This window comes from Haemaphysalis longicornis, unplaced genomic scaffold (assembly GCF_048455015.1).
Source record: "Haemaphysalis longicornis isolate Haplotype H1 unplaced genomic scaffold, Haemaphysalis longicornis Haplotype H1 scaffold_31, whole genome shotgun sequence".
Classification (NCBI taxonomy): Eukaryota; Metazoa; Arthropoda; class Arachnida; order Ixodida; family Ixodidae; genus Haemaphysalis; species Haemaphysalis longicornis.
In genome coordinates, this window is record NW_027526340.1 from 2,900,864 (window position 1) to 2,972,952 (window position 72,089).

At 46.2% G+C, this 72,089-nt stretch overlaps 2 protein-coding genes across 3 annotated transcripts in view; both read left to right on the plus strand.

Annotated features, from left to right (window-relative positions):
* Positions 1-7,041: 7,041 nt before the first annotated feature.
* Positions 7,042-40,536, plus strand: LOC144177788 (acid phosphatase type 7-like). The gene is made up of 12 exons (XM_077705357.1): positions 7,042-7,351; positions 18,471-18,665; positions 20,768-20,947; positions 21,448-21,473; positions 24,299-24,396; positions 25,097-25,168; positions 29,969-30,083; positions 32,486-32,599; positions 33,692-33,820; positions 35,407-35,478; positions 40,159-40,296; positions 40,385-40,536. Exons 1-12 carry the CDS (start codon positions 7,228-7,230, stop codon positions 40,439-40,441), a joined length of 1,320 nt encoding a protein of 439 aa, XP_077561483.1. The 5' UTR covers positions 7,042-7,227; the 3' UTR covers positions 40,442-40,536.
* A 25,712-nt stretch (positions 40,537-66,248) lies between these two features.
* Positions 66,249-72,089, plus strand: part of LOC144177811 (pancreatic triacylglycerol lipase-like) — a 13,930-nt gene continuing 8,089 nt past the window's right edge. Inside the window, exons 1-2 of one of the 2 annotated variants that reach the window (XM_077705394.1) lie at positions 66,255-66,383; positions 71,836-71,888. In XM_077705394.1, coding sequence (XP_077561520.1) covers positions 71,855-71,888 — 34 coding nt within the window. In that variant the 5' untranslated portion in view covers positions 66,255-66,383; positions 71,836-71,854. Of the gene's footprint in view, positions 66,384-71,835; positions 71,889-72,089 lie in introns of both variants that reach the window. The other variant, XM_077705395.1, reaches the window with a different exon arrangement.

A 72,089-nucleotide genomic window follows, 5' to 3' on the forward strand; every position in this document is an offset into this window, starting at 1 on the left:
TGTTTGATCTCAAAATAAAATAGGAAAAATTGCGGTGCAGGTGGGAATCGAGCCCACGGTCTCCCTAATGCGAGCCCAGCACAGATACCCAACGCGACCATCGCTCTGTTGCTACAGCTAATTAATGGAGAACCGTCAGCTGAAATGTGCATTAGAGGCGGGTACTAATGGCGATATTCCGTCCCTGTGTGGCTAAAAGCCCGCAATATCCTTTACGCACCCAACGCCATTTACTAGTTCACTCGGTACCCTCCTCCTGTTCTTTTTAGCAACTGCTAAAACAACTCCGCTGTTCGGCCTCAGTAGCTTAAGGTTAGAATCACAAGATTTGGAAAGAATAACCTGGGTTCGAACCCCAGTCGTGCTTAGCTCTTTCGCAAGACGAGTAATTTTTTACAGCAAAATAAATTAAGTAACTTCCACCGCATGTTTCCTAATTAAGGGTGGTTTGCTGTTTTTAGATCGAAGAAGGGGCGGTGCGTGGCATGTCAGCACGTTTAACTAGCGCTATCTGTCTCGCCGGAAGCGCCGGGCTTGTGCCGCTCTGGGAACCGAACATCGCTTACTGAGGCCTACCTGACTCCTTTCATAATGACAGTTACACAACTAGCACTTAGGCGAGGAGCTAAGCACAATCCCGTTAAATTTCCTCTCTTCTTGGGGATGTAAACGCGGGTATGCGCCGGCCTGACTTTACTAGCGCCATCATGCGGCATCAGCTGATACCTGCGAGAATACGGCTGCCGCTACGGATGGCGCTCGGGCAGTGAAAACGGGGGTATGTGCCTGCCTGACGTTAAGCGTAACGTTACTCTATGGGCTCTAACGTAGTCATGCCTTGAGCTCGCGTTCCTTGGCCGGTTGGAACTCTCAACGTTAAGAATTCCTAGCATTACACCTTGGTACAGTAGAAGACGGATCTATCACGGATACATGAATTATTGTCTATATCTAACAGTCCAAACATTCCCTTGGAAATCCCATGCAAAAGTATAGCGCGGTTGTACGCGTGTATCGAACTCCCGATCACGGGCACATTCGATATATCGAACGCTGCGCCACTAGTGCCCCTGCAAGTGCGCTTCTCCTGACAGTGTGAATGCTATGACGATGAAGAAAGCGCCCTCACGTCGATTTGATGGCCTTCAACGCCTGCTGCTCGTGCGCTAGCATGGAAGGCAGCCGCAGGGCAACAAGAACGCGGGGAGCGATTGAGTCGGAAAGGCAATAAAGGAGGAGAAACGGACCAGAAGCACCAAAAGCGCTCGGTTTCTGGCGTCCTTTTCTGCGTTCTTGAGCGGTTATCCATGGTGGCTTGCGCAGGGCATCCGATTCGGCGGGTTGCGTGTTTATTTTGTCCATGGCACGCGTTTCGGAGCCATGGTCGCGGAAAACACCGCGGAATTTGTATTCAACGGAGAAAGCGGACATCGTTCGATGGGTACCGGACGGTGAAAAGATGTCGGTTGCGGAGGCATTCCAATTCTTCGCACCAGCCCGGCCACAGCCAGGGCGATCCGGAGCATGTCGTGTGCAAAGCGGGCTTTGTTGAGCAGCTCCAGACGGGAGGTGTTGGGATACCGAACACGACGGCGGGCGCTGAGTGCCTCCAGAGTGAAGTTTGAGAGCTCTGAGCGTTCCCGTGCCCCATTTTGAATGACACAACAGCACAGGAGCTTGTAAGTGCTGACGGCGATGTGCAGGCTGTGGCGGACATCACCGATGCCGAAGAAGTTAATAACGGTAGTACCCCATACAGTATAGTACACGTACAGTATAACTCCGCCTAAGCAACGGACCCGGATGTCAACAATCACACGCGTTCTGGAAGGAGATTGCTATGAAAGCGTCCTATTATCTGCCTTTTCTCACGTTGTTTGTTTGTCGTCGGTGTGGTATGTTATTAGCAGATTTGATGCAAAAAATCACGGAAACCGCTCGTGCCATGTTCAAAATATGGTATCCCAGAAACGCACTACCGGTGATGCGCGGAGTAACGCACAGCGGCAACTTCTTTTTTTTTTTGGCGATAGTATGCCCTTTGGCATAAAGTCTTAGAGGCAACTTCCGTTATCGTTCTTAACTTGTACCGGAGAATAGTGGCCCTTACGACGTTCCCAGCCGCCTATCGGCTGCCCAGCTGCGTCAGCCATCAAATTCGCCACTGTTGTGGCACAATGCCCAACTCCGAATTTTTTAATTTGCACAGCGTTCGTAGGTTTGAAGATAGTGCGGTTAATTTTATGACGCGGAAGAAGCAAGCGAACCTCACAGACTTTGTTAGTGTTAATTTAAATGCGGCGGTCATCGCGCTGTGGTTCGAACCGCTTCCCGCGACTTTGAAAAGGTCTCAGGGATGTGCACAGTTATAAGATATAACCTTCAGACACGCATATTCTATATCTGGAATTCTCGATATATTGAACTATTCTGCGGTTTCTTTGGAGTTCGATGTGTATACGTGTTCGACTGTATAAGCTATCAGCGGCGGTTAAGAAGAGAAGAAGAAGAAGAAGGAGAACAAGAAGAAGAACAAGAAGATGATCATGATGATGCTTGGTGCTTAATGGCGCAAGGCCAACAAGGGCAAAGAGCGCCAGAAAAAAGTTATTTAATGGTTGGTGAGACTGTAAATATTAAAACCTGCGAGTAGAAGTAAAAGTGACGCAAAACAAAAGACAATGAAGATGGCTGGTGTATAGGGCCAGGATGATTAAACGTGATATGACAAGAGCTGCAGAAACTTTACCTCAGCTAAAAACGTAAAAACACGTTGACTAAAAAAACATTGGTTCGTCGGCTAAAAAGTATGATGGGTGCAGTGGAATTTGTCGTCTGTATAATTCAGGGGAATGCTTGTGTCGTGTTGTGTCAAGTGTCTTGCATGTGATTAGTATGTGGACTACGGATAGGGCCTCTCCAAGACAAGAAAAAAAGACTCTAAGGGGCAATGGTGATGGCGACAATCAGTTTCTCAACAGCTAGACAACTGTTTTTGAAGGAGCCGATTGAGCGGTTGGGGTTGACTTTATCGATAACACTTATATTATCTATTGGCGCATCAAAGCTGGGGTTTGCAAGAAAGGATATATATAATTGCATTCAAAATTTTCTTTCTACCTCAGGTCGTTTGAATTGCTAAACGGTGCTGATTAATGGGTAATTCGGGTTTCATTCACAACTAAGTTTCATTTTACAGCCTCTTTCCGGAAATAAGTATTTTGAAGTACCCACGTTTTTAACCGGTTTAGCCCTGGCCAATCCCCCCTTGTGGGTACGTGTCAAAATATTTGAGGACATCATCATCATCATCATCATCACAATCAGAGTACGCGTTTGGTGATTGGGCACTAAAATTTTCACTTCACTATATCTTTGTATCACTACATCAAAATGAGTGCTTAGATGTTCTCAGAGTTTTTGTTTTATTCGTGGACAAATATTCTTGTTGCATGTTGTACGCAAATAGTGTTTTTACTCTGTAAGGCAATTTTTGAGCATTGTTCGGACGAAGGCTCTTAGCGTCACTGGCCGGTCATCCACCGAGGCCACAGCTCACGTTCCTGCCTGCTTTGGCTTTCGTGTTATGGAGTCTGCAGATTCGCAACTTCCCAAAATGACGGTCGTGCTTCCTGGTAAGTTGTCCATGAGAACGCCATTTGTATTAACGAAGCGAAACACTTCTATTTCCGGGATCGCGGACAAATCCCGCCAGAGGGCCGAAGAAGTGGGGAGCTCGGCTATCAAGTTGTTTTTGGCAGCAGCAGCTGTAAATAAATTATTATATGAGGTACTTCGGGTAGTTTAATGGCTTTCTTCACTGCCATAAATAGGATTGGATTGAATATACTTCATTTAAACCGGCAGAATGACGCTTTACACGCCGAGACGCAGGCTTCGGCGTTGTCCTGGTGGCTAGCTACTACTCAGCCGAGACGTGAGCTAGCCGTTGCCGACTCGCGAGTCTCATGCCTTTCGAGCGCCCGCTGGACCTGCTGGACGACCCAGTGTTGATGCTCTAGTTGTAGCTCATTGCGGCTTCTACAAGACGTCGCGGGATGTTTCTTGATGTCGCTTCTACAGAGTTCATCACACAGTCCCACAAATGTGCTTCTGGTCTGAAGTCTCCCTGCAGCAGAGCTGGCACTTGTCCCTCGGGTACGCCTCCGGATAGATTCGGTGCATCAGAGCAGGGGCAGGTAGGGACCCGGTCTGAAGCTGTCTTAGTAGCACTGCCTCTGCCCTGCTCAACCCCGGGTCCGGAGGTGGGAAGGTCCTACGAGCCAGGCAGTAGGCTTTGGTGGTTTCGCCATAATCCGTCATTCGGTCCTTAGCACCGAACCACGTTGATGGTTAGTTGCGAGGGCACGGTTGGTTACTGCTAGCGCATCCGCGTGTCCCGTCCCGTTGTGGTTTGCGTTCTTACTCGATGCGTCTTTGCCCGCATGCGCCGGGATCCACTTGACTCGAACAGTTCCTGGGACGTGCTGACACGTGCATTGCGTAGCACCTGCAAAGCTTCTTTGCAGACGCGTACCTTGGCGTAGTTCCGATCTGCGGTTCTTGGGTCGCTGATCACCGACTGGTAGCTTGCGTCCGTAATGGCCAGGGCGATGGCCACCTCCTCTGCGTGTTCTGCATCGGTGCACTCGACGCTTGCCGCCGTCACAGTGTCGCAGCTGGTCCCCTGAATGACAACGGCAGCGAAGGCCTCATGCTGATATTCCGCCGCAACTACATAGCGAGCGTACTTACCCGGGGCGTGTAAGACGTGAGCGCTTTGACCTTGCCGCCCTCCTACCCTTGTTGTAGTCGAGGTTCATATATTTTGGTAGATCTACCCTTATCCGGCGACGTATCTCGTCCGGGATGGTGAGTTTGTTCTCACCTCCACTGTGGTGTACGTATTCTAGGTCCTCTAGGATCTTTCTTCCAGTCTTCGTTGTAGATAGATGCCCGAGCTGGGGCGTACGTTGTGCTTCCGCTGTCTCCTCGAGAGCGGTGTGCTTGCAGATCCAAACAGGCATAGCGCGGACTTATAGGCCTTCTTAATGATGGCGGTGATCTTATTACGCTCGTGCTGTAACCAGTCGTGCTAGGCCACGACATACGTGATGAGGCTGATCACAAAGGAGTGGACTAGTCTGATCACACTGCCCTCCTTCATGCCAACTTTCCGTGATGTGACTCCTCGGATGATGGCATCACCGTATATTGGCACGGTAGCTTTCAAGAAGCACAGGTTTGAAAAATAAGACCCATTTACCAATTCGGAGGTTCGGTGGACCCTGCTCAGGTACCTCTGCTCCAAACGCTAGGCCACAAGTCCTGGCCAATAAAAAGTTGCAATGAAGGGTTTAGAATTCGAATTTTGTACCTTGTATTACGTGCTAGGCGACCGCAGCATAATTATCGAAGGCTTGTAGACTTAAGCGCAACTGTACATGGGAAATACAGACACATGTCATCGTTTCCACAGACCCATACTTACGCACACATAACTCATAGCACATTACCCCGTGGGAGGTTGACCAATAAGGATAAAGCCACTACTTCGCTTGTATATGCGAATGGCCCTTTGTTCAAGCCAGTACCCACACATGGACACAAGACACGTGTCCTAGCTTTCGCTATTTTCTCTTTTTAAAGGTATAACTATGGCACTTACTGCACAAAACATACCTTATTTATTGGCGTAATGATCGCCCTTTTTTTACAAAAAAATGATGCAAATTTAGGGGTGCGTTCATTACACGTGGTACCTTTTTCGCGAAAAACTTTTGAGCACAGAAAAGGCAAGCGAGCGGGTCAAAATTTTTACGAAAGGTCTCATGAACGTAATAAAAAATAAACAAAAACATTATAAAAACTCCGCACACCGCCGCCAGCCGCTTTGCAAAGTGACGCAAAACGCAATGTTTTAATGAATTCCGGAACGCGCCGGAACGAGTTAGATAACGACCAATAAGTGCTGCCGCTATCACATTACGGGACATCAAAACAGACATGGGGGCCGACGAAGCAAGCCGGGCACATTTTTTTTGTGTGTGTGTCTTGTGAGCACATTATGTGCATTTAGTGAGAGTTTCTTCCTTATCAACATTGAACGCATGCTTGCCGATATTGCTAGTATCGGCAAGTCTGCAGCAATAACGTAGCCATGTTCGCTTTGAAAGGGCAGGAAACAAAGGTAAGCACGATCATCATCAGCTAAACTTGGCACACATACGACATACTGCTGCGGCAAGTTAAGGGTGCGTTCGTTGCGCGAGTGCGATAATTATGCGAGTAAATACGGTAATACTTTAAGAATCGTTGCAACCACAAAGCTGTAGGCTCTATCATCTCAGCTTACAGTGACCATCCGCAAATTTTTTTAAATGCAGAGCATTTCAGTAACTCACTATGTCACCCACGTTGACGTCCGTAGTCGTAGTCCGCACCGTCGTTGTCCGCACCCCTCCCCCAACACTATATAAAAAAAATACTATCCGGCGCCTGGTTTCGATCCCTCGACCTGCGGGCGGAACGCAATGTACATGGTGCTCTACCCACTGCGCCACAAAGCCGACACAGAATGGGAGGCTCCGAACGCGCCTTTTATCTTTGACTCATTCAAACTACGTCAAGAAGCTGCTGATACAACGCATTCACTACCACCAACTCCCCAAACACTAAACGTTAACGCAATACACCCACCCCCAATGCGACGCATTTACTCGAGTACACCTCGCGGGGAGATGGGCCCAATTTTTAATGTAATTCCCACCATTCCTAAAGAAGCCTATTCTATTAAAACGCACCAAATTTTCCCCTTGGGCAGTAAGTTTAGTTGCTTTATCTAGTTCGCAAATCTTTATCTGCATTGACCAGGATAGCGCTCCTATACAAATATACGCCTTTGGCTGCAAGGCCAAGACTCAGCAAAAATTCCCCACTCCCTTCCGAGCGGGCCGTCTGGCTCATCGGAGAACTTTATCGGGTTCCGTGGACTTTTTTGTCCTACTGTATCAGCCCAACGAGAGATATGAAACAGTGGCCCGAAAGATATTCTCGCAGAAGTTGTTCCCATAGGGATACGGACCATCTGTCAGCAGCTAACGACAATTCGGTGAATCATATTCAGGCAGTGTGAGAACACGCCCCCCGTGTCCTTCAAGAAAGAGCCTATAAGAACCCGCGTTTGACACAGATACTAAGCGCCCCCTCCGGTGGTGTGCGACCAAAATGGAACGACTTCGGCGTCCGAGCATCATCGTTGGCCTTGTCGTCGTGCTTTGGTGCCTACGGAAGGCGTCATCAAGCTATGCGGCCTACACGCAACCTCAACAGGTTCATCTCTCCTATGGAGGTAAGAAAAAGAGAGTCGGACGAGTTCGCAGATAGAATAATACTTTATACTTCTCTCACTGTCGTAAGTGTGCTTTATTGAACAACTTCCAGCTCTGCTGGAATCGTATCAGCTCAAAAATATACTCAACATATCTACTGCAACTTTGCCTGCATAAACGAAAACGGGGCGGCTCTATACCACCAAGCAAGGTCCGCCCCCACAGGCGTTGTATTACATATCGCAACGCTTGGATATTTTTTCCGCCATACGTCACATCGTTAAAACTCGGGATCGGCTGTCAGATTAAAAAAGCACATCAGGCCTGCTCGCGTCGGGAGAACAACCACCAAAGTTTTTTTTTCTATTACCATAGGTGTCGCAAAGATTGGCGAATGGTAACATGATGCTTTTAGGTCCGTCTATTAGGATGGGCCATTGTGCTCATGCAGTCATGCAATTCGTGGCGCATACAACAGCTGAAGCAGTTGTAAAGAAGCACTCCGCCAGTGTGTCTCCGCGTGATATGCACTATTCTGAACACCAATTTTCTGCAACCATCTCCGCAGCCACCAACGCAACCGCCGCTCAAAAGTGATAGAAAAACAAAAAAAAATACCAAAAGCAGAAAGAACACTTCCGAGTAGCAAAGACCGAAGAAAGGGCACGTAAGAAAGGTCGGTTTATTCAAGTGAAGAGAGGCACCACGGCAATTAGTGAGGGTGGCGGCAAAGCAGTATTTTTCAAGTGGAAAGAGCAATGAATAAATGCGGATAGCCAAACCAACAAAAAAAAAACACGATATCCGCAGTGTTTGTTTCTATTTACAGCGTGGGACAAACTGAGGCGAAGCACAGCCAGTTAGAGAAATGAAGATAGAACCCTTAACTTTTAATTTTGCGGGCCATATCGCCCACTGCTCACCGTATCTTCAGATCGCTGGCTGTTGGTTTAATGGTGGAACTGCTACGTCGCGCAACTGCGCTGCACAGCACTAAAACTTGCCGGCACAATGTTCCCAGTGCAATGTTCACTACGCCTCATCGGACACGAGAAATGTGTTTGCCAGCTGTTGTTTTTTTTCTTGCTGAATCTCGGCGAAACGTGCGTGTGTGTGTTATGACACATACGATACTGTTAGAAATGATTGAATATTCAGATTACACGACTGAGGCTTTTTTGTAATGTTGCCACTGGTTTGGAACTAGGAATATTTACAACTTGCGGCAATTGCAATGGCGAAAACACTGCTTCAGACAACGATGAGTGCTCGCTGTATACGGAGGGGCAAAAACCCGTCGATTGATGAGTTTGTTTTCCGCGGTGGGTCAGTATAAGTACGCGGTGGGTCAGTATAAGATAAGAGAGCTATAATTTCGAGGAATTGTTCCCGTCACATTCATAATGGCAACGAAAAAAAAGGTTCATTTGGCACGAAGCAGACCGCTTGATAGCAAATAGAAAAGAAAGCTCTCGTGTTAGTTTCGTGAAACCGAATTCTACCGCCTGCATTTTGTGTCGGTAGAGTTGCGTGTGCCATCGATAATATTTTTGACAACAAGCTCAAGTCTCAAGGTTTCGCAGAACCCACCACAACAAATCGCTGAACTGCTAGTTGGTACAAAACCAAATATTTTAATAAAGCTATGTATGCGAGTCTCCCATTGTGCTTGCCGTTTCGATATCTCTTGTGGCATTCCCCCGCTTTGCGTATTGTCTTTTTGTTGCTTTTGCTGTCGTCTTCACGCACTTTTCTTTACTTTGGGCCGGCATGTGCACGTGTAATAGAATCACGTGTATCAGTGGTTAGATGCTTCGCCACAAAGTAAAAGTACGCCAATTCTTACTCCTCTTGATTTTTTATCCCACCGACACCAGAATACTTTATTACGTTGGTAACTAAAACATGAACACTCGTTGCGTTCTACTGTGCTTCCGCCAGAGTATAGCCTGTGTGCATTCGGCCCCGCGGCGAAACAATTGTACCAGCAAATGCATGTACTGCTGTCTGCTGTCGTTAAGGAATTCACAGCACTTTGAAAAGTTTTCCTTTCAAAATAAATTTCGGAATACTTCATTACGTAGGCTCTCGTGGGATCTATACCAAATGAAAAAACAATTGCGTTCTGCTTGGCTGAATTTTCAGGCTTTGTTGAAGGGTCCTCAAATTGCTGTATCTTTTTAATTTTGCTGCGAGCTAAAGGTGTCTGCCACAGCCAGCAGGGGGCGATTCATGTTCATTTAGGAACGGGAGTTCATGATGCCCGCCGTCGAGCATGAAAACGCAAGTCTGAAGTTCAGGCGTGTTAAACAAGACCTTGAGAAGTCTTTGTCGCTTGGGTGCGGCCTAAATCGATACGTTGCAGTAGCTGAAAGAGCACTAACCTGCAGATTCGCCAACTGACCGGCGCCACTCCACAACGTACAATTTCCTTGGCCGCACTGTTCTCTACATGCCTTGACTTCACAAAATTTTCGCTGATGGCGGAATGCATTTTTCTATCGGTAACGCGCGTGAGTCACCAGAAACTCCTTCCGTTATTCATCTTAAAATCACGCGTACGCTCACCTGTCCGATCTAATTTAACCCACAGAACTTCCTAGTGTTTCAGAGGAAAGTTAAATAGGATAAACGTAATGGTGAAGCCTTGCTAGAAAATGTTAATTGGAGTTTTCATTGATGAAGTTCGAGAGAAGCAGCCTAGGCCTCGCTTGGTGAACCTGTGCCGAATTGACCTGAAGTTAATGCGTGCGAAATGTTCTCAAGCGGTCAAAATTACTCGCTCTCCACTTCGGCACGCCTAATAGCCCATTTGGGTCTTCGGCACGTTTGAACGATCGATGCTAAAATGTGCTGTGTCGGCGAAGGGGTCGGGAGCTCAACTAAAGGAGCTGGGAGATCAAGTTGCCTCTGCAGTGTTGCAATATTTCGAGTAAAAGGCGATTACCTTTTGATGAACACCCCTTTTTTTAATACGAGCACAGGGAGTGGGCAAAGGATGTACTTCCTCACTACTCTAGTGTGTTTAAGATGTTACCATCTTGTATGGGACGTGGTAACTTAATATCAGCACCACCAATGGCCGCCAACTCCTCTCACTCCCCGTTAATGTTGTATCCTATCAAGAAGCTTGTCATGCGAAAGCCGATTGCTAGCCCATACCTTCCGTGCAGGCAGTGTGTGCTGCATATCGTGTCTTATTGTGTCAGTCCAAGGTCTCTGGATCATCACACTTGATAAACATTATGTACATATAAATGTGGCAGGCTTGGGAGTCTTTTCCCCCGGCGCTGTTGGGTCGGCTCACGGTATTTACTTCGGCAGGAGGAGGCGCACATCCCTTTACTGCGAACAGTCTGTGGTTGTTAGTTCATGGAACTAGGAACTACGCACCCAAATTGCAGTTCACAAGAAACTGGAGAACCATAGGCATCACCTGGCTTCTACTGCTTTGTTTCGCAGCGTTCACGTATTTCTCCCTGTGTACTGCTTGCATTATTACCGCTCTATAATCCTTCACTGCAGTAACGAGTTTGTACTCCTTCGTAATCCTGACGGTAAAAGTATGGATCAAATGCAAGAGAGCTATTAAAGAGACATCTACACTACTGCGCATGACTGATAACAACAACCAATGAACTTGGAGGACAAAATACAGCTTGCCTGCATAAGTCCGTAGTGGCGAGTCAGATTTTTCATTTTTAGGACGACATATATCATTAGCGTGTCTGACTTCGATGCTACCCCAAAGCAGGGCAACTATACACGGCGCAAAGGTTTAGTGAACGCTTGAAGACCTGTGCGTCTGCCTTATTATATGTCCTTTCGCCCTACTTTCCATTCGCCTGATCCCCGTTTCCGCATTTCAAGGGGACTGTAACAAAAACTGTAACAAAACCTGTCACGAAATGCAACGAAAGCCGTTAACTGTAGCTTACTCACCAGGCATGCGCGAGGGGCGAGCAGGTTGTGTGTGAGCGCACTCGTGAGTGAGCCTGGCGACTAATGGGGCAGCAGACGGGAATTCTTTAACGTTTACAGCTTCGCTGTGAAATATCTAATTATGACAAGTAAAATATCTTATGAGTTATGACAGAGTAATGTGAGCGGCCACTTTCAGTGCGTTTTTTAATTGCAATTTTCCAGTGTGAACACTTCCAATTTTTGTCGACCCGATAGAAGAGCACAATTTTGGTCAGAAACTAGCGCAAAACAGCTCTGCTGGAAAAAAGACAAAGTCGGAGAAAGGTGGACTTACCGCTGTCCTTCTGCACTTGGTTCGTATCACCAGCACGGGGTGTATAAGACAGCAGTGGTTACGTCGGCGACTACCAACCTCGTGCAATCAACCAAGCGCGGTGCGACCACTCAAGATTTGGATGGCTTCAAAGGAGCTGGCTACCTGAAGCCACAAAGTGGCCCTCCTTGAACACGTGGTGGAAAAACTGTTTTCGCGAGCCAGTCGTATGCGCAAATTTTCTTCTCTTCGAAATTGATAGGAGGAAGGGGGAGCCCTAAACGAGAGGACGAGGAGATGACAGCAGGAAAAAAAAAATAAAAAAGTGTGAAAGGACAAACAGGATACTATGATGCTAAATAACTCTTAGTTATTCCGTGGGCGTATTTTATGTGCCCTTGCGATTGATTTGCTCATTTTAGATTTGGTCCCGGCAATTGCGAAACGCTTGATCGTACCCGCCGCGGTAGCTCAGTAGCTAAGGCGTTGCGCTGCTGAGCACGAGGTCGCGGGTTTGATTCCCGGCCGCGGCGGTCGCTTTTCTGATGGAGGCGAAAAGCAAAAATGCCCGTGGCTACGAGATTTCGGCGCACGTTAAAGATCCCCAGGTGGTCAAAATTAATCCGGAGCCCTCCACTACGACGCGCCTCATCACCTGCGTTGCGTCGGCACGTTAAACCCTACAATCAATCAATCAATCAATCAATCAATCAATCAATCAATCAATCAATCAATCAATCAATCAATCAATCAATCAATCAATCAATCAATCGAAACGCTTCATCGTTCTGGTTAGAGCAGGCCTCCTCGAAGCCGCGTACCCGAGCTCGAAAATTTCGGCCGTACCGCGGCTTTTTTACACCCATGTCACGTGCATGGGCAAGTCCCACAACCGACTAATGCGTGAGTGCACAATACTGCGCTGTTCGCGTTGCTTTCGTGTAGAACTCAGAAAAAAAAAAGGATTATCACGCCTGTCTGGGGACCGCGGCGCAATGTATTGAGAAATCTGCATTATTTTAACTGGGGTCCTGTTTCACGAAGGAAAAACGAAAACATCCTTTGCGTTCAAAGCAAATTAACTCTAGCACCACATTACCCGTCTTTTGCCTGTCATCCTCGAAGTAGTGCAAAAACGTTTTGTTTGTGCTTGCGTTTTGGTTTTAGCTCCAATAATTGCAATATATCGAAAGTTCATTAAATTATTCGCAAAGAGGCCTGCACGCTCTTTAACAGAACTGAAAAAGCGCGTTTCTTCCCATGAAAAGCTTATTGCTCTGATCGCAGCTGATTCGAAAGCCGTGCCCTTCCTTGGAGCGAATTGGGAGACGAACGCAACACGTCGAGTCATTCTAAACGCACCTACGCCGCACAGACATGATTTACTGCCTTTACTGCTTCCGTTTCTCCTTCGCAATAATGGCGCTGTTTAAATTACGGGTGGATATTTAGATTCAATTTCTTTAAGCGCACTAGGCACACTCACACAGCCATGTCATCCGTAATTAAAGCCTCCAACTTGGTCCGACCAACTTCGCGGGAGAGCAGCGACCGCTGCCGGCACGGCCGACGAAGCGCCGACGAACTCCGCTTATAATAATCTCGCAGGAGTGGATTTGCCTCGACCGCATCTTTCATACGGGGGGAGCCAATCATACGGGTTGGCGGTCCCCTCCCCCGGAAGGGCCGCTTCAGACACGTGTCAACCCCGAGATTACTACCGCTAGACGCACGCAGCTTCCCGCGGAGTTTCATTCCCCGACCATTGGCGCAGTGGGATATAGCGGCGGCCGTAAATCCGGTGATAATTCCGCCCTATGACATAAGCGTCTGCGTAAGCCAACTCCCCTGGCCTGTTATTTGCTTACAACTGACACGCTGCGGCGCTTCCGTCGCGAAGGCACTTAAAAAGTGCCTTGGGCGTTCCTCAAAATTTGAATACTATCGCTTTTTTTAAGTGCAATGCACTTTATAAGCGACCCCAAACCATCCACCGCCGGCGTCGGCGGCGGCGTCGGCGTCCGCAGTGCTCCTCTATAAAGAAACAGCATCCGGCGCCAGGTTTCGATCCGCGGACTTTGCGGCCGCAGCGCGACGCTCTACCGACCAAGCCACGAACGCGACGCGATATCAGCGTTAGTGACGCGCCTTATATCTTTAACGCATTCAAACTACGTCGTCAGCGGCGTGCGTTGGCGACTCAGCGGCGTTATAGCGGCTTGATAACTGCGTGGTGTACACGTGATACTACAAACCCGATGGAAGAGATGGAAGAGAAGGCGGCGAGGCGGTGGGCTGCGGGGGCCGAGCGCAAGCGCCGCAAGCGGGCCGACAACCGTGCATTCGCACTTTCACATTCTCCCCCTCGAGGAAATGCGGGGGAATTTTTTTTTGCTACGCATCCACACAAGCCCCAATTTGACACTTGCCTTTTTGAAGGCAATGATTATCTCCAACCACCTTCATTGCCTTCCCTATGGGCGTTCTCTGTACCGAGCACGTGTATTTTTGCGAGGAGGCATTGGGTACTCCAGGGTAAAATCCTACGGGGTGTAGGAAAACGGCAAGGGCCGCCAATCACGCGAGACCGCATGGGAAATCAACCCCACCAGAAGTTTTCCGGCCCCCCGTGGAATTTTTTCCCAGGAGTGTTATTAAACAGCCACATTTTATGCTCAAGGGGAAAACGATTCGTGCTACTGAAGAGAACGCGTTCAGTTGCTTCGAATGTGAAAAAAAAAATCGTACGGCAAGGCACTGCCATCAAAATATCTCCCGAGCCCACGGGATGGTCGAAAACGCTGCGCCTCAGCCGTAAACGTTAATGGTGAAAGGTTAATGGCAATAACTTCTCGGCTACTCCGCCCGCGATCACACGGTGCCGGGGCCACGTGCGGTAAGTCTGTTCGCTCTGTTTGTTTTTGGTCGACATGAGATTCGCCAAGCGCAACACACACAATACAGGTGAGAGAAAGGTGCAAGGATTACATGAATCTCACCCAGGACGCCCAAGAGGCTAACGCCATTGCAAAAGCACAGCTGCGTACACAGTGAAAGCACAAGCATATATAGAACGCCATAGAAAACCTGCCTTTCTCTCATAAAAACGAAGCATTTTTAGGAGCACTAGCAGTTTCGAAACAGCTAGTGCTTCTACACTAGCACCACTTGTAAGTAAGTGCTCGTGTTAGTAGTAGCAGAGTCCTTCAATGCTTTTAAGGGACTCTGGTAGTAGCAATACTTGGTAGTGCTAACATGCATACTTCTGCACTACAGAGCATGCATACGGGAGGTGGTGTATGGTGGTGCATGGTGGTGTATGCATACGGCATACACCACCAGGCTCAAGTTGTTTGTAGATAATGTACCACCGTTGATACGGTTATGAAGTCCCCGTGAGGTCAAACTGCGCTTGACGCGCTGAGAATTAACTTCAAACGACGGAAATTAACACGAACAAAGTTTTAGAACGCGCGTCCTAAACGAAGTGTCACGCGCTACAAGCCAACTACGCTGCAAGATAGGAACGATGATCCTACAAGTGACGTCAAAACGATCGCAGAGCCAGAATCTCCAGTGGTGGGCCACGCGGCCAATAAGGCGCGTTCGTAGGCCTACTTGCGCTTGAAGTCGCAGTGCAGTGGGCAGAGCGCTGTGTACCTCCCGTTGCAGCGAGAGAGTTGGTGGCTCGTATCCTGGCGCAGCCCCGTTAATGGAACTTTTTCTGGCGACGTCATTTCAGTGGCGGATATGAGGCCGGCCATATCTTGGTGTACCCGGGCATAAAACACTTTTGTGTTAAAAGAGGACCGGTAATTATGCGCCCAGATAACGCCTTCAAACTTTACGGTCCTGGTTAATTATGTTTAACCATGCAAAAAACGGACGGAAGAAAAAAAATTTGCAGTGGCTTAGCTCGGCTATGCCAGGATATACGTAGCGTGGGCTAAGCTTCAGCTGGTTATTCTTAGCTTTCCTAGTTGTCTAGGATTAGCTTCATTATTATGGTTACTGCTGTTTCAATGACACACACATGGTATACGCATTACGTGACAGATATATATTTATCAAGCGGCTCTGGCGCAGCGTTACCAATCGCCCCAGAGCTAAGTGTTCCACAGGCGCACTCCGGTGTTGTTGCTGTGACGCACGAGCCATCGGTTCCACACCCGGCCACCCGTCGCATGATCATCAAGTGGACCGGGCCGCCACGTGCGGAACGGAGGTCGGCGAAGACGCTGGGCGCTTGGGGTGTGTGAGAGGGTGTAGCCCGAAAGAACCCATTCCCGTTTGACCCCTTCCCGTTTGAACCCATTCCCGAAACGCCCTTCCCGCTTGACCCGTCCCGTGTGCGCCCGTTCCCGAAACGACCTTCCCGCTTGGGCGCTTCCTGTTTCAGCCCGTTCCCAAAACGCCCTTCCCGTTACAACCCGCTTCCAAAGCGCCCTTCTCATTTGAACCCGCATCATTCCAACCCATTTGAATTTCTGAAAATATGCGTTACCGTCTTCGAAACTGTTCCCCAAAATGTGCTTACAAGCAACGGGTCATGCACTAAAAACTTGTATGTACCAAATTTTCCGGAATCGACCGATATTTCCGGCCGATAAAAGTTTCTGAATGCCTTAGGCCGATACTGCCCTTTTGACACAAAATTTGTAGCGGCGAAAGTGTACTAGAAAGATACCCAATATCTTGAGTAATTGCACGCATTGGATTTTTCTGTAGTTGGTGTTCGTACGTGCGGCAGAAATTTATTTATCATCCACTCGTATGCTCATTGTTTGGAGCATAGCTTTGTCTTCGGGTTCGAGAGATCTATAGATCCAATATGTCCGTAGGAGAAACATTAAAAAAGGCAAAAACATGTGCAGAAATCTGAGAATTGGCTACTAAGGCCTTTCCTACGTGAGTAATGGGCAGATTTTTATTTATTTACGGATACTTTACGGCCTGGTCGGGCTCATGCAGGAGTGAACATAAAAACACATCAGTATTGGTTGGCGTAGTTTAAAAACGCCCCACACAAATAAGTAAAAGGCATAAATATGTAATAGACGCAAAGGTCCGAACGCAAAGGGGTCCGAACAACGATATGCATTCGCAATGTATTCCAATTTTAAAACACGACGATTCAACCAGAAGACACATTTCCAATACGTGGGGAAAACTCTTCTAACGATACCGAGTTCACTGTTCGTTCAGTTAACTTATTCCAGTAAGAAATTGCACGAGGAAACAAAAAGAACTTTTGAATAGTAATTCAGCTGATTGGCTGCCTAACATTCTTACTATGATAACTTCTCGCTAAACGTCTGAAAGGCCCTTGGAGGTAGTATTCCCGCGACAATTTTCAGTTTCTGTAGTAAAAAATTTAGGCTAGAGACGACCCTGCGCTGCTAAAGTTTCTGAAGGTTTGCTCTATTATGCAATAGAATCAGAATCAATAAAACGCAAAGCTAAGTTTATAATTTTCGCCGCTTCTCATGACTGCGGTTTTTTATAGCCAGATGTGGCAAAGGTATCCAGATACACAGGGTTACTTTATTTTTATACATCTTTTTATCTTTTATAGTTTTCATCTGTTTCTTTTCGACATTGATGTACACTTGCGGTATTATAACGATTAAATGTGTTAGTCCGCCAAATACGATTTCTTTCAAAGTGAGGGTGTTTTTGCGATTGTTCATTTGTGCTTCCGCGGCACTTTTCTGGGCTTTTTGATTTCATCATTTTTGGTAACGGAGTATCAGATGGATTTGATTTATTTAGTCCACTTTTAACACTTGTCTTTTCCGGGGGGAGGGGGGATTTCAAATATTGGTTTTTATTAGTTATTTACTCGTCCTTTGAGAAATATCTTGAAGTTTGAGTTAAAGTTAGCTCTAGAGTGTGAATAAAATATATGTTTGTGTATAAACCTTTGGTTGATCGTGTGTGTTAGTAGTTCCTCCTCACACTCTTTCGGGACACGGCCATGCTGGCGCCAATTTAGTGTAATAAAACTTGAGTGCCTGGTGTTTTGGGGGTGGATCTAAAGAAGCTAGAGACGAGAGTCAGTCGACCGAACAAGTGCAAACGAGGGCAGACGCAGGGCGACCCTCGCGACCTAAACACATTTAGTTAAGTGAATTTAGGTATTTCGCTGTTTTCGTTTTCATAAGCGACGTGTTTGTTAATTTATTATATTTGCTGTTAATTTGTTAATTGGTTTGTTAATTTAAAAGATTTGTTTGCTAATTTGTTAATTGTTAATTTGTTAGGCTTCGTTAATTTAAAAGATTAAAAGATTTGTTAATTGGTATGACTTGAATTGTAACCAAATGTAAAACAATATGAAAATGTTTTTATAACGTTTCATAAACTGGGTGCGTTATTCCGGGAACGGACTGAATAGGAAAATACGAAACGGGAAGGTTCTTTCGCCCCGGGTTGAAATGGGAAGGAACAAACGGGAAGGTTGAAATGGGCATGGGTTCAAACGAGAACGGGCCAAGTGGGAAAGGGCGAAACGGGAAGGTCGTTTTGCGCCGGGTTGAAACGGGAGGGAACAAGCGGGAAGGGTGAAATGGGAATGGGTTCAAACGGGAACCTCCCGTGTGAGAGACGCCGGGCAGCAAGCAATGTTCTGTGCGCCGTGTGACGTCACTGCTCCTCGCGTATGCGCAGCACGGCTCTCCAAGAGCCACGCGAAACTGCTCAACCTCGGCCGGTGTAGCTGACGCTACAAAAGTGAACATTTTAAAAGAACTTCCAAGTCTATTCGAAAGGTTTTACACTGTGTATTATTTTGTAACAGAAATGTAAAGAAAAAGCTTTGAAACATGAATAAAAGTAACCATAATTGTTTTGTTTTGTTTTGGTACGGAAATTTAGTGTGTACCTCATTACCTCTTTTGCAGCTAATGAAAACCAGAGGGTGGTCACCTGGGTAACCTTTGACGCTTCGAGGACTCCGACCGTTGAGTACGGTGTCAACGGCTTCGAGCACGAAGCCGTAGGCTCAACCACCAAATTTCAGGATGGAGGCAAGAAGAAGAGGGTTCTGTACATCCACAGAGTGCTTCTGAAGAACCTTAAATGCGGCACCCAATACTGTGAGTTGTTTCTATTGTCTTGCTTCTAATGTCTCATGCACACGACAGGCTACCAATATTACAAGCCTTCCTGAGGCATCAGTGTTAGTCAATGAAGGTAAAGTAAGCATCGTCGTTTCCCTGATGTAAGTTTTAATATGGAATAACCTTAAAGGAGTACTGACACGAAATTTCTCGCTTTCAGTTTTTATGCTGTAAAGAATACTTATTGGCCCAGTAATTACGAAAATCGAACCGAAAGCCTTCAGCTGCCAACACAGAATTAATTATAGCACGTTTATTGCAACGAATTTCAAATTTGGTCACCGCGCGGGAAAATGGCCGTTCGAAGGCCAGCCTGCAAGCGGGCCAGCCTTACGTCACGGTCTCACCCGTGACGTCAGGGACGTTTTTCTTTCCTCCATGCGTTCGCCGCATCGTCTGCTACGATTGCACATGGTCCGCGACTCGCCCGCGCAGTCGACATGTCGTCTGAATCGTCAGACTCGGATGAGTCACTGCCACCCGACAGACAGAACAACTTTATTTGGCCAGGCGATTAGGCTGGCGATGTCTTCGCCGTCGTCCGTTTTTTAATATCACTGCGGCTCGAACCGGCGCAGACCGTGATAACAACAGCTTGTCGCCACTCTTCTAATCAATCTGATCACGAAAAAGAAGCTCCACATGCGAGAAAGTAGATGTTAGTGTGTTGAAAATTGTGCTAGGAGTTGTTATCCGCGCTGAATTTAAAAGTGGCGTTCACATATTTGCCGCGATGGTAAACCTACGCTGACCGGCAGCGGAGGTTCGGCGCTCCGACCCAGCACTGCCGGCACCATGGTGCGGCGAGCGGCCGAAAGATGGCGCCACCTGCGCGCTAGAATCAGAACAGGCCGCGGCAGATGTCTTCGTCACCGATCGCTGAAACGGAAATTATTGCCAAAATAAAGCTTCATATGCGAAAAAGGGAATGATAGTGTGGTGAAAAGTTGTGTAAGGGATGGTCATTCGCAGTTGTACAGATACCAGCGATCAAATAGTCGCCCCAACACCGAAGGTGACCCGTGCAACCCCGAGCCCGCTGGCTTGGGCGACAGTTCTTGCGGCCGCCGGCGCGCACGAACTCAGTCCACGTTTAGCGCTGCATGTCGTCGCGTGGAAAATAATGCATCTTGGCGTCGTCGTCGATTTGCTCGGACAGGCTTCCACGGGCAGTACTTCGCATACCGCGAGCTTGCCATAGCACAACTTGGGCGAGCTCGGCGACACGCACCGCCGCGTCACCGCGGTGCCCGTCGACATCGCAGTGTTCGGCACCAGTGCCGAACACCATGCGCCGGCAACGAACTGAAGAGCAAAGACGTCGAACACGCAACGTTTACAAGCATTGCTCACACAGCTACGCCCACGTCTCCTGCCCAAACGAATACCACCGACAACAGCAGCGCAGGATATCGTTTCCGGTTCTGAAAACGACTATGTGACGTCAGCCTGAACCGGCCAGACACGCAGGCCAATGTTTCGTCACGCCGAAAGCGATTGCGCTAGTGCTGCCGATTTGTGGAAGCTCGCGGCCTGGACAATCAAAATCGATTTTAGATGTGATTCCGGCCTCGGATCGCTGCAAAAATTTCTGTGAGGCATCTGTACAAACTACTGAAGTCAATTATATCATTTTTTAGGTATCAAAATTTGGTGTCAGTACTCCTTTAAGGACATCACCTACTTTTCTCGCCTCAGTCAACATCCAATTTCGTCGTAGACTGAGCTCTAAACCGAACCTGAATGATGTTGTTACGTTTGGGGCATCACGTGGGTCTCGCTGGTGACGTAGCTATATTACCTAGGGGACGGATCATCTGAATAATCCCTCGTCGATTGTCAAGGGGTTCTTCAGTATAAGCAATCTTTTTTTTTTTTTCGAAAGCACACTGCACAATGCCATCAATGACATTGCCTTTAGAGTAGCTGCAACCTAAAATTAGTGTAACTTTTGTATTACCAGTGTGATATACTTTTAACGTCGTAATGTTAATTGTTAAATACAGCTGGGACAATGCTACTGCGTTTTGTTAAAGTAGCGATTGCGGGAAATATTATGCTAATCTCCTTGATTCCAGTGTACCACTGTGGCAGCACTGACGGCTGGAGCGCAATCTACAAATTCAAGGTGGCTCCCCAAAACTCCACCAGTGCTACCCTTGCTGTTTACGGCGACCTTGGTAGCGCCAATGCTCGCTCTCTGTCCGCGCTGCAACGGGACGCTCAGATCGGCACCGTTGACGCCGTTCTACATGCTGGTAAGTGGCCGCAGGAAAGCGCACTTTGAGGGGAGGATATCTTGGCGAATCCTGACAAGTTTGTCGTGACGAATGTTTGGTGCGGCCCCTTTTCTTTGAAGCCGTCTTCAGGGTCATTGCAAAATGATTTCTGCTAAAACAAACACAATGCAAACTCGACGTACATATAAGCAAGATTTTTTAGTTATTTTACTATATAAACAAATGCGAAGAGAAGTTATAAATGAGCTGTCTCTAGTGCAAAGACCACAAGGAGTTCAAGATCACCTTTTCCAGTTGAACGGCCGTATTTTGTCAATAACAGTTAATATCTTTGCGCATACGGTGTTCAGGTTAATTGCTTTGTTTTTTACTCTTTCAAATGCCAATCTAGACATTTAGGTCACCAAGATGAACCTCGCGCAAACTGAATAAGTAGCGCACGCTTAAGCTATCTCGTAAGGGTCATTTGCCTGAAACACTTTTACAATGCTGTCACGCGATTCTTTTGTCTCTTTTAGGTGACTTTGCTTACGACATGCACTCGGTAAGTTACTCCTTTCAATGTAAGGTGCCTCTTTCATTCTGTTGCTCTGGTGAGAGAGTAAAGAGCAGCCCAGAAGCTGCACAGATTAGCCTAAAATATTGCCAACAAGCTAAGGAATAGAAACCGGCGCAGCAAGCCCAGCGTTTATCAAGTCCACTTGCACCAGTCACATCGGCAGTGTTGGTTCTTTTGGCTAGCACGGAATATCCCTCATCGCTCTCGGAAGATGCAGAAGCGGACGCGCCGCAGATAATGAGTTTTAGGGGATGGTCCTGAAATGTGAATGGAACCCCTTGGCATCATCTGTCTTCCGGAATACACGTCTCTTTGCATAGACAAATGGTTCTTGCTTGCTGGCAGCCACCCATGCAAATGAATGCGCAGTGTACTTATTAATTTCTTTCATCCACCGCATTCTTTATATCAATACTGAATTAAAATGTCTCACGCGCAGAGGATGAAGATCAAAGCGCAGGCGTGGGCTATACGCAGTGTCATTGCGGGATCAGCATCCATTAACAGGCACTTCAACCTCTCTTCGTAAAGAAACGATGGTATGTTGGCACGCCGAGCAAAAGGAACCCGCTTCGCCCGTATCGGCAAAATACTGTGGCATGCTCCGTTCTATAATTTTTGGTCGGGGAAGTTTTCCTTCGAATTCCTTGCAAGAAAAACGAAGCGAAGCCGGTGTTTGATGCCTCTTGAGAGCTCTCGAACTGACCAATATAAAAAGCACTGCCACTTTATTACAACATTTACATTTGCAGTATTGCAAGCAAACGGTGACGTTGCATGCAGTGTTTGTTCTTAAAATAAGGGCGGACTACGGCGTGTAGAACCGGCGCAGAAGCCTCGTCGTAACTTGCGCATGCACCACGGCAGCGCTTCTCCAATGCTGTGATTTTATGCATCGGAGGAAACCACGTTTCATTGTTTAGTTAGGGCTACCTCTTGTCTTTATCTTGAGAGCAACTTGCGTACCTAATTCGATAAACATACAAGTAAATATTTGTTGAGTTATGTGGAGCCTAACTAGCGTGAACAGCCTTCAAAAATTATCTTGGAAGATGCGAGTCACTACCAGGGAAGGTGAATTTGGTCCTTGTAGAAGGGCTCAGCCTTTGGTTCTACGCCGCAGACAATTTAAGGTACACTTCCCGCTCAGGCTGTTTTAGGGTTCTACGTAATACATAGTGATTAACATGGTAACATCATTAAGAAAAAACAGATTAACGACTTCATGGTGCGGCAGTCTTGTCCAGTTGAGAAGACTAACTTACAAAAGCTGTTCTCCGCAAGCTGGAGTTATACGTGATATTATGAGAATAAAAAAAAACAAATTATTGGACTAGCGAAGAAGTCAACAACTGAACAGATTTTTATACTCTTTCTTAATTTGTCTTGATAGCACTGTTGTATAAGCAGTCATCTGAGCGCCTTATTACGGGGTCAAGTGGCAAACAGGCCAGTTTGCACGATCGTGCGAAAAGCCCTCTCCGGTCCCCTGGTTGTCCTTAAAAGGCACATGCCCTGCGACAACATCCACGCGGGATGTTTACAACGCCAGAGCGACCACAGCCGCATCAGTATACCTGATCTTCAAATTTTGTTGCATATCGTTTGCACGCGCGCTGCTACGGAATGTACACGCTAATAGGGTAACTTATCATTGTAATCCATGCAGTGCAAATGAGGGCGTTGCTATTTCTCGCTACGCAGTAACAACATAAGTAATGATAGAACTATGAACCGCGAACGCAGGATGTGGGTCGCGCTAAAAACAACAGCATTAGTTGACGACTGTTGCGCAAGAGAATGCCTTTGAGCGTCCGTGCATTCTTGTTTACGTCGCCGCTTGACGCATTGTTAAGGGGCTGACAAGTCGATCGGTGATTACTCCCACGATTTTACCAGGCTTTAAAGAGAAGCTTTCTATGTGTCACTGGTGGCGTCCGGGCGAACCACAAAACGCACGGCAGCAAAGCCAACTTTTTTTGAAGATGACGATGATCGTGGGTGAAGACAAGAAAAAAAATGCTTTCAGTTATCAGAATCAAATATGGGTCCCTCGCGTTAAGAATCCGACGCCTATCCGATTCCGCCATTCTGACATGGTCGTAGCAGTTTGGATTTGGAGAGGGGTGCACGGACATACAAAATTAGCCAGAAATATTATGCACCCCTCAGTATAACGACGATGGTTGAATGCAAAGCCTTCTTCGTGCAAAATCCAATGGCGAAGGGCCAAAGTCAAAGCCGTGCGAAATCCTGTGGCGGAGGGTCTGAGTCAAAGCCGCTGCGAACAAAAGTCCGGACTTCGGGCGAGTCACAGTCAAAGCTCAACGAGTCAAAGTCCAAACTCAGACGACAACCACGAAATCTCTCACGGGGAAGCTTCGCGTTCAACCATCATCGCTGTTGGACGGAGAGGTGCAGGATTTTTTGGGGAGCTGTCTGGGTGCGCAGTCTCTACGTCGAATCTCAGAGTGTTTTTAAAGAGGCTGTACTCAACTCGTAATGATCGCGAAGCACGCTTCTTTATAAACCTGTGTTACAAGTGTACTCGCTCTCTAAATCTTCGCCCATCTTTCATTGTGAAATAGAAATGCATTTATTATTTATTTTTATAGCATTTACTTCCTTATATTTCATTGCTTAGTCATTTGGCAGTCCCATAATCTTTCAATTGCTCGGAACGTTTCTTTAGTTGTATATTGGAGAAAGTGGATTTCCTCAGCAACGAAAAATTGTGTTCGAAGATGCGTTACTGAGAAACCTAAGGTTAGTGGCGTACAGTTTGTGATGCGCGAATGTGTTTTTAACAGAAAGATGGGAAAGTAGGAGACATTTTCATGCGTCAGATTGAAACCATCGCTGCCTACGTTCCCTACATGACAGCTGTGGGAAATCACGAGGAAAAATAGTAAGTATACAAGAAGGTACAGTAAGGCTGTCCAAAGTTTTCGGGCTACATTAGCGCCACACAACAACCATGACGCTCACAAGAGCCGTTCATACTAAACAATGCCATCCCAACTACCTTTGTGTAGCGTAAATATCAGAACCAATTACTCGCTGGTACACCAGCGCTGTAACCCATAACCAATAATGAAGGAACTTTCCGGGTTCCCCTGACAAGAACAAAATGCAAGATATAAAGAAGTGAGACTCCGTTTTCAATAGTGAGCAGCCACAAACAGCACTAGCATCCCAATTTCCTAAACTTGACAGTGATGAGACACTTATTGAGGATTAAACCACGTTAATTTGACGTCATCATCTAACCTGAATAGTATAATGTTAGTTTTCTACATAGACAATTTAGCCTAGCGAATGCAGACCTCTAAATTATGTAATAGAGAGTATCTTTACCATACAATGCCAAGCAGCATCACTGAGAGGCTTTTTATACTTTTCCAAGACATAACTGCACAGAGATAGGACCTCAATTTATTAACAACTACCAACAACTTGGTAGTCACCAGACTAAACTAAAAACCTCATGACTAACGGCTAACCTAATGAAGTGGCTAATATAGATTTGATTGAAGCAAGCTGTTACATCTTATTTGGATGTGTGTGTGTTTCTTTTTTATAACCGAAATTCTCTGTTCGTACCGCAGCAACTTCTCAAACTACAACAGTCGTTTCACGATGATGGACAAATCTGGAAATGTGAACAACTTCTTTTACAGGTGAGAGTCCCTTCGCATATAAACGTTGATAAAGTGCTACTTAAAATGACATTTTATTATTCGAGAATACATAAAGGCAGAATACACAAATGCAAAGCCTTGTATCACTTTATCCTTGTGTAATTTGTGCAGTAAAAGTGTTGTAATAATCCTTCGCGGCATCGAGGGTACACCCAAAAAACTTGCGATGAACACCTGTTTTGTTTTTAATGATAAAAATTACCGACATTCAGAACCGGAGGAATTTGCCCTATATTGATACCATCATGCCACAATTCCATCTTCGGTCCATCTAGACATTCTGCGGCTCTCCGAGCTTTCACATCAACTTAGCGACTACAAAGCTGTCTGTGGTTTGCCAATTACAGGTTTATTATTCTGCTTAAATTCCTGCGTATTTTCAGTCGGCTGGGTTAGGTCTGAAGTTAAAGTTAAGGCTTAACAAAACTGAAATCCACGCAACAAAGCCCGAAGCAAAATGCAGGTTTTGAGTGCAGATTTACAATTATAGATCACTGTCAATGGACTGTTAACGTATTCAGGTATATCTAAAAAGCTGGGTAAATTCCCTCCAGTGTCAGTTTTAAGGTTAAAGTCTTTATTCTCTATTTTCATGAAACGCGTAAGATACACGAAATCATCCTGAGGTACAGAGAATCGCACAGAAAACAGCATCGCGAGACGCGAGCCGGGTATCGCGCACAGGGAGAGGGAAACCGCAGTGTTGTAAAAGAGTCGTAGGTGGCCCTGAGAAGGGGCGACGCAGCGCACGCCGGAAAAAAGAAACAGGAACACCAAAAGATGCTAGGCCGGCAAGTGCAATACGAGCCGCCTTCAGATGTGAAGGTACCAACGGGGACGTACAGGTGGCTCCTGGCGGTGGCGAGCGAGAAGAACAAGCTCGTTAAGTGGAGAAAAGCGCGGGCGCAAACTTTAGTAGAAAGTTCAACAGCAGATGAACCGCATGGTCCAAGTAGGCTTCCCCCTTCACAGTCTTAAAGAAGTTGTAAGTACCCGCGTAGCTTAAAGGTATTTGCTCTTAAGATACGCAATAAAAGGAAAAAAATGCGGTGGATGCTCAGGACGTTCTAAGAACGTGAAGGCGAAACCATAGTTGGGCACTCTGTTCTCCTGCTATTGAACTTTCTGTTGAACTTTGCAGCTGTGATGGTCCCCACTTGACCAACCTCCTGAAGAGCACCCTCCGGAGCTTGTTACGCTCGCTCGTCGTCACCAAGAGCGTCCTGTTTGTCCCTGACGGTACCTTCACCTTTAAAGCGGCTCGTGTGCGCGGGCGGCACTGGCCTACCCTCCAACGGCGTTCCGCCTCGGCGTCCTTTTTGTAGCATGAGCTACACTGGCCGAGGTGGAGCAGTTTCGCGTGGCTCCAGGAGAGCCGTGCTCCGCAAGCGCGAAGAGCAGTGACGTCTCGCGACGCACAGCTGGTGCGCCGGAGCCGTTGGCGCCGCGACTGGATTGGATTGGATTGGATTGGAGTGGATTGGATTGGATTAACTTGGACGGATTGGATTGGATTCGATTCGATTGGTTTAGAAATCGTTTTAGCAGCACTAAGCATGACAATAAGCTAATCCTAGACAACCAGGAAACCTAAGAATAACCAGCTGAACCTTAGCTTACGCTGCGTATATCGTGGCATAGCCAAGCTAAGTCACTCCTAATTTTTAGAAGGCCGACTCAAACCCTCCTTCACAACTGCTGTTTCCCTCTCTCGGTGCGCAATCCCCTGGGTGTGCTCCTCCCTGGCGTGGCTGTGGCGTGGGATCACGGAAAAAAATTTTGTGGTAGAAATTCTATGTGGGAAATTTCTATGAGCAGGTTTATGGTAAAATTGTGTGTGTGTGTGTGCTGTAGGATATAAGATTCCTCAAGAGACGGATTTAAAAGAAGATACATAAAATACTCAATGCTTTGTTCTCTCTAAAAATAACCACTAGGGCCTTCTCTTTGTTCAATTTACAGATAAAAAGGTATTTGCAATAGTGTTTGATATTCAAGGTGTTCAATTCAGCTTTGCGCAGGAGTCAGATTTCTTCAGTTCCTGAAACGACAATACAAAAGAGAAGAAAGGGCCTGGAGGCTTAGCGCCTCTTATTTCAATTGGAGCATGCAAAACCCCTTAAAAAAGAGCTTTGAGTGGAGTGTCCTAAGTGCACTCATTTCAAACAATAAGGGGCCTGAATAACGTTCATTCAGGTTTGAATGTCCAACATTCAAGCATTTTGTTCCTTACTCGCAGAACCTAAGGCACCTTTGTGTCAAGAATACCGTAAAAAAAGACGAAACTGCCACAAACCGGCAACTAACACAACTATAAATGTGTCCCAAAATTCTGCTTTGATAACTTTGATAACACTTTGATAACACCTGTCCAGGGTGCACAAAAGGCATAAAAATAAGTAAATAAATAGAATAAATATTACACAATACAAAACAAAAATAAAGTCACTGGCAGTTTATTGCTCTCCACGCGTCATCTGTCATCGCGCTGGTAGAATAAAAAGATGTGGAACAAAATTCCCCGTCCACCTATTCGCGTTGTATTGCAATTTCCGGTCTTGCCAACTTAAGCTGTATGACAATGCGGTGAAAACAAAATAACACGAGAGCTTTGAGTAGGCCGTCGAATTTTCAAAAAAATATGACGCCACTATTATTCGTGTCGTAACATGAGGGCGCGTTCTCTCGAAGCTTTACTGTATATAATAATAACAAATGAAAGCACGAAGTGTGGTTCAATAACATCAAAAGCAAATGGCTAACTGACCCGCCGCGGTGGCTCAGTGGCTAAGGCGTTGTGCTGCTGAGCACGAGGACGCGGGTTCGATTCCCGGCCGCGGCGGCCGCTTTTCTGATGGAGGTGAAACGCAAAAACGCTCATGTGTACGAGATTTCGGCGCAGGTTAAAGATCCCCAGGTGGTCAAAATTAATCCGGAGTTCTCCACTACGGCCCGCCTCATCGTCTGTGCTTCGTCGGCGCGTTAAACCCCACAATCAATCAATCAATCAATCAATCAATCAATCAATCAATCAATCAATCAATCAATCAATCAATCAATCAATCAATCAATCAATCAATCAATCAATCAATCAAATCTCTAACTAAAAGCACAGCGTGCAAAAAACGTGTACGCTGCAATTGTTCTCAGTAGCGTACATGCTGGTTCCGTAATCTAACCTATTGAACATACAATGGTAGTATTAACATTTCTTCGGGACACTGAACACGACATTACACTATAAATCCTCCGGCGTTCGATTTGTTCGCCTGACTGCTTGTGCGCGTTTCAAGTGTGTTTCTGTTTGTATATTTATGTTTGTAAAGAAACTTATCGTGTATGTCGTAGCAAGCCAGGCGGCTAGTCTCACTAACCTCGCCAGTTAAGTAAGAAGTTTATTTCTCTCTTTTTAACCTTAAAGCGTTTTATGCCCGGGTACATCAAGATCTCACCAGCGTCATATCCGTCGTGGAAATGACATCGGCAGAAAAAGTTCCATTGACGCGTCTCCGCCAGGATTCGAGCCACGAACTCTCGCGCCGCAACGGGAGGTACATAGCGCTCTGCCAAGTGCGCTATGTTTCAAAGCGCAAGTTTGTCTACGAACGCGCCTTATATCTTTCCCACGACCTTGTTCATTCAGATGGTGCTGGCGTCTAGGACAGGCGACGCGAAGTAGTTAACCATGACGCTAATGAGTGCCGACAGTTGGCGCCTCGATGCCACCGTCTTCGTCTACGCGGGACGCGGGTGAATTGAGGCCCCATCCTCCACCTACGCGGGTTTCGGTTTCGGTTCGGTTTCGTTCGTACGGTTTTCCAGGGGCTGTGGTTTCCGTCGAATTTACGCAATGGTCCGGCGCGTGCAATCCAGTGCCTAACGTTGATGCGTCTAACCATGCCATACCAGCGTAATATAAATAGCGATGTGCAAGTTGATATAGCTTCACAATCAGCGTTTAAATGCTCCTCTGAAGGCACATTTCGCTTTCGTGTTTTACCTATTCCTACTAAAGAGGGATCAACCACATTTTTTTTTCTTTCTCTCCGACAAAGACGCCTCTTTGACCTGGAAGGTTTACTCACTAGATTTCAGGAAGCACTTGTTGGTGTTTTTTCCTGCACGAACGCCAATCTTCAAACATCTAGCTGATACGTATTTTCGGTACACTGGTGTAATGGTTGATTGATTTCATGACTTAATCGCTTTAGTTATCCACTGATTGATTTCTATTGATGTATACATGTGGATATCTCGTAAATAAAAACAGATGGATTCTTACGGATTACATAATTTGTGTGATTATGGTAATGAAAATTCAATTTTTCGCATTTATTCGTGCCGGACGTGCAATTGGGTTGTGATGCGGGCATTAATGCAAGCTTGTGGATCAATAGAGACCACATCAGGACCTCCAAAGTGCCCCAAAATCTCGACACCTCAGCCTTTTCATTTTTTTCACCTTCATAAAAAAAACGATCACCACATCCGGGACGAGCACTCGTCCTCGGGCTCAACAGCGCAGCGCCGTAGCAACTGATTCACCCCAGCGGATGCACCCGTGTAACGGCTGAAAATTTTGGCTGAGTGCATAAGAAATAACAAATTTTTAAAAAAGGTACACCTTTATGGACAGGTTTGCGCAGTATTAAACGTTGCCTTTGCAAATGTTTTCGTATACGTTCTTTTTCTGTGTGTATCCTTGAGACAGGCCGTATAGCTTTCATCTACATGCTGTCTTTATTCTGCATCGCGACTGAAGCGTCCTTTTTTTCGCAGCTTCGACATCGGGCCGGCGCACATTATAAGCTACTCCACAGAGTTCTACTTCTTCCTCAAATACGGTTGGCGTCAGGTTCCACAGCAGTACTACTGGCTGGAGAAAGATTTGCAGGTATGTGCTCTTTTATCGCTCTCACTCACTCATGCACACACAGTAAAATCGAAGTAAGAAACACAGAAATGTTTTCTGACTGCGGATAAATTTACCTGACAAAGACTACTCAGTAATGACTACACTTATGCGTCTGTTTTAAAAAGATTTGTGGTTCGCTTGTCATCCTTCGGCCGCCATCTGTGTGTGATCAAAGTTCATGGGGCCCTTAGACCGCCCCTGTTTTGAGTCCTTGGTCAGATACAAGCAAAGATGCACGGGCTGCACGGCTCTTTCGGGTCTCGGTGGAGTTTTGAGAAGGCCTTTATTTCCAGGCTCTGTGTATGTGGCTCAACATCTTGGGCGCTTCATGCGACATCTTTTCATTTTGTATTTTTTTACTGTTTTTGTCTTCTCTTCTTGCATTGCAAACTCGCCGCAATGGTACGGCTAACGTTGCCGTCACTAATAAACTCTCTCTCTCTCTCTCTCTCTCTCTCTCTCTCTCTCTCTCTCTCTCTCTCTCTCTCTCTCTCTCTCTCTCTCTCTCTCTCTCTCTCTTCTTTGTCATCGTTCCGTGAGAAATTTGGCACCGTGTCGTTACGTCAAGACGGACTCAAAGCATGGCTTCACAGAGTTCACTGCTCTCGCCTAAAGACGAAGTCCCCTTCAGAGCACCTGCCCCCCTTATATTACCCTATAAGCTGTCGACGCACACAGGTTTAACTTAGGAATGGCGCTATACTAAAGGGTTTAGCAACGAACTTCTTGGTCAGTCTATCGCCTTATCTGGAAAAATGATAAGAGTGATACATTTGGTTTTGCGTAGACTTTTGGCATTTTTTTGAATCCCCGAGTATCTTCACACGCGATGAAAGAGGCGCATAAAGTCTTCGACATTTTTCGCCTCATTGTACTTTGGTACCTACTTCAAGAAAGCCAACACGACTCTCAAGAATCCATTCGACAGAGGGTAGTATAAAACTACGCGAGCACCTGTGGCGCCCTCTTTTCATTTTTCATTAAACGAGCAGGAATGAAGATTTATTTGAGCAACAGCGTATTAAGACGGAGATGTGGTCAACCTCTCATGTCCAGGACGTCGCGTGCATGCACCGAATGCAAGGCTCGTTGCGCCAGGGTTTCTTGAAGTTCCGGTGCTGACCTTTCCAGCGCAGACTCTTACTACTCAAGGGATTGGCTGATAGGCGGTTGAGGTTATGTGGGTCACGGCGTAAGAGGTGATTTTCAGCGTGTACGGTCGTGTGAGAAGAAGGATAACGAGATTTTCGAGGGAACTGTATGATAGGAAAATGTTTCTGTTTGCAGTATTTGGAGTGTGCATGTTGGTAATTTGAGGGTGAGTGGTGCGGATGATGATTCGTTCTTCTGTATGTGAAGTGGGGGTGTATAGAGTTGTAAGAGGGGCCGACGGGCGTTGGATTGCGGGTTATTGCTTTCATGCCGGTGGGGTGTCTTGTCAAGGAGTTGGGAGTTACCGGGTTTGAATTTCGTGGGTAGCAGTGTGCGCTGCCTCGTTCCCTGAGCGGCGGGGGGCACAGACGATGGTGAGTTCAATGCCACCAAGAAACTTTCGTTAAAGGTGATAAAATTTCATTACACCAAGAAATTTGATAAAAAGGTGAGACTCCTCTATTAAAGAACCCCTGTCGAGGTCCCAAAAGGCAACTTTAAGGGCACCGCACGGTCATTCAAGGCCAATATACGGTCCCCTGCCATAAATTTCCCCTTATTGGCGAGAAAATATAGGCGAGAAGTTATTAGCTCAGTTTATCCTTCTCCAACCGAGTTTTGTATCATGCCACGGCCAGTCTTAAGATGGCGAGACCACCAGGCGCCAGATGTGTGATGATTGACCACTTAATATAGAAACAAGCAACAACTAGATACCCCCCCCCCCCCACCCTATCCCTATGCAGATGCTCTGGAATTTCAAACTGCATCGTACGGCGAAGCTTTGAAGGCATATTACAATCCAATCTTTCTTCCGTCGTTCCAGAACAACAGTTTCATTTTCAAGACTCACTGCAGTGCAGAAACGCAAGCATATCTTTCAATCCTCGTTGTTTTTATAAATAAAATCGTTTCTGTTTTGCCGAAATCAATGCAGATCTATTTTGGGGAACCACTGCAATGTATAAACTTTGTTTAATTTCGTTTTCAGCATTTTGGGGCAGACCAACTGTGTGCTATTTTACACCATACCCAAAGACAATAGGATAATATTTAAGAGTTCGAGCGAGCGAAAATGTGGGCTGCTTCCACGTAAATGTAATTTCGATTAGATCCCATTGACAGACACACAGGCTCCCACTTCTCACCTGTCTGCGCTCCCAGAGTTTAAAGAAATAGGCTTCCGCGAACATAATTACCATACAGCTGTTTCCTATTCGCTCATTTAGGAAGCAAACCTGCCGGAAAACCGAGCCAAAAGGCCGTGGATCATCACAATATCGCACAGGCCGATGTACTGCAGCAACCTTGGATTCAGGGACTGCAATTCAGACACAAGCATTGTAAGTTTTGCCCACCTCATCTCAATTTCCTCGCACGCCTATTCGATTACTTTAGCTTCAATGCTCCCCTTATTTTGCATGTTTATTCTTTAGCAACGCATAAAAATAAAAAAAAAGAAACAAGAGGTTGGTGTTGCGCCTCCCTAGTGGGATTCTTTCTCCCAACGAGATGAAGTCTGGTCGGCGGTCTTTTATACACATGGAGTACTTAACATTACCGGAGTAATTTCTTTACGTTTGGCTTTAGAATCTTCGTTTTAAATAATGTCCCGCAAAAAAAGAGATTGGAAATGCGTTGCCCGCAACTCACGCCAGTTTAAGTTAGGCGCGTTCACCATTTACCAGTACGGTCATAAAACCCAGGGCACTTGCCTCCTTCGGGTTTCTTTTTGTTTGTTTGTTTGTTTGTTTGTTTCTCAGGCGCTAGGCCCTCTTCCAGGGCACTCTGTTTGCCTGAACGTGAACATGAATAAACACCATGCCAAGTTATGTTTTATTTTTTTACACGTGCGTCGTTACTTGCCTGCTGCCGCAACATACTTACCCCCACGGCAATTACTGTCTTCCTAGGCGCATTCAATTATTACGCACATTACAGATTCGCACCCGTGAGTTCTATTTTCCTTCGCTTGTCACGTATTGACCGGGAGTTTAAGAACACGTGGTTGTCTTTGTATGTCGCTACTTGCGGCTACAAGCACATTTGGAAGGTACTGGGCGTCATTTAGAGCACATGTTTTGTTGGCGCTGCAGATATTTTACAACTTCAAGCACTTGACATGAGGCTAAATACAGCACTCGCGTCATTTACACGTAATGGGAAAATGTTATTACTAAGATTTATGTGCTGTGTTAAACATCACAACTCCGTCTTTAAACAATGCTCCTTTTTAACTATGTTACCCTTTTTCTTATTAATGTCGGCCTCTAATCTTTCCTCCGTAACAGGTTCGAAGGCGCTAAAATGAAATTCTACGCATTAAATTAAAAGAACAGAAAAATACACAAAGAACATAATCTGGCCGTGCGGACGATATTGTGTATCCAGGAGTGCCTTTATTCCGACAAGAATACACTTTCCCTTCCACATAGGCCCGTAAAGGTTTCCCACTGACAAATAAATACGGCCTGGAGAAGTTGTTCTTCAAGTATGGCGTGGACCTGCTGTTTACCGGGCATCAACACTCGTACGAGCGCTCGTGGCCTGTCTACGACGGCAAGGTTGGTTTCGGGCTGCGGATACTGAACGTTGCCCAGCTACGTGCGAAGAGCTGGGAGGCTCTGCTGTACTTGAAATGCGTTTAAAGAATGCGTTCACGTTGAAAAATACATGGAGTTCTAACCGTACGATTTATGATATAAGCTGCTGGATAGAAGCAGTTTAGAATTTTGAATTAGTTTAAGATATGTACCGTTTTTTCAATGCATCGAGTAACTGCATAAGAAATTGCTTTTGTATGCAAATCCTCCTGTACTCGGCAGTCACACACACGGGGGTGAAGCAAGTTCAACACATTGACCAATGAATTAGAAATAAAAGTTTAGATTATCTAGGATCCATGGGCAACAACATTCATCATCAATTCAAGAATGCGTGAATTTGTAAAATTTAGGCGGAATATCACGCTATATAGATTGGAACAATTAGTCAGCGCATGATTATCAAACTAATTGTTAGAAGGAATTCTTGTACACGTCTGCCCATGCATTATTGAAAACATGAATGGGAAGAATACTACTCATCACCAAAAAAAGTGCACATTGAAAGGCAAAAAACTGAGATATAAGTAGCCGATGTTAGTTCAAGGGCAACGTAAGAACGCTAACTCTAGCCAACAATTTGAATGAAAATAAATTGAATTCACAACACGGCCCGGTTGCAAACTTTCCATATTAACAAGAACAATTTTTGGGTCCTAACAAACCAAAAAGAAGGTATGTACCATGAATAAAACACATAATATATATTCACCGATTGTTAAATTACGTCGCCTTTTCGGAATCTGTGAGTATGCCTGGCTTCAGAAGAAAAGTATACCCATAGGTAGTATCTAAGCTTTCATAGTGGTGCAGTGGTAAGAGTCAGAAGCCCAGGCATTGTTGACGAGTTAGGACACTGTTAATGAGCGGCGGCTTTTGTCATTATCATGAAATCAATTTCACACGCCAACTCCTTCAAAAGATGAATTACCCCTGGCTTGTTTTTCTGCCTTAACTTTATCGTCATAATTATTTTTTTTTTGCATTCGTTTCCAATCATAGGCGTTATTACGTGTCAGTAAGTTGAAGTTATCGTAACTGCTATTTGAGTGATGCGGTTCGGCCCAAGTGACAAATCACAAATGGAATAGGTGTTGCATATATTGTCAATTATTGTGCTTTCGATTAAAAAGCAGACATGGCAGAACGTAGACTGATATTTATGAAAGAACAAACGACCTGGTTCACCTTAGTTTTTTTTTTAAGCAAGAGCCGATATTGACGCTAGAAAAAAATATTCATGTTACTTTCAGCGATTCAATCTTCTTAAACCGGTAAAACAGTACATCTAAATCCCAACTGAACACATTCTGTGGTTTTGGAGCGTCAGTATCTCCCCACACATGGGGGACATCTGAGGCCTGTCTTCATGGCTACTAAGTACCCCCTCGGAACACGGATATTTTGACTGGTTCTTTGCCTTGTGGTCATTATTTTCCCCTTGAACGACAGCAGTTTGAACGCATACCGGTATTAGTAAACGTATTCAACGTACAATGTTAAAGCCGTGCATCGAAGCGATATTACATATTTTTCGTCTTTTGCAGGTTTACCTTGGGAGCGGAAAAAATCCGTACTATAATCCGAAAGCGCCCATACACGTCGTCACGGGTGCTGCCGTAAGTGTCATTTGTACAAGGTTTCCTTTTCTGCTTTGCTGAACACGCGTTATGTTTTTTTCCCTTTTTGCTCGTGTTATCGGAAACGCGCGTGAGACTGAACATAACCGTACTAGGCCTTGGTAGAATTAAACAGGTGTAACAATATTGCTTGAAAGCAGGGAGTCAGGGCTTCTTTAAACCTAAGCAATCGATTTTTCTTTGTCAGCCAGAAAAAATGCGTATTCCAAATCTCTCGCGTTGCCCATAAATAAGGGTAGGCAGGGAAGTTTATGAGTGGAGCATACAGAGAATCAGAAGTCATAAGGAGAGAGACTATCATTTTGCAGAATATATGAGCAAGATGATGATTATGATGATGATGAGGATGATAATAATTTAAGACACATTTGATCTTCAGCCTGAGCACAGGCAGCGAATAAATTTTTTGATGATAGAATATTTTTTTAAAATTCTGAAACTGACCAGAACACTTCAACAAACTCTGAAGGAGTCGCGGAGAACAATAAGACTCGTCGGGAAATCGACAGGAACCACGCTATATGGAAGCCTTAAAACAGCGTTTGAGGCTCTCGTTAATTGAACAATCATGGAGGAAACAACGTTCAAACAGAGTGCTAATTGCTACTCTTTCGTCGTAACAGTTTTTAGATTTACGAAATCAATGCTCGGAAATCGTTTCCAAGAGAAAACTAACTGTATGGTGCCACCTTACGCCTGGAAAAAGGAGGTGGGCTGGAATAGTTGTCAGGGTGTTGACAAAAAATACTGCTATCACTTCGGTTCCACTTATTGCCAGCGGCAATAAGAAAACCCGGATCTGAGACCTCTCCAATGGCTCTCACCTTCCGTGTATTACAAAAAGGTTGCTCACTCCCCCTCTCTTGTTCATTTATCCAACTGCACCTGCGGGCTTACATCCAACTAACAGATACTAAACATTCAACACCATGTTTACAGGATCAAAAAACAGATGGAGCTTTCGTGGCTAAGTTTATTAAAGTGAAGCTTTCTATGCTTAACTGATGGCGTATGTCTTGTCAATCGGATTGGATTGGATTAGATTGAACGAACTTTATTTAAGCCGGCACAACGACGTTTAAACGCGTTGCTGGAAAGCCAACTTTCTCTGACGTCGATGATGCTCAAGGGTGAACGAAACGCTTTCTTTCTTCGGAATCGCACCTGGGTCCCTGGCGTTATGAAGCCGAAGCCTATCCAATTGCGCCATTCCGGCACTGAGAAAAACAGCTTGGATTTGGAGAGGGGTGCTTGGACGTGTACAATTAGACAGAAAAATTATGTATCCCTCTGTCTAACGACGACGATGGTTGAACGCGAAACTTTCTCCGTGCAAAACCGAATGGCAAGGGAAAAGTTAAAAGCCGCTGCGATCAAAATTCCTAACTGGGTGCCTGTCGAAGTCAAAGCTCAAATAGTAAAACTCGAAACCGCCTGCGAGTCAAAGTTCAAACTCCGGCGACAACCAAGAATCCTTCACGGGAAATCTTCGCGTTCTACCATCGTCGTCGTTGACAGAGGGGGGGGCATAATTTCTTAGTTGCATCCGGGGCTTTCCCATCAAGGGAAACAAAAATAAAGTGGAAGCTGGCGCCACAATTTAACAACACTCGCTTCTCATCCCACATGCGTTTCCTCGTAACAATGGCGTGTTCTAAATTTGGAGAGAATTGTGAGAACAAATTTTCAAAAGGAAAGGACACCCTTTTTCCTTTAGTTCATTTTCTGGTGTCGTACCGTAACCTTTGGAAATAAGAGCTACGTGCCAATTCCTTTACAGTTTGCAGCAATATATGATTTTGACTGCAAATGCTGGTATAAAAGCGACCGAGAAACATTCAGCATAATCTAACCCTAAGGACATTTCGGACGACAAATGGTAGAACTCCCGCCGGCGAGAACGCTGCAATCGTTGCCATAATTTTCGTTGTACCTACATGTTTCTCATAAATATATCCGTGTTTCTTGGGCTTAAAGGAGCCATGAAGAGAAAACACAAGTTTGGTTCATTCGAAAAATTGCCTCGTTAGAACCATACTGACACCACTTTTAACACAAACTTCGCTGAAATAAGCTACATAATTAGGAAAAAGAAAATGACCATGCGACCCACCAGCACATTTCCCGCAGCAGAACCTATGATGTCACACGAGAATGCTCTGCGATTGGCGGAGGCCCGCAAAAGCAAACGCAAGTTAGGCAGGGCTTACCAGTTTGCATAGTGAGCTATATGCCCGTTAAACATACTGCACATTCCTTTTATGACACTAAGAAAGGTGGAGTAAACGGTTGAAGTTCCGAACAAACACGCAAACGTGTACGCCAATGTGTACGAAACTACCGCCGGCTGAGCCCGACATCTCGCCGTCGCGTAGACGAATTTTCAGGTTCGAGGCTCTTCGGGGCCAACGAACAGTTTCAGCACGTACAGCCGCGACCTTGCTTGGTATCTTAATCCCTTGACAGGAGGTTGGCCGTCATATCGCCAACCAGCAAAGGTAAAAATAGAAACGAGGGGAGTAAGGCACAGCAAGCAGCGACGAGATAGTGCCAGTCGTCGCAAAAGTTGGGAAATGGTGTTGGCTTGCTGCTGTCGTTACGACCTCGTTTCCCGTTTACAACCACTGAAAACTTCAGTTTGTTCGAGTACTTTACAATGAAATTTCGTTGCTGCGTTTTGAAATGCCCGTGTAGTACGGGCAAATCGTCGAGGGAGTGCGACATCCCCGCCGGTTAGGAGATCTCCTTTTATGTGCTGCCCAACGACGAACTTTGGCGGAGCAAGCGGCTACGTTTTGTGAACTTAGCAAACGGAGGAGAAAGAAAGCTAAAGGAAGTACGAGTGCGCTCGCTTCATTTTCGATGAAGTGATTACGGCAGGGACCCTTACGTTAGCTCACTCCTGGGACATGCTGGCGCTCGTCGCCGACTTCGTCAAATCGTCGTCAAAGCGCTCTGAGCTTGAAAAAAAAAAAAAAAAAAAAAACACCGTACACACCGCGAATTGAAGCTCGTATCTTTCTGGTCGGAGCAGAGAGCTCGCGCGAACGGCTTTCCATACACGGCACCGGCCAACTAGCATAAGCGATACTGCTACTGAAATTGAACTATTATTAACCGCAATAAAAATACGGCACATACGTACCAGTCTGTATTCGTCCGTCGCGACGGGGCTAACGAGGCAGCGGTGCCAACGGCTGGGCGTTCGTCTGTTGTGGCTATCGCGGAATGGTCGCTTTCCGGTCCATCCGCGTATCCCACAACTCCTGCCGCTCGTGCACTTAGGAGCATTGAGCGTTCAAGTGGTGTGAGATTGTTAAATGCGAGCCCGAGCTCTTCGGCGAGAGTTTTGTTCTCCGGATCAGGCGATTCCATGACTAGGGCTGCGGGTGCACTAGGTTTTACTAGTATTTTGTTTCGGCACGAGTTCCGGTTCCTGTCAGACTCCCGCGTGTGGGTGCTATATGGAGTCGATATACTAAGTATCTATTTCATGGACCGGCTCGTATGATCGACGCCATTGTTCACGTTACGAAATGTGCAATTTAGCGGGAGATTTAAAATTTTGGCTTCAATTGCCTTATTTCTCAGTGAATAAAGCATGATTTGCTTCCGGGAAAGCGTTTTGGGTACTATGAAACACCTAATCTTTCGAATAAAACAAACTTTTGTTTTCGCTTCATGGCTCCTTTAAAAGAATGCTGAAGCGGAATTTGCGAAACTCCGAGTTATGGCGGAGTTTTACTCAAGCAATGCTTTATTACACAATTCAGCGGATGTCTGGAGCGTGAGTGCATTTGCAAGGCGTATAGCACCCACATAACGAACTGCTAAAGTGGATGCCGGAATTCGAAATGCGGCTCTTACATCCGGCGCTCGACACATGCCAGTGTGACATCACAGTTAACGTCACAAAACTGATGAGGAGAATAGTGCAGTGTCACTTTTGGCTGAACTTCTTCAGTAAGAAAGTGCACATAATAGATACAAAACATTTAAAGAAAGCGGACAACCTCTAGTCTTGAAGTTTATTAAGTAATCAGGCAATAAATACTTCAGCGCCCCTTTAAATGTCGTCAGCTTGGCGAAAGAAGGGTAAATTAATTATCCACGGATTATATTTTTATTAAGCACAATTCGGTAGGAGCAACATCTATTGGCGTGCTTTTAGATCTGTCTTCTTGATTTGCACTTCTGAGTGTTCGTACGAATATAACTGCAAAGTTTATCAAGGTTAACTTACTATCCTTTTTTGGGAGGGGAGCGGAGCATTTCGAGAATGTTGCTTCCAAATTGTAGTTCACCGTTACGTTGCAAGAGCAACAAAATCAAATTCACGTTTTGCGTGCGGAAACACAACCTGGTTTTAAAAGAGCGCCATAGGTGTTGAGTACGGATTAATTTAGACAAGCTGTGGTTCTTCAATTTTCTCCGACACCTCATTTCCACCGGCGATTTTGTTGTCACTCCCCATCATAAAAGCAATCGCCACGATAACGGAAAGAACCCACCACATTGTACTGAGTTGCTTCCAGTAAGCCTACATCTGAAAAGGTTCCAAAAAGCAAAATATACTCAATACCAAGTTATCCTGATACAGACGACTGTGTTTTTACTCATTCCGCTACAAAGGTTGTAATCTTGTTATTTACTATGCAGGGAAACTGGGAAAAGCTTTCTCAATTCGTCGAGGACCCGAAACCTTGGAGCGCGGTGCGAATATCAGACTACGGTTTCACAAAACTTCGCTTGGTCAACAGGACTCACGTCGAACTTCAGCAGATATCTACAAGAAACGTAAGGCTTTCAGAAAATAATGCCTTGAGCATCACTCACTTTCAGTTGCTCAATAGGTGCTGACTTTGTGCAATCTGCTTCGTTTCAGGAGCCACGTGTCGTCGACTCGGCGTTCATCGTAAAGGACAAGCCAAGGAATTTCTGAACGATGAAGATGTCTGCCCCTCTTTCAAATTGATCATCCGAACAATATCGAAATCATCGCTGCTGCACGACTCGCTTTGTCAGATTTTTTGAGAAGGCTACTTCACGAGCAAAGCCTAGAAATAGTTTGGAATAAACATGGTCGGAACGTTTAACAAACCAACAAATAAAGAAATATAAAGTCAAATAAATACTCTCCTATCTTAGCAGCCTCTGCTGAGTACGTTCCACGCAATGTAGTTGCCGTGACTTATGAAATTTACATAGTAGACATACTAATGGATCTTACCAACGTTCGCGGTGTGTCAGTGCCACTTTTTGACAACCTGACGGGCTTGTTGTACAATGCTACAATATTATTTTGCTAGGTCTACATTCAGTTTCCTCCGAGGGCATGTACCGACGGTTTTCTTCATTCACAAACACGGCGGGTATTCGTCCTGAAATGGCTGTCAGGAGCGTTCTTTTGGCTTACATATTGCGACACCTTGTCCTTTTCGGTAACTTAGTTCCCCACATAAATCCCACGATGCAAATAATACAATCTATACCAGGAATTTTCATATTGGAGTTGGGTCGGCGGAAACTCGTGGTAATTGTAGCCTCCCAAGTGACAACTGTTCAGCTGTTGTCCCAAGCGATAACTGTTGAGCTGTTCACCCCCCAAAAAGTGTCGTTAGGCCTAACATTAGGCCTAACGCAGAGCAACGCCATTCTCATCCGGCGTTGGCCTGCGGCTAACGGTTCTCCGTGTTCACCTGACAATATCACGTTAGGGTTATTTACGTCGTGCTCTCGCACGCCTGCGTCCTCTCCCCCCTCTGCTGCGCATCAACGTTTAGTGGAAGTAGTGAAACGGAGCTGTGGCCAAGCTTCGGAGAGAAGCGCTTTAATTTTTCTGCACACAATCATGCTCATCGTCAGAAAAAGTTGGCTTTCCTGCAGGGCGTATTCGCGTTACAGACGCCATCAGTGAGAACACTAAAGCTTCGCTTTAAAAGGGTTTGCTCATGAGCCTAGGCCTCGTTGCGGCATTCTAGATCCAAGAGTAACGAAAGGTTTAAATAGATGGCGCGCGAGCATTGGATCGCGGGAAAAATGAATTGGCTTGAGCGAACTTCCATCGTATTTATCGTGAGTAGTGGGCGGGTGAGAGAAGAGAGTCATTTACGTGGCACGGACGCAGAAGAGTATTCTCTTTCGGCTACATCTGCACCAAAGTGGGCAGACACGCGTCCATTTCTTTTTATTTTATTTTTATTTTTTATTTTTTTCAAAATGAATCTGAGAAGTTTCACATTTATTATGGCCGATTTATTTTGGCCAACCTGTCTGTCGACTCGCGAATCCTTTTTTTTTTTCGCACCGTTGTTATAGGTCACTAAAAAAAAGGGGGGGGGGGATACCACTTTCCCGTTATTGCAAAATATCCGCCCACTCAAAACGTTCACATGACAATCCTCGTCCGCCACCACCCCACCAAACTTGCGCATGACGACGGTATACCGCTCCTGAGATGTTTCCTCCTTCAAGCGACGCCGGGGCAATTTCATATGGCTGCCTATTCATTCCGGAGCAAAGTGGTTTGGAGGCGACGGTTTGGCGAGAGAGAGTCAGTCAAAGGGCAAAGCCTCGGCGACGCCGTCACCGCAGCTGTCCAGTTCACACTGGACGCAAGGCTTCTAACGTGGCGCACGCTTCGGGCTAAGACACAGACAGGCTTGCTTTCATCATCTAGCAACACCTACTCGCTGAGAAAGTCACCATAACTAGTGTATATTCACCCCGCTAAGCGTTTAGTTGTGCACACCCCCTTTAGGTCATGATATGCCGTCACGTCGACACAACTCCTATAGTATCGTCTGTACAGCATCCTTGGCACAGCAACTCTCTGGCCAGGCATTCTCATCTAGTGGGCGGCCCTACGAGGTATCGACGGCCGCTTGCGAGCGGGGCAGGGGGAGATTTAAAGGAAGATTACCACGCGGTGAGACAACAGAGTTGAGCGCAAATAGCGCGTGAGCTTCCGTTTTGTTTTGTTCTTGTCCTTTGTTTCTTCTCGTTGGCCTTGCCAGAATATAGGAAACGCATTACCGTTCTCACAGTGCTATCGCTAGCATATGCGTGATTTCTTTTTTTTCTTGGGCGTACATTTTGTGTTTTAAACAAGGTCCATATCGATGGCATCTTTTGCTTGTCCAGTATAAAAATATTTCATTCGATTACAATGTAACGATTGCAAAAACGAACCAAAGAGGACACCACGAGGGCTCGCGGTGTTTTTTCTCCTTCTTCATCCTTGTGTTTTGTTGCAGTAAGCTTTACGTTCTAGCGCGAGGCGTAAACGAGTTTCCCAGGGTTTTAATACCTTGACTACATGAGACGAACGACAATTACGACGATGACGACGACAGGAGACGCCAATAGCCCCAGCCCATATGGGGCTTAACCCCTAAAAAACACCGGGACACTAGTTTACGCCTCGCGCTAGAGAGCTTCGTTCTTCAAAGTCAAAAGACTTTTACAGCAATGATGTATACCTCTACCGCGAATGGTTTCATCTTCGTCAGCAAAAACGCCGAGGCGCCAAGAATATACTTATACACTGCATGCTTCGCCCCTCCCCAGGTTTCACGTTAGCGGAGATCGCCCAAGATTTGTGTGTCATATATGCCCTAAAAATGGCTTTTTTATGTTATATGGAAAGTTTTTGTGGTTACAAGCCCATGTTCTGCTGGGAGTACTCTCACTTCAGAAGCCTGAAACTAGGTGTTTGTCGCATGCCCTTTGCGAGTAGAATCCGCGCGCCGTGCCAAACACACCGAGACTCGGGAACCGTGCTCAAGCTGCCGCCGCCTTGACCTGATGTCCCGAGCGACTGAGCTGCTAAATGCCCGTACGCAGGGACACCGTAGCCAAACTCGCCGCCCGTTGGGCTTGACGTCACCTCTGTCCGCGCCAGGTCTTTCGTTCTGCGTTCTTCTGTTTCGCTGTGCCTGGGCATCAACTGCGAAAACTTGTGCCGTCATGCACCGTTGCTAACGCAATCATAAACAAAATAGACCATCTCCACTAACGTGAAACCTAGAGAGTGGCGAAGCGAGCAGTGTATAAGTGATTGACTGATTGTAGAGCTTAACGCGCCGACGCAACGCAGGCGATGAGGTGCGCCGTATTCGCCGCGAGGTCGACATGTAGGTGGCGACCGCGTCGCGCTGCTAGTGTGGATGCTCCGCTGAGCGGCCCGTAAGAATGCACACTGTGGGCGCGCTTCGTGCCTTTTTCCCGCCGTATGTGCGCACGAAAGGCGCAAACAAGAATGGTATGCTGTAGTTCGGTTGCTCAACGTTCAATGTATAGCATGGAAGCGGCAGTAAGTCTTCATTACTACGCCAAAAAGGCGACGACCCATCGGGAATCTCAGAATGGCCGTAGTTGGGACAATGAACTTGTACGCCGTGCCTCGTAGCAAGCTCAACCTTTCCAGACTATGGCTTTGAGCCTTCAATAAAAGCATAAGCAGAAACAAATCATGAAGCCTCGATCCCTTAAATTAAGTTTACAACGGCAATCTTAATCGCTTTCACTGGTAGCAAGACGCATTCTTGATTTTGTGGGATGCCCTGAAATGGTAACACAACCTATCTGCCCCGACATTCTTTCTGTGCGCTTACGATATTTTTTGTGTGTTCGAAAGGCAACATAAAACTACTAAATTTTGGTTAGCGCAGAGATATAAATGTAACCGCTCTAACGGGTCTTTCAAATGAAATTTTACCGACTCTGAAGGAAGGTTTGATGAATAATGGCGTCGGATCATTTATTTACGGCTTTCGTAGCAAGTGAACTCGCGAATTGAATTGTCAACGCACGCAGTACAAGCAACATCTCATGTTTAGCTAGGTTTTCGCAAAGTGACAAGCAGGTTTACGGAGTCCAAACCAAGCTTCTGGAACCTCACACTGAGCCCAAATTTTTCGTTACGGCTGCTCTGTTGACCATTTGCGTTCCTTTTAAAATCTAACAGGTGCCTGCAACAACGAGGTGTGTTTGCATTCGTGCGTGTAAGGTCGCATACGAACTCTAAAGATGGCAAATGAAGTTGCGCTATTGCAGATGTAGTAAAACGTTCCCTTTTCATTTCTCGTTGCGAATCAGCACAACGGGTTCCCGGTAACTACTTTGTTTTGTAAACGGAACATCGCCTTTGTCTTGGCATTTAATTCTTGAGGATTGCTTAAAAAAGTGCAAGGATAAAAATTTTTTGTGCATTTTTTTTTTTTTTTGGGGGGGGGGGGGGCGGGGGGGGCGGCGGTCTGCCAATGTTGCAAGAGCAGCGAGAAGAGAACGCATGCAACGAGAAAAGCCAAACATTGGTTATCAGTATTCCTTACAATCGAAAGTACGCTAGGCGTCGTGTTCTGTAGCGGTGAAAAAGCTTTAATTAAACACGTATTTTCAAAACTGATAAACCCCCTTTGGTCCGAGATTGTCCAAGAATTGTGGCTCGCCTTTTTCAAAATTGTATTGAAAGCAATCATTGAGGGAAAAAATTTAAAAAAAAACTGCGAGCCATGGCACACACCCCTCACACATGTGGGCAACAACGTGCATCATATTACGCGATTTTTCCTCTTTCTGTAAACTTAGGTCCACCGTAAGAGGTTAAGACGTGACCATATTAGGCATTTGCTTATGCTGAGTGAGACGCATTTCTAGACAAGATGAGTCATGTCGGGATTTGAAAATGTTATTATGAAAATGACACACGAAATGCCACATGACAGACGCAAACTCACAACTGCTTAATTTTACCGAGAACTCCCCCCTAATTACTCTTGCGCATTCATAGAAACGTATTTTAAAAAATACGTAAAATTATCAACTCATTATAAACAACGACTGTACAAAAATGGTATTTATTTTAGAAAAGGTACGGGAAGACCACTATCACACGGGCGCTTGCGGGTGTAAAATACATCCCCGGTAATGTATGGGCGAAAGCGCACGGGTCGTGGGCAGTGCAATTGTTTTTGTTTGTTTCTTCTGTCTATAAGGAAACAGCGTAATTTTAGAAGGGTGTGGCAAATCCACGGGTATGCGCAGGTCTTGTCGCTTCTTACCCGTTTCTTCGCGTAATAAACTTTTATCCTTTAAATAATGACCACGCCACCTTCGAAAAGTACCCTTCGACGTTCCCGAAACGGTAGACGGCTGCACTCAACAGTACGAAAAGTGCAATGTGTGGAAGGAATGTTTATAACATGTTTCACACTCAAGCGGTGACCACGGCGAAGATGTTTCGTGCAATTAAACCAGCGCATTAACCCGCAAAGACCCCTGATTATTGCGTTTATAGAGGAAATGCGCAAGCAGAGGTAACTATGCCATTGCTTACTGTCAAACGAGTACACATATTGGTTGTTTTGTCGTGCGCAGCACGCGTCTTGCGCCGCGCGCAACGTGAACAAGCAGACGACCCGAGAGCGCCATCCACACTATAGGAGCGGTTCGTTCCGCCGCCGCCATGGGCCGACTGTGTTCGCGCTCGGGGCGAATAGAGGCTCCGGATTAATTTTGACCACCTGAGGATCTTTAACGTGCGCTGAAATCTCGAATACACGGGAGTTGTTGCTTTTCGCCTCCATCAGAAAAGCGACCGCCGCGACCGGAAATCGAGGCCGCGACCTCGTGCTCAGCAGCGCAACGCCTTAGCCACTAAGCCACCGCGGCGGGTCAGTGTATTTGTATGATGTCGTTTGGATGATTGGGTTTCGATGTATGATGGGGTTTCTGAGTTATGATGGAGTGTACAATGCGTTTTCGATGCTGAGCGCTAGGCGTTTTAAGCCTTGGCACCTTGACGTTTTTGCCCACGGAGGTGGAAACGTTTGGAGTAGATGTATACAGCTTTGCTGTAAAAGTCTCGTGTCTTTGAAGCACAAGCGTTCCAGCGCGAGGCATTGGAAAACGAGTGTCCCGGTGTTTTAGTACCGTGACTACATGAGACGCCGACAGCCCGAGCCCCTAAGGTGCTTCGCCCCTAAAAGGTTAAAGGTTACACTCGGCGGTAGACGCCTGAGGAGCGCGCGAACTCCCACAGAGAAAGGAGCGTCTGCTCTGTAGTGACGGGTTCCAGCGGTGTTGTCCAGTCCACACGCCCATGGGCGCCGGGCGGAAGCCACACTGAACGGAGCGTTTGAAGGCCGGGACACTCCCACAACTTGTGGTGTACAGTGGGCGTAGCTCCTGTGGAGCAGGAGGTGCAGGCAACTGCGGCCACAAGATGCTGATCCTGGACGGCATGCTGCTGACGTTTTGGCATATAGGCACGCCACTTGGCCAACACATCATTGGTTAGCGCGGCACTCAGCCCGTGCCTAGTGCTGTTGATGTGCAGAAGCGCTTGTGCGCCCCGGGGTGATCCAACGGGCAGAGTACCGGGGTCTGGTGGAACTAAATTCCGCAACGGCTGCTTGGACGCGTACAAGGCCGCAGCCCTTGCTTATGCGGGGTCAGGGTCGTATTGTGCGAATGGGACGGGTAACGTCGGCGCCGGGTTGGAGCGGAGTTCACAGTGCTCGCTTACTCACGCGTAAGCGGTCTCGCTGCCGATCCCGCCTGAGTGTCCCGGGATCCAGTCTACCCGAAAGACTATATGCGTGTGTCTCGCAGTCTGGGAAAAATGGTCCTGATGAGATCGCAGGTGGCTCGGACGTATGGGGTTTGGCCAAGGCGATCGAGAGCTTCGTGGCTGTCCGTAAATATTGTAAATTGGTGGTTGTCACTGGCGCCGTAAGTTGACTCGATGTGCTCCACAGCGAGAATAACTGCCTCGAAGCGCGCATTACACGGGCTTGGCAGGCGAAGAAACTGAATCGTGCGGGACATGCGCATTTGGCCGTCAATACACGACAGTGCATCGCGCAATGTTGCCTTATTTAGAACCGCTGCAGTAAAGATGGTGTCGGCTTGGAGGTCAGCACGTGCAGCAGCGGTGCGCGCTCATGGTGATGATGGTTACGGCCACTTAGGCGAGATATACGGCCACCTAGTTGCCTAGCCACCTTGGCCCACGAACCAAAACCTCTGCCCAAGGGGCTCGAACAGGTGGCAGTTGCGGTGAAAGCGTGTCGCTCTGAACGGAAGCTAAGTTTTGCACAAGCGCCCCAGGTGGGTGGCTGCGCGTCTTCTGTTGTGGCCTTCGACCCTCTACATTATAATAGCGCGAAGTGGGGGCAGCTGTGAATAGCGGTAGCGTTCTCTGGCGCAGCTGTGCCGAGGTAAACCAGCAACTACTCTCAGGATTTCGCGGTGTAATGTCTCCAGTCGGTCAGATTGTGTCTTCGTAAGGGCAAAGCATGGAGCACCGTAGCATGCCTTGGATGTCAGGACGGCCTGCGTAAGTGTGTGGAGGACCTGCCTTGTTGCCCCGCCGAAGCGGCCTCCAATTCTCTTAATGACATGAAGGTGCTGCTTCCAAACATATTTGATCTGCCGAATCCATTCGCTTGCCCCTCCGTCTTCGTGGAGTGGCAAGCCAAGTATCCGGAGCAACCCTTCGGCAGCACGCATGACGCGTTGACCATTCAGCGTTAAGTGTATCTGTGCCCGCAGGTGGTCGAGCCTTGCAATGACGAGGTATTTTGTCATTTCTGGAGACGGACTGATTTCAGTCGGGGGCAGGCACCTGTCAATAGTATCAAGTCCGAGCTGAATTGTGCCGATTACATGCTGCCTGTTGAGCGTGATACATCGAGGTACTACGAGGTACTACATCGAGTGTAATACATCGTGTACCGGTACCACAGAGAGAGATAAAACTTTATTCAGTGGACCGGTTTGAAAACTGGATAACGCCTCTGCAACCCGCCAATACTTGGCAGATGCTGGAGGGTGTTCGTATGGATTTACCGTAAAGTGGTCGCTGGGTATCTAGTTAGTGAGGCTTGCGGGTGTGGATAAATGCTTCTACTGTCCTTGCAGTGTGTTAAGATATTTTGAAATCTAAGGACGGGTGCGGACAGAGGTAGGTGGCAGGATGATCTAACGTCTGGTTAAAGAGCTCGCAGACCAGCTCAAGAGCCACGCGATGCACGACCTGTACATAGCCATTCAGCTGATTTCTTTTCCTCTTTATCTCCTTTCTCAACACGCTCCGCCTAAGGGGGGCCGTAGCGGCATCATCATTATCATCGCTGCACCGCTTGTCATCATTATCACCCGCGCCCCACCTTCATTACCCATCACACTTCCCCTGGGGGCCGAGCAATATGCTCAAGATAAATCGGGCGCCCGTTGCGGCAAGACGTATGGTATGGTACACTTGCATGACTTGCGCTGTACAAACTATGAAAATGCGAGATTTCGTAAAGTTTTAAGTGCCCACCAACGATAATAACAAGGGAAATAACTTTTTCACCGCACATTCTAGTAGCTACAAAACAAAGCATAATAGCATGTCGATTGCTCTTCCGATGAAGTTGGTATGCACCAAGCAGACAGCGAAAGTACGAGTGCTGACTTGTACACAGAGGGGCGCACGCGATGCACATTATTTCGCGTGTAACCCATTTTCTGGCAGGCTATGGTCGTTCAAGGTGCCTTGAAGATAAAATACAAGTGTGGATCATTAAAACATTGATTTGTCTTGATATCAATGACACTAACTTTATCGCAAAATTCGAAAAATAAGCTGCGATATTATCGAAAACAGAGGGAGCAGTGGCCACTGCCAAGCCCTTTCTGGCAACTTCTCCATGACGTCACAAAATGTCGACGGCTTTCACATCTCTATGACGTCACAGCCACCGCCAAAACACATGGATTGGATGTCGATTGTAGTTTGGCCTCTAGTTCTGTTTGATCGCATCACTTGGGTGGTAGCGTGCAGTTAACGCACTGATAAGTATGTTCGCAGTGCTGGTCTATATATAGGGTTGTTCCTTTACGGGTAAAACCCGATTTTACCCCATTATTACACCCCGAACATTTACACCCCGAATAGAGATTTCAAAAGTAGCGATCTGCACAATTGTGGGCTGACGGTCCACCGTTCTCAACCAGCACTTGCTGGAAGCCAGCACCACTAGCCAAGCGTTCGAACTCATTGGCTATTGGTATGACACTGCCGCTTGTTGCCCCAGGCTGGCAAAGGCAGACGTTGTTGTGCCTTGCTAACGAAATCTGTGATGTCCACAGAACTTTCTTCCGGCTGGGATACCTTCAACAATCGGACAGCAATAGATGAAAGATTTACATGTTGAGCATGCAGATGATAATGGATGCAAATAAGAATGTCTAAAAAATCCATGAGCTGCTCTTTGTGAATAAAATGTTTCAGCTCTTTGAAGTATCAATGCTCTTTACTGTAGTCATTATCGATTTACATCTTAAAAACGCAAAATTACCTAGAGTCTTTGCTAGAAAATTCTGATGTGCCCCCCCCCCCTACTACCAGCATGAAACAAACGCCAATTTTAACGCGTTGGAATTAAGAACCCCGCGATACCATCTAGCAGAATCAGTGTATTGAACAGTACATCTCCAGATTAAGCTCGAAAAAACCCGAATTTGGGAATGATTCTATAAAAAGCTGCGTAAAAAATAGCAGCCGATTTTTACCCCCAGATCTTAAACAAATATAAAACCCGACAGTGAACAACCCTATTTATATGTCGTCACGTCTATCCCTATTAACTCACTGCAGGGAAAAAATTGGCAACTTTTTTCGCATTCCTTTCTTTCTTCGGTTAAAACATGTGTATCGTGGACGGAATGGAGCTGTGTAAATTACAAAAGGCGGCTTCTTTCAAACTGAATAAAATTGTATTTCGTGATTACGACCCATTTAAAACACTGTGCACTGAACTCAAGGAGGTTGGAGGTGCCCAATCATGGTTTCTTTGGATCTGTGCACTATACCGCAATACGCCTCACCTCATCCACGCATCACAAGCAAGAACTGCGGACGGAGAGCACCTGACATTTTGCACCGTCGTCAATGCACCGCTCGTAACCATACTGACTACGGTAACAATTGTGCTACCCTATCCACAGTACCCATTGTAACACTTCAGGGCGTTACCAAGCAGTTGACACTATAGGTCGGGAGGCTAACTCACTCACTTATCCCTCACTCAGCACTTACCAGTGAATGGTACGGGAGCCTCACCATCGTTTTTGGCTGGCGAGCGGCGGCGGGAGGGCCGAGTGGCGAGCTTGAGTGGCCACTGACGAGTATCATTGCCACTCGCATTGAGCCCCTCTCACTACGTATTCGCGAGTGGGGAGTGGTGAGCGCCAATCACAACTTACCATTGTTCAGTGCGAGTCTCGCTCACTACTCGCGGCAGGAGCCTCTAGCTCGCGATACCGTGACAACAGAGCACGAGCCAAACAGCACGGCTTCATAGCACAGCCTACGACAAAATAGCACGCGACAAAACTGAAAACGACAAAACACCACGGTGACAAAGGGGCACGCTCCAGGAACAGTGCGCTGAAATAGTTGGGCGGTTTCTTAGAATGTTTGTTAGCCTGCCTTTTGGGCCGGTCTGTTCGATCTCCTACATGCACCGTAGGTAACAAAAGTAGCTACAGTTTCTTGCGTATTGCAGCCTTACTTATAATTTTGGACAGCAAACGATATGCAAGAACGAAATATATGTTTTACCCAATCTTCCTCTTTCGGTCATATTGCTCTTTGTGAAAAACCTCCAGCGAGGTAAAGGACGAGGCCGTCGTCAGAGAAAAGCCAATACATTTATATTATGTACAGTGAACCGCTTCAAGGCAAGCCACCTTGACACCTCGCCTTGTCGTCTTGGTTTTCCTCCGCCTGTGCGTCTGATGAGGTATGTTGTTGCTCAGCTTCGCCGCCCTTAAAAGTTTCAACATCTGCCCACCCAACAACAGTTCGTGTGAGCGGTAATGATGGCCTCTCGGATTGCCGTTCGTGTCCAGCCGGTGTCCGAATTTTATTCCTTTCTTTCTTAGTTTTAGCCTTCCCTTTTTTCTAGACTTCGCCTTTCTTCGTACTTTCGGACTGCGTGTATTCATGATAATCACGTCAGGCGATGAACCACAGGCATAGTTTCCTGCATAGCTTCTTGTGCACGCTGACCTCCGAGATTGGTTAATTGACGTCTTGCACCTCACACGCCGATTGGAACCTCGAATGCCTGCATCTTGTGTAGTGTCAATTGTCGCGGTACCACAATGATCCCCACGTTTCTACGATTTCAAAACACATCTGCTAGCCTTCTTAATCGCAGTTGTCATCATGCGCACGGCAGCAATCTTATCTGGCGTTTTTCCTGGAGAAGGGGGTGTGCGATCTTTGGCTGCGTCCCTCAAGCCCACGTGGAGGTGAACGGTCGTCAAGGGGTCCGTGATTTTAACAAGACCACGTTTGGGTAGTTTCTTTTGTGGTCTTTCCTTCCTATAGTTGTAGCTACTGCCCTTTTTCTGTATTAGTCGCCGGTCTTATGCCGTGCGCACTCCTTTCGCAGTAACACATCCCCCAGCATCGGCACGATTTTCCCGTAGTGAAGACTTTATACAGGCTGGTGCAGTTTTACTTGCGCTTTCGCGGATTTCATCATCTCGATTTACATTTCCTGTTTTGTGAAAGTTCTGCATTCAGTATGTAGGAAATCTCATGGCCGCATACCGGCACGCAGAGGAGCGTTCAAATTCTTAATTCGTGTGGACTTCGCCGATGCCACCTTCCGTAGCTAGCCCGTCGTCCAGGGTGTTTTCTTATGGTGCTGATGCAACCGACGTGTATTGCGGTGACTCTTTTTGGCTTTATTTCCGCTGCTGGTGTGGTGCTCCTAGTATTCCGGCGTCTTCAGGTCTCATCGAGGGATGCACAGTTGTCTGGTGGATCCCAAGCGCCATTTCAGCTGACTGGTCATTCGTAGAGGCGCAGGGCGTCGTGCAGTTGGGGATTCAAACGTGCACGATGGTTGTGGGGGCCAATGACCAATTACCGAAATGCCGATCGATGTCGTTGAAGTCGTTCGTTCATGGTAGCCCCCCGTCTCCTCTCCATGTCGTTTACTCTCTCTTGAGCTAATCGGTGCACCTTCTAGTTCTGCTTGCTCTTCTCTCACGATATCTGGCTTTTTAGAGTATTTTCAAGTAAGGCGATGACCCTATGCGCTTCTTTTACCGACTCGAGAGCGTCGTCGTGTTGTCCGTCGAGGTTGGCTCCACGAGGCGGAGCATGCAGCTTGTCATTGATTCTACCAACTCGATTGGCGCTATCCTGGAGCCCGGCTAATGAAACAGCGGCCTTGACGTTCTAGGTTTCTTCTAAAGTGGACATTATTTCGGCGATAAGCATCTGATTGAATTCTAAAAGGCTTTTCAGGACAAGTTGCAACCGGTTCACCTGCCTCGACGCCTCCTCCTCGCTTCGGGGTGAGCAATGCGGTCGAAGAATTGAATGCCGCTCTATGGCTCACCCCGTCGTGTCGCTTCAAGTCTATGCTTTCGGCACCATGTGGAAAGCGTCCAGGGAAGCAAGGGAGCAGGCCGTCGCCAGAGAAAAGCCAGTATATTTACTCTATGTACAGAAAACCGCTTCAGGGCACAGCCATCTTGACGCCTCGCCTCGTCGTATCCATCTTCTTCCGCGTGTGATGATGACGATGATCATTTCATCAAAGATTTTAGCACGTATCCACAAGGGGGGATTGGCCAGGCGTCTGCTAAGTTATGTTCCTTCTCAACTCCGTCGTCCTCGAAAGTTTCAACACTCCTCGTTTAGCTTGTAGAGTTGAAGTCATTTTTGTTTTGTCTAAACCTAGTCTAATAAATCCAACTTCATTGTATTTTTATACCTCACGTCCTCATTTTATTCCGCTTTAATAATGAGGCTTCTCGTAAACAGTTGCTTAGAAGGAACGCGTCATTTCCGTAATATTAATTTTTGTTGCAAAGCTGGCGTCCTACAACATACCTTGTTGTAGTTCTATGACAGCCCTTCGACGAAACCTGGCAGATGAGCACAGCCCCATGCAGGGTACTGTCGGTGATCTGGCATGCGGGTATTGCCTGGCGCCTGCTCGCATTAGCGCGCGTCACCAAAGTGCCTCATGCAACAAAAAATATTGATGCTGGGGAAAATGGGTTGCAGACAGCGAGCGGCTCAAAGTGCATTGCAGCCTCCTGGTTTCAAGTCTGCCTCGAAGTTTCTGGACAGGTTTTAGTATTTCGGAGGGCCGTTATGTTCACCCAAAACAATTTTTTTCCTCCAGTGCCAATTGGCTCCTTTGAGGCAAATTCAACCAAGCTACGTATGTTCCAAAACTATTAACAAATGCGTTGAAGGCCTACGCCATTAACATGGATGCTATTGCCAGAGTCCTTCAATACTTAATTACCTGGGAATTTTATTGTCTCCGCCGAACTGCAAGGACGCCTTACGGTTCGCCGCTCACTGAGGATTCGGATCTAGGGTCTTCCCCGGCCATGCGGTCAAAGCTCTGGCCTGAGCTGCTGCGATGGGCGCTCTGCTCCTTGCGGATGTCGAGTGCAAGCTCCTGCTTCGCAACACCCGTTCGTCTTGATTGAGTCGTTGCCCAGCAATCTGCTAAGTTCGGAATACCCGCAGACACTCTCGGCTCATCCCTTCACCGTTCCCTACAAGAAAATTCCCCGCATTTCCCCGAGGGGAAGAATGTGAAAGTGCGAATGCACGAGTTGAATTTGCGCGGTTCGGTAATGTTCGCGAAAGAGAGATCACACACACACACACAACTACAAAGAAAGAAAGATGCATTTATTCACAGACACCTATTTGTGTTGTCGTTGTACTTGATTGCTAGAGCGTATCTCAGCTTTGAAATTTCGTGTCAGTACTCCTTTAAGCGGGTGCATTAGCCCTTCTCACGCCCGATTCTTGGCCAATCCCCCACGTGGGTATGTGCCATGTCAGCAGGAACAACAACAAGAATGAGCCATGGGGACGCGGCCAGGCAGCGCGCGCCCATCTCCCCCCGTTGCTAGGGAAGACGAGGAGCGCGCGCACCCGCAGCTGTTGCTATGCGGACTACGGTGGCGGACGATTCAGGCTCGCTTAAGAAGTGCATTCGCACTTAAAAACCCCCGGACGCTGCCTGAAGCTACCCTAGTGTTTGTCATGTTTTGTGAGGGGCAACTCCAACCACTGGGGCAAACACTTTGTACATTGTCGTCCCTCTATGACCTTTCGTTTTACTCTAGACTGCACTGTTCCCTCCCCCCAAGACCCATTCCTTCAACGAGTTACGTGCTGGTGAGATCATAGCTGAACTCAATATATCCTCAGTGCAGTGCACTTCCTTCATTCTGAGGCGGTTCCCTTTCCCATTTTCTTAACCCACATGTCTAACACTCCAGTGGAGCTTCCCATTCCATTCTAAGGCTTGCGAGTGCCATAATATCCTGGATCCTAGCAACAGTAGCTTCTCTAAAAAATGGAAGGTAGGTGACTTTTTCTTAGTCAGGACGCACTTTCGGACGAACGCACTGATTTTGCGGGTGGGGTTCTTCGCGTTGTTCGTCGCCCGACGGCAACACTGCCCGGATAACAGAGTCAGGCGTACGTATGGATACAATATAGACGAACATTTTGCATCCCCCCCAGCGCAGGTCGCTCGCTTTCTATATTATTGCCCCCTTAGCCCAGTTAAGTAAAGTTTATTGACGGCCAGTTGGAGTCTTTCTAAGTCCTCGAAGACACGAACCCGCATGCGAGTCTTCAGACAGTATAACCATGGCAGTACAGCTCCGTAGCTGTTAGGCGAGCCACACTAGTCAGAATGGTACCCGCAATGCACGGTAGCCTGATATACAAACGCTACTTCCATTAAACCTTCAAGTTATCTCTTGTGCTACACTTTTCATAGAATGTAAATAGCGGTGTGTTTCGGAGGGCCTTCATCATTGGCACACGTGTAGTGAAAGGGTTACAGCTGTGCACATTAATTGACCAAGTGTGGACCGAAAAATTATTGATAGCGTTTCAGTTAGGCACTACATGTGCAGCCTGAATACCTTTGACAAAATATTTTTGTCGGATAAAATTACACGAACCTACAAATGGCCCAATATATCATGTACTCATTACTCCCGAGGGAATGTCATTGACGAAAAAGAGAAAACAAAACGCCATACCGCCATACCAACAAATAACGTAGCTCGGCACAGAGGCACAAACCTTGCAGCCGCAGAAGTAAACGACATGCGCTTGATAACGTAAATTTATTTTTATTTCCATTTAAAGTTGAAGTAAACTAAAAAAACGTTCTATCTCATTACTGTAGATAATGCAGCATTATTAGGCTTAGACACAAGTAAATGAAACAATTCCCTTGAAATAGTTTTACGCAGGATTACTAAACATGCGCTGACCTTCAACAACCACAAAGCACAGGCCACGCAACTGAAGTCTTGTAGCACAGTAATGCCAATCCCCTGGGCTCATTTGTTGCGTTGCTTGCGAAGCTTGGGAGACTTGGGACGACTGCTCTCGGCCTTTGGGGACGCTGGGCTTAATGGAGAGCTTGGCATGCTCCGCCGGGGCCTCCCCGGCAGTAGATGTTTGAGGGTACTCTTCATGTGATCCACGGCTTCCTCGCGCAGGGTCACCCGACGGGAAGCTTCCATCTTCGAGCACTCAACCGTCGTCGCTGGAGGCAACCGGCGAAAGGCCAACAGCGATAACCAGAGTATGGATCCGGCACTGGCAAAAGCCACGTCCTCGCGGCCAACCTGCTGGAGGCCGAACGTCGCACACGCAACCACTGCTCCGAACCGCCCACTGCCCAATGTCCAGCATAGGGCGGTGCCGCGCAGCGCAGTGGGAAACAACTCGAGAGTGTAAGCGATGCTCACCACCATTCCGACGAGAGCCAGAGGCCTCATCACTACGATCAAGGCGCGGCTGATGACTGGGGTGTTTAACGTGGTGGCCATACTCAGAGCGCACTGTACGGCGCCTAAGGCTGCGAAGCACGCTGTGAGGACCTTCAGCAGAGGAAACTTGGTGACAACGACGACCATCCCTGTGAATGCTAGGAAGACCATTATGGAGGAGATGATTTGCAGAAAGCCTTCGCGTCGTGACACTGACGAGAAAATTGTTATGTAGAGCGAAAAGCATACAGAGAAGTAGCAGCCGAACATTATGAGCGCTCGCAGTCGAAAAGAGCAGCCCTCTAACACATTCTCTTTGGCTTTGCCTGTCCGCTTCCAGTTCTTGTCCACCTGAGCAGATAGTCTGCCTAAAAAAGCCGCCGTGGAAGGTAAGGGGAAGTTGTTCTGCTCGGCGGCCGCCAGCATGGCACATTCGGCCTCTTTAAGCTGTCCACTTGCGATTAGCCAGCGGGGTGACTCCGGCATGACGAACACAGCGGGGAGTGAGAGAATCACTGGGGTGAGAAAAATGACTTGCTTGAGTTTCCAGTGTATCTCGAAATACCCCATAATGCCTCGCCACAAGTCGGCCACCAAGAAACCCATTGCACTGCAGAAGATTACGTGAAGTGGCCTGTTTTGGTGGGCCATCACTTCGAAATTTACGATACTGCAGAGGGCCATGGAGCAGATGGCCAATCCGGAAACGAAGAATCGGGTGATGGTGAAGAAGGCGTAGGTGGTAGCAACACACAAAATGATAGTGGCAACCAACAGTATGGGGATAATTAACGTGATTACCTTAACCCTGCCTATCCAGTCAGACGCAGGGCCGGTTGCAACGAGAAATACGATGGACCCAAGGAACTGTGTCACCAGGACAAGGGCCAAGCGCCCACGCCTGTGGCACACAAGGTTCCAAACACTCACGACAGTTTGCATTGCCCGCTGATCATCGTAGTTCCACTCATCGCAGGTCACCACTTGGGTGTCGTTCGGGTCCTCGGGGTGTTTGTAGATGTGGCAGCGACTGAGTCGCCCATTGGCCTCTACGGGGATGGCGCTGTTTTTCCAAAAGGTCACAGAGACGTTCAGGTTCGGAGGTTGCCTGCACCAGTGGTCCACATCGCTCGCGATGACTGCCAAAAGGGCGCCCTCGGAGTTCGCAACAAAGATGGCAATGATGGTTAGCAGAAGCAAGCGCCTCTGGAACAACCCATGGCCGAACGCGTCGTGACAGTCAAAACCTTCACTAATCAGTAGATCCAAAGAGGACGTTGACTTCGTCGAAAACAAGTTCATTCTTCGCCTTTGAACGCGTACTATTTTGGGGGGCTGGTATTTGTCGTAGGCACTCACAGTGTGTGGAAAATGGCACCGACGTTCCTCTTCTTTTCGTTCTTCTTCTTCTTCTTCTTCTACTTCTCCTTCGTCCTCCTCTACTACTACGTCTTCTGTGAAAGGCGTTCCGATAATGCCTTGAAGAAATGTGAGAGTCGGCGTATGAGACAGACGCTTAAATGCGTGCTGAATACCCCATCATAGAGTAATGTATGATGCGGCTGCGCTAATTCGCGAAATAGGTCTTCGACATCTTGTTATTTCTGAATAAGCCAGGATATGACTTTCGGGAAGATAGCGAAGCAGACAGCTCAGGAAGAAAACATCGTGCAACTGCAAGCATGGAGGATAATGAAGTGTGCTGTTGCGGGAAAGCGACGATAGCGCTACCTTTGGACGTCATAAAGTCAAAGGAAATGTTTCCTCTAAAAAATAACAGCTGCGCCAGCAATTAACATTTACGCAAGAACTTTATTCTGATAATTATGCTTTGGTTTCTTTTAATGCGTAGCATTCTTTGTCGTGTACCCCCGCAGCCAGGGTCATGTAATGCCCTGCTTTTCCACAAAAATGCAGACTTCGCGGATGTAACGCATGTAGCCTTTAAAATAGCGTAAATTAAGATGACTGGCCCAACAGAATATTTAAAAATCAAAAAATAGGAAAAATTGAAAAAGAAATCTTTGCAAAAATGGTCCGACAAAATTAAATATGCATCGTATAAATCCCCACACCCAAACCCGAGAATAAACCAAAAAAGTCGGCAAGAAAACTTCAAAACACGAAAAAAAAATGGCGAATGTGGCGAAAGACCGTGTGACGCACTGCATTGAAACAAAAATACAGATTTGTGGAAAAAACACCTGTAATAGTTATAATGCGTACCTGGTGATCGTTGGTCGAACAGAATATTGAAAGATGTAAAAAAATAAAAGAATAGCTTTTTCACGAAAATTTTACCACTATTTAAAAATATGCACCTTATAGATCTCCGCCAAACCAAGAATAAACAAAAACAGTCTGAAGAAAAAATGTTTAAAATACGAAAACAAGGCGAAAATGGCAGAAAACCCGGCAACGCCCTGCAGTTCCACAAGAATGCAGATAAGGCAAAAAAAAAAAAACATCAGCCATAATAGCGTAAACCGAGTTAGTTGGTCCTACAGAATATACAAAAATCAAGAAATAGGAAAAATGTTAAAATTAATGTAATAAAAAATCATCCGTCAAAATCAACAATATGCATCATATAGATCTCCCACAATACCCAAGAATAAACAAAAAAGTGAGCAAATCGAAATGAATTTAAAAAATGGCGAAAATGGCGGAAAGCCGGGTAACGCCATGCATTCCCACAAAACATGCAGATTTGGCTTAGAAAGAGCTGTAATTATTATAACAGCGTAATTGGATATACTTCTTAAAACAAAATTTTGAAAAACCAAAAATAAGAAAAATAGAAACAACAAAATTTTCGCAACAGTGATCCGACAAAATCGAAAATATGCATCTTTTACATCTCCCCCCAAAACACAACAATAAACAAAAAATTTCCCAAAGGAACGTTTGAAATTCGAATACAATACTGGCGAAATTGTCGAAAAACCGTGTACCGCCCTGCATTTTCACAACAATGTAGATATGGCGAAAAAAAAACACCTGTATTCATTCTAATAACGTTAAACAGAGGCAATTTGAGGACCAAAATTTTAGAGATCCAGATAATAAAAAACACAGAAATGAAAATTTTCACAAAAATGGTCTGACCAAATCAAGAATATCCATGTTGCAGATCTCCCCCACAAACCCCACGCATAAGCGAAAAATTCTGCAAGAAAACGTTCGAAGTACAAATTAACTATGGCGAAAGAGGCGAAAGACCGCGTATTTAACACGGTTTCTCGCCATTTCCACCGTTTTTTTTTTTTTATTCCGTGTAACGCCCTGAATTTACACAAAAATGCAGATTTGCCAAGAAGATAGACCTGTAATCGTTATAATATTGTAGGTGGGGAATATTGGTCGAAAGAAATTTTAAAGCCAATAAATAAAAAATAGGAAGAAAATGTCCCAAAAACCGTCGGACACAATAAAAAAACGCATCTTATAAATCTGCAGCAAAAACCCAAGAACAAATAGAAAAGCCGACAAGAAAACCTTCCAAATACGAATTAAAAATCGGGACAATGGCAAACGACGATGTATTTTACACAATTTTCGCAATTTTTGCCATTTATTATTTTGTGCAACACCGTGAATTTGCACAAAAAGGCAGATTTGGCGGAAAAATACACGTGTAATTGTTATAATATAGTAAACAGAGATTATACGTCAAAAAGATTTTTAAAAGAATCAATAAAAAAGAAAATTTTCACAAAACTACTCTCACAAAATCAAAACTATGCATCTTACACATCCACCCCCAAACACAGGAATAAACAAAAGAAAATGTTCCAGATACGAATACAAATGGTAAAATTCGAAAAACTATGTGATTCCTTACATTTCCGGAACCGTGCAGACCTGGCGAAAAAACACCTGTAATCATTCTAATAACGTACATAGGTGATTGGATGAGCAGAGTTTTATAGGTCCGGAAAATAACAAAGAAAAAATAAAATTTTCCCAACTTTATTTTGCGTAATTTCGTATTGGATACAGTTTGTCGAACAGTATCTTAGAGAACCAAAAATAAAAATAAAAAATAAATGTTCACAAGGGTGATCTGACAACATAAAAATTTCCCTCATACTTTTCCCCCCATAACCCAAGAATAAAAAAATACTCCAAAAAAAAAACGTTAAAAACACAAATAAAAATGGCGGAAAACGGCGTAACGCCACACATTTCAACAAAATCGCAGGTTTGGCGAGAAAAACACCACTTATAGTAAAAGTACCGTAAATGCATAAAATTTGCCAAAGAAATTTCTGAAAAACTAAAAAAATGGGAAAAATAGAAAGAAAATTACAAAAACAATGCTTCAATATAAAAAATATGCCTCTGATACACCTCCCCCCAAAACCAAGGAATAAACAAAAAGTCTGCAACAGAACCTTGGAAATATGTATAAAAATAGCGTAAATGGCCCAACCCTGCCATAACCCTCGCTCCTTCGGGAAAAAAATCAACAATTAGTAAAGTAAAGGCACCTCGCTCCTATAATAGTATACATTTACATCACTGGCGAAAAGACACAAAGAAAAACTAAAAGGAATAAAACAATCCAACGTCCTTCGCTACTGATAGCCACATTTCGCTGTAAAGAGCTCACACAATAGACAAGCGGCACAACTTTGCTCCGCATTAGTAGACAATTCTCTGAATTTCTTCAAACTTCTCGTGAGAGCACAGGCCCCTAAGAGGTGGTCAATGACCGAGCCAATGCAGCCCTACCGCTCTCCTCGGAAAATAGGAACTCTGAGGACACATCACATATACAAGTAAAGCTATTACACCGGTAACCAAAGCCCGAAGCATGCCAGGGGGCCACTAGCAAGATACCCCTTAATATTTCTGCGAGGATGACTAAAATAACAATTTTCCATCTTCACAGGAGCAAGACTTGTAGCCCCTAATAAAGCAATAGCAAATTCAACAACGAAAAATTGTAATCTGTCTAAAGGTTAATGCGAATACAGTTCGCCGAAGATAAGTTAGGCTGAGAAAGATTATAAAGCAGAAATATACTTTACGGTGTGAACCAAAGTGGACAGCGCTCTACTGTGGCCTAGAGCATTGTTGCGGAGTTACCACTCCGGAATTGGAATGATTCCGGATTCATTCCACCTTTCCGAGATGCCGGAATGGAATGGGAATGGAATGAGGACAACGTTTGGAGGACTGGAATGGGAATGGAATTAAGCGCTTTTTGCTCGGAATGGAATGGGACTGAATTGGGGATTTTTAGACGACGGCGTCACCATTGCTGGCGCCTTTCGTCAACCTAATTAGTCTGTGGCGACGACGGCATCGGTATATCTCAAAGGAATCACAGGGGACAAAACAATCCCGCCATCTCAACGAAGTGAATGATGATGAGTGGGGCGAAGCTCCAATGGTTATCGGTAAAACCATGAAATATTCGCCCACACACCATAGAAAGACTCGGCACGTTGTTATCGGGGTGATTGTATATACACTTATCTACACTTATGTTTATTATTTACATATCCATGCAATTATAAACACCTATTTATATACACACAAGATGTAATGATTTACATATCGATGAAATTATACATTACTGATTACAAAGCTGTGGGACGCGCTTTTCTTTGATGATTACAATTTTATGGCCAGTGAAGTAGTATGCAGCAGAGCGGCGGAGACGGAGGAGTACACATGGAGAAGTACAGGTGTGTGCCAGCGCCATCTAGCGGGCAACCTATGAACTGTTGCACAGCTGCGCCTCTAGCCAACACCACCCTCTAGCGGTCGCCTCGAGAACTAGTGTACACGGCGCGCCGAGGGACTTGCCCCGAGCAAGAGGAGCTTCGCCCATAAAATGAGAACGCATGCCCAACATCTAGAGTAACTGAATACGCGCAGCCTGCCACAGTGCGTGTGAAAGTGGACTTGGAGCGGCGCAACCGCGACTGGCGGGTGGCGCCGTTAGGTCGACTCGTCGTCCTTCGGCACGCTTTTTGAGGCAATGCTTTCTCTGTACAACTGTCCGCTGCGCTGATGGCAGACTGGCGTCTCCCAATGACAGCAGCTGTGTGACCAGGCCAGCAGGCGGGGGATAGCATCGACATGCAGGGAGGGGGATACGAATGGCCCGCATCCGAAGCCACGGTGTTTCTCACCGTAAGCGGATGCTGCGAAATCTTGAAGTGAACAATATAAAGCGTATGCCCATGAAAAATGAACTAACGAGTCTTGGCGTTCTGCTCCCACCCTCCACACCCGGCGCGCTTGTAAGCCGACCTGGTAGGCATCTCGCGGGAATACAGCGCCAACCTGTCGACCATCTGCCCGTGTGTTTCAGCAGGGCCCCGGGGCTCCAGCAAATTAAAACCAAGGCAACAAAGTGGAAGTAGCCGGTGACGGCCCTGTGTGCACTGCACCCGCCATAAGCGTAAGAAGCGAGCTTCGGATAAGGTACTGAGATTCCTACCTGCTGGCTCTGCTACGGCGGCTATACGGTAGTGCGCAGCTGCGATACACGCTTACCCTAATTATTATGTAGGACAATGCAGAACCCACAGCCGCCGAAAGGCTTTTGTTTCTAACAGTTGCGGCTCTAATAGCGCCCATTTTGCAAGTGCTTTGACAGCTCTCAGCCATGCGAGACCATGGTTTGTTTCGATCAGAATGTGCGGCCCACTCTGTCCTCCAGTTGTGCCAAACTTGTTCGTGGTTTGGTGGCTTTGCTTGTATGCATGTGGCCTTTGCACCTGGATACAAACGTACCCGAATTACTGAAGCATTAGTCCTGCGCTTTAAATTTGGACCATCGCCACTATACAGGTAGGGAGGTCTCATTTCACAATTTCGATCAGGTCCTCGTGCATATTGGTTGCCGGTCCATACTTCTTTTTTTTTTTTTTGCCATGGTTCCCGTCACAACATGCTTCTGTCACTTTAAATGAGGTGTTCATAAATAATGTCATGTATTGAACAGAGTGTGCTGAGGTAAGGCCAGGACAATAAACAAGCGAAATGGAGGTCAACGTGGAGGCGGTGGCGACTTACTTCTGTACGGTGAATGCAAAAGCTGTTAAAGCTGTTCCCTGCCGCTGCCCATCTCTCACGTTGGTACAGTGGCATTAGTGCTCGATGCTGTAAATTCATTTGACATCATTCAAATAAGCATTTCGAATGCGTGTACATGGGAACGAGCTCCGCGCGACATGCCTGTGAGTTATCCACAGTATACTAATTACTCTGGTAAGTCGGTAGGCTAAGCAGATAAGAAGATAGCGCACCACAGACTGTGCAACAAAACGGAAAAATAAGACATCAATGTTTTAGCTGCTTCATCTAGCGTCGCGGAAGAAGAAACCATTAATATGCTAATATGCAAATGTTATAATAAGTAGTGGGATTACGCTGCTTATTGTGCAGTGCGACAGTGCCCCTTTTTAAAGCGATATATTATTCAGTGTGACCTATCGCATTCTGTCAAAAAACTAATACATTAACCCCTAATACCGGTTGCTCGACCTAAAAGATTCCATAAGATCTCTCACACACGGCACATGCGTTAAACCAGGGACCGCAAATTAAATCTCTTTATTTCTCTCTCTCTCTCTCTCTCTCTGAAACTGGGCTTCCATTGTGTTAAAACGTTTACTTGAAAGACGCAAGAAACAAACGGTTCTAAATATGATTGTACATATGTCGATAATGAATGAGTACAACAGCATACCGTTATCCCATAAACCACGCAACGGTGTACATTCGGTCGTCCGTAATTCCGTTTACTTAGTGTGGGAAAAATCGCCTTATGGGTTCGTTCTTCGCTTGCGTTTAGGGTATTCGAATGTTTGAAGATCGGTTTAGACGCACTTTCAGCGAAAGTGGGACGCACTTTTAGCTTTCGCGCTTCTCTCTACGGCACGGTAATTTTTTGCATTGCGTAGTTGTTCTCACGAGATATGTAACCAACCTACTACCACCTCCCAACTTCGGTGACAAGTGACATTCTGCATACTTTTGCAGTTTTAAACGCGTTTGATAACGTCAGATTCATGTTGCGTTCCTCGGTAACTCGATAGAGCGCTTGAGGCAGTTTTTCCGTTGAGGAATTAAAGGAATGGAATTGAACGTCCTGTCAATTCCAGGAGTGGGAATGGGCTAACTTCGGTCATTCCGAGGAATTGAAAGGAATGGATTCACGACAAGTTACAATTCCTCGGAATGGAATCGGAATGGAATGGGGATGCCCATTCCGCAACACTGGTGAGTAGCGCGAGAGCCATGCGCAGTCCGAAGCTCCGGCCAACAATGAAGTGTTTGTTTCGTTTTGTTTTCGTAAGTGTACGACACTAGTAACAAAACCTTCACTTGAGAAGAAGGACCACTGGTTATAATGGAAAAGATGGATAGAGATGGAGGAAAAGGAACGGTAAATACTATACGGCGTATCCAATGGCTAAGTTCGTCCAATGCTGCATCACTCCATTAAACGTCCAGTCTGTTCTGTTATGCACTTGACCTTTCGACTTTAGTTGCAGCGGCCTTGGCTTTAGCACTTCGCCGTTTGATTTTGGCAAGCAAGAAAGCTTCACGTTTCGAGCGTAGTCGTCGTTAGATGGAGGGGATTTGAATTCTTCGGTGTTTGTTGCTCCTGTGAGATTTATACATTCGATATTAACGTAAATGTGCTTCGCTAATTCTGTACCTAGCATGCTCAAACCACTGCTGTAGGAACGCAAGTCTGTGAGACACATTTCTTTGTCAAAAGTCACAGCTCATTCACTAAGTCCCCCTTTTGAATACGTATGTTTTTCATGTAACAAAGAAAAAATGATAGGTCCTCGTTTAGGGATACTTGCTGAACTCGCACTCCGCAGATCCCGGGTTCGATATCAGCTACGTTTTACCAATTTTACTTTTTTCACTTATGCTCTCCTCGCGCCGTCGGTCATTTTGAAAATCATCGCTCGGAAACGCCCACGCCCGACTTATTCATATTCCAGCACTTACAGCTTCGGCGTTAAAAATTGTGCGCGCTGTGAGCGGACCACGGTGTCTTTCAGTATATTTGCTCGAAGTTTGTATTTTCGCAGCAGGGTAATTTGTTGCTGGCCAGAAAAAAGCAAACTTAATATGTCACGGGACGTGTCAGGGCAACGCCCCATGGTGTCATAGCCCACCATCCACGTCAACGAGGGCGACGACGACGACGACGGCGAAGGGTTGGCTGGTGTGCGGCCGGCGTGAGCGCTGTCCTCGCCGCTTGTAAATAATGTAATGCATTGTTCGCCATCCTCATCTCCCACGATTCGTCTCATCTCCGTCCTACCGCCACATAAAAATATTTCATTACCTTTCATTGCACATGACTGCCCAGACTTAGAACTCCACGTTATAAAAGATACTTGCTGTCTTCTAGCGGTTTAAATGAGACTAACTTTTTCACTTCGCCAATTTTCTTCGCTGTGCGAGAGGCCACCACTGTTGGTGTTCGTGGTGGCTGTTTTTTTATGGCGGAAACTGTAAATAGGTTGTTTGTTGTGTAAAAGACTGCGAAATACGTGAAATAACTCTGAAAAGTAAACTTCTCCTACGGTCCACTTTATAGGCCGCCATTGTGTATGCGCACTAAACCCTATATTCGATTCACAAACTTTGTCATAATGCCTCAAAGAGATGCAGTCAGTGAAGTTCCCACAGCTCGGACAGGATGTCTTTCGTTACCCGACCGCTCAAAAGCGGAAAGTTTACAGACCGTACATTTAACTCCTTGAGCTTCGCGAACAGGTTGCGCTCCGATTTCTGCAGCACTTTCCCCACACGTGCGTAAAGAAGGGCTGCCGAGAGGCGATAAGATACGTTATCTACGACCACGTTTAATATATATTGCCGAGCAAAGGCACGGCGAGGCTTCAGGTGCGTCACCCGATATCGCGTTCTGCAACGACAGTTCGCCGCCGACCTGCAATCGCTAAGGACGTCGTGGCGTTCTGCAACAGTGTGAAGGAACAACCTTACCCCTCCGTAGTAGACCCTTTCCACTGTTTCAGGTAAGTTGCCAATTACGGCGTAAACAACCTCCAACGTGCGGCGGGGGCTCTGGTGCACTCGCAGATAGCCATATCTTAGCTGGACATGTTACGGCCGTGATGGACACTCACGGTGGTAGGAGTGTGTACGCAATTGTTGCGGTTGCGAAAAGCCGACCGGGGCTCGTAGTAGCTGCAGCGCCTTAATTGTAACAAGAGCTGACAGACTTCGTGCGCAGATTGCAACTTCAAACTGCGATTACCGATTCTACACACGGCGTCTCAACTGCCATCCGCCAAGATTTCAAAAAAGAGCAATCGCGTCACTCGAAAACCTAGTGCATAATGTTTCTAGTACAGCAGAGTATAGTCGCAAGTATGTTAATGAGGTTAATTGAGAAATAGTAGCTGGTTATTTAACTTAAGAAGTACTGTATAAATTATAAAGTATCAACAAGGCACTTCTAGGTACCCACGAGAGGCATCGCATTGCGGTATTTTCAGCAATGAACTAAAAACGTACTCATTTATTGTTACTGGTAAATAAAATCCGCGAAATATGAGAAATACAACGTTACGCCGCACCCGACTGCCTAATAAAGTAGTGAAACTAATTTCCATTAATTATCTAACTCGATAAATATTGTCGAAATGAATAAATTATCAATGAGGCATCTACGACCGGCACCTAACTGCGGTATTTTCTGCGACGAACTAATCCGTACTCATTTATTTTGACTGATAAAGAAACCCCGTAAAATATGAAAACTACTACGTGTCGGCGCTCCCACTCGTATCATAAACCAGCCCCTTCAAATCAGCTGATTGAAATCAACTGCTTGGCTCGTCACATTCCCGCAGACACAGCGAATCACCTTGATAATCGCGTGGAAGGAGCGGCAACAGCAAGTTTTGCGGGGCGCGTGTGGCAGATAAGGCAAAAACTAAGTAGCGATTTCATCTTTCTTTCTATGCTTTACTTCATTCTGGCAAACTCAGAGGGAGCCTGTTGGAGGGCACTGCTTTATGATTCGGGCGGGTGCGTTGTCGCGTGGTATTCCTATCTCGCGGGGTTTCTTTATCAGTATTAGTTCGTCGCTGAAAATACCGCAGTTATTGCCTCTCGTGGATACCTACGAGTGAGTAATTGACACTTTCGACGGACGCTAACGGCTCAATGAAATTTTGTTTTAACTGAAAGATCATACGTTCCATAGCTCTCTCAGCTTTTTATCGACTAGCAACGATGCGTTATTTCCTTAGAAATCTTTTCTCTCTCCCGCTTCCCTTTCATTTTTTTCGTGACGTAGACATCGCGTCATGACGTAGACGCCCCGTAAGCCGTCCCCCCTCGCCCCCCCCCCCCCTCCCCCCACGCTGCTGCTGCTGGAAACATTACACACTAGGTTTTTTCGAGTAACGTCGCTGCTCTTTTTTTTTTAATTTTGGTGCATGATAGTTGGGACACCCTACATATGGCAGCACTATGATATGGGCGCAGTACATTCGAACCGGGTCTCCCTCTTAGCCACTTTCCACAAGGCAAAGAGGCTTATCTTAGGGGCTAAACCTTTAAGGAGATAGGGCTGTCGGCGGCTCCTGTCGTCGTCGTCTCATGTAGTCACGTTACTAAAACATCGGGACACTCGTTTTCCAACGGCTCGCACTAGAACGTAACGCGTACTAAAACAACACACAGGGACACTTGTTTTTTTAACGCCTCGCGCTAGATCGCTTCGTGCTTCAAAGGCAGGAGACTTTTACAGAAAAGTTGCCGATTTCTACCCCCAACGGTTTCATCTCCGTGGGCAAGAACGCCAAGGCGCTAAGAATAGACTTCTACACTGCATGCTTCGCCTCTCCCCAGGATTCACGTTAGAGATGGCCAGGGATTTTTTTCTGAGGCCCAATCACGGCTGTCACGAAAAAGTGCTTCAACCCCGCCATTATGCTGTAGTTGAGGGCGTTATGGTATTCTGCATTGTTCTGCGGAAAGCCGTGCTTATGGCCACCAGCATAATGTAGAAAAATCTAACTTTAATTTGCGCCTGAAATTTCTGTCCTAATCAGAGTAGATGCGCCATATGACCCCACATAAATGCGCTTTAACTGAACAGATAGCAGTACGGTGTATGTTCGACTCCTAGGGATATTTTTAGGGGCGAAGAACCTTAGGGGCTCGGGCTTTCGGCGTCTCCTGTCGTCGTCGTCATCTCCTGTCGTCATGGTAAATCCCTTTCAACCAACCTCCCATTGCTCTTGATGGGAGGTTGGTTCCCTACTCCAGGCATCATAAATTCCTCGGCATTATCATCGAACGAGACATTTCATGGAACGCACATGTGGCTGTCCTTAAGAAGAAAATCACCGCCATTGCCCACATATTCAGATTTCTTGCTGGAAAGACTTGGGGAACATCAGTAAGGGGAATGATGCAGCTGTACTCCGCCCTATTTTTAGGAGTCTTGCGTTACAGCTTGCCCGCAATTTCCAATACCTGCTCCACAAACCTTCTGGTAATACAGAGAATCCAAGCAAGGAGATTTCCAAACATACCAATAGCAAGCCATTATATGAACTGTATGAACAGTAGTTTTTCAATTTTGCACGTTCTGGTTCATATTTTCGTGTTCGCGTTTCATTCTGACACCGATGGTACCTGAAGTTTTCTTTGCGCTAAACAACGGGGAAATGTAGGACAAGCGCCAGCGGTTCACGAGGTTCCAACGGTGATGACTATTTAAACCGCGTGGTTTTGGAATCCTCAGCGTGACTCTTTGACGACGGCACACCAGGCCGTCCGTGATCTCGCTGCGCCGCCTGATTACGGCAGTCGCTTGACATCGACCGTTAGCGAGCTACGACGACAAGGCGAGCCCATAAAGCGCTCTGCACTTAAAAATGAGAGACCAGTTGTTAGCACTGCAGCGCTAGAAATGTCGCCTGGAGTCTTCTGCTCAACACTCGGGATGCACGATCGTGCAAGCAGGGCGAAGTACCAAGTGACCAGCCGATCCCCTTTCCGATGATATCGCGGGAGCGTTGACCGGCGAATGGGTCAGCGACTTATCACGGAGGATAGCAGTGAAATAAACGAGAATAGTCGCATGCGCACAGCGATGACGCCAGTATGAGATTGTTCTGCTAGGCTATTTCCGAAATCATGCAACATATATCCTACCGCTACTAATGAGCCAGCTGTGTTTTTTTCCGAACGATGTCAGTGATTTTGCCCGCGATTTGTTCACTGTTATCTTACTGTTTGTTTCACGTCGTAGTCCAGGTATGTATGCTCATTGCAGCCATCAAATGGTAAAGGGAAAACTTGCTTGTTAGTGTGTCTGTGCACGCGTGGGTAAGCTCTGTCAAGCCATTCACAGCGAAACCTGAGAATCAATTAAAAAATTTGGTGTCTTCCCACTTTGTGAACAAGTATGACCAGGGAAGCGGTGTTGCGCAATGCTAGAGTCCTCTTAGGAGCTAATTGTCATATAATCGTTTTTCCGCATAGATAGGGTAAAACAAGGGTTACAGCCGTTTCCTGTAACCATACTTCCTCCGTAGATTGCACTGTACTGATAGCAAACAGTATTTCTGTAGCGTTCACAACTTCACAAACTAATCATGACAAGTAAATGGAACTCGGCTTAAAGGTAGATCCGTCTTAGCGCCTAATTTTCATATAATTTGCTTCGGGATACTTTCAATCACACAACAGTTAGAGCCGCTTTCTGTAATCATGCTCCTTCCGTAGATGTCTTTGGCGCACCGTTTTACGATCCCGGGGATTTGAGTGGACGCCGCAAAGTGGCGTTACGCTCCGTGCGATTCTTCTCTACATCGCTCGGTTGCTGGCGATAATTTGGATCCTAGCCATAGACAGTTTCGTTGTAAAATAATTAAATAATAATAGTCACCGCAAGTCTTCTGGAATACGATCACTTCCCAAGTTCTGTCTGTTTTTGTCGGACTTTCGTTTTGTCGCTCATGCTTAGAGTAACTACAGATAGTTAAAAGAAAAGGAAGGCACGCGAACTCCCAATTACGCTTATAAACCTTTGCTGGTACTTTTTATCTCACCGTCCGGCAGTAAACTCAGCCGGGGATTCACAGCGAAAGGGATTGCGTCGTGCTCGAAAAAAGAACCTAGCAGACGACGGTTGACGGGGCGGGATCATTCTATGCACGCGACTACCCTCGCGTATTTCCCTGTTTTACTCTGCGATAAGGCGCCGAATCACACGCCGGTCGACGCTTAGGCGATAATAATTTAAAATTTGGCCGGCTGTATAAATTATACCAAGTTGAAAAGGTTGAACTAGTTCAATGGCGTCATGATTTGAATAAGCAAAATACGTTCGTGTATTACTGAAGCTGAAAGCAAACATTTCGGTATTTCGGCCCGTGGAGTAAAGGTTCAATAATGACATGGCGCTAGGGTGGATTTTGTAACCTTAACGTATATTCAGCTTTAAAAATTATAACGCCCGACAATATTTGACGTAAGCTCCAGGTCAACTTGATCCGTGACTTAGTCCATGGGAGGCGACTCCAGGCATCAAACTTCTTTCCTTCGTTGGCTGTTGCAAAACACGTTCTTAAATTATGCACCACACATCAAATCATCCCGTGGGTTCCATGTTATTGGCCACCAATCAAGGATACAAAAGTGGCACCGAAGCCTCAAATCACATCCAGCAAACGTTTGTACGACATGGTGTACTTTATCCCCGAAATGTCGTCAGCGACTACGATAGTTATACGAGGCTTATGGCATCGAAATTTACCCTAACTCAAAAAATCCCAACTCTAGATGCAAAGCAAGCAACCCGTTTTTCCCTCGTCAGCTGTCTGAGATTACATTCACAATGGAGCACAAGATAGCGCACTCAAACTGGGGGTAAGGCACAACCGCACTGCATGCCTGATTACGAACAGATTACCGAGACAATGCTACAGATAAGCTATATGCGCGAGGTGGAATCAATAGACTACCCTGCTGAACCCATTTCCGACAGTGTAGACGCGAAAACAGCAGTAAAAAACCTGTGCATGACGATATACATGATCTCAATTGCCGAGCTGATAACGACTCCACGTGCTGAGACAGGTCTACACCTCCCGCTATTCACTTCGTTCGGCTCAGCAATGCCTGCAATGCATGGACGTTCAAGTCCGCATATTGAACCCATATATAAGTGACGTCATTACGAGGGATAAAAAGATGATGCTGGCGTTCGCGTTAACACAATCACGAGGTTTCTTGTTTACATTTAAAAAATCGTCGTTCCTTCTAATGTGCGAGCCAGGAACTATATCACCCATTTGCAAATTCAAAGCTTCTTAGGAAGTTAGGAGACAGCGGGGTGGTGTAGCCAATTCAATATCAACTAAATTGCTCATCACGATTCACGCAATGCCCCTGTCCATCATCCCTGTCTTGGTGCTAATTATTGTTATGTATTCCTTCCAGGTTCATAATCAAGATACATATGCGGACGCGAGCACTCTTATTGGTAATGCTGGGTACGCTATTTATTCCATTTTCACATCACTTCTTTATGTAATGCACGTTACTTTTGAACTCACTAAACCCCATTTCGAGTTATTGTTAGTAATGTATGTTTTAGGAGTCATTGTCACGGAAAGAAGCCTGGGGATTCCTGATTGCTACACCTCTTGCTTATGCAGCGAAGTATTTTCATAAAGGCCTCTACACAAGCGCCC

Coding starts and splice junctions, on each gene's coding strand:
- LOC144177788 (XM_077705357.1), top strand. CDS start 7,228: ATGGAACGACTTCGGCGTCCGAGCATCATCGTTGGCCTTGTCGTCGTG. Junction 7,352..18,470: donor GGTTCATCTCTCCTATGGAG/GTAAGAAAAAGA, acceptor CCTCTTTTGCAG/CTAATGAAAACCAGAGGGTG. Junction 30,084..32,485: donor GGCTGGAGAAAGATTTGCAG/GTATGTGCTCTT, acceptor TCGCTCATTTAG/GAAGCAAACCTGCCGGAAAA.